This window comes from Seriola dumerili, unplaced genomic scaffold (assembly GCF_002260705.1).
Source record: "Seriola dumerili isolate Sdu_G_001 unplaced genomic scaffold, Sdu_1.0 BDQW01000088.1, whole genome shotgun sequence".
Classification (NCBI taxonomy): domain Eukaryota; kingdom Metazoa; phylum Chordata; class Actinopteri; order Carangiformes; family Carangidae; genus Seriola; species Seriola dumerili.
In genome coordinates, this window is record NW_019174343.1 from 9,569,376 (window position 1) to 9,641,464 (window position 72,089).

At 41.4% G+C, this 72,089-nt stretch overlaps 2 protein-coding genes across 2 annotated transcripts in view; both read left to right on the plus strand.

Moving 5' to 3' along the window:
- The first annotated feature begins 10,472 nt into the window (after nucleotides 1–10,472).
- adamts9 (ADAM metallopeptidase with thrombospondin type 1 motif 9) lies at nucleotides 10,473–50,821 on the plus strand. Its single transcript, XM_022745049.1, has 39 exons — nucleotides 10,473–10,569; nucleotides 10,896–11,299; nucleotides 13,019–13,181; nucleotides 14,929–15,266; nucleotides 15,955–16,038; nucleotides 16,148–16,272; nucleotides 16,522–16,562; nucleotides 16,680–16,785; nucleotides 17,536–17,682; nucleotides 18,374–18,515; nucleotides 19,250–19,354; nucleotides 20,399–20,544; nucleotides 20,917–21,098; nucleotides 21,246–21,382; nucleotides 22,325–22,442; nucleotides 22,654–22,749; nucleotides 23,888–24,054; nucleotides 24,284–24,413; nucleotides 25,474–25,600; nucleotides 25,721–25,931; nucleotides 26,053–26,217; nucleotides 26,992–27,153; nucleotides 28,122–28,241; nucleotides 30,061–30,168; nucleotides 30,250–30,417; nucleotides 32,385–32,630; nucleotides 34,157–34,318; nucleotides 34,595–34,771; nucleotides 39,858–40,028; nucleotides 42,170–42,346; nucleotides 45,226–45,396; nucleotides 45,622–45,816; nucleotides 46,389–46,518; nucleotides 46,934–47,028; nucleotides 47,625–47,719; nucleotides 47,876–48,009; nucleotides 48,454–48,545; nucleotides 49,368–49,472; nucleotides 50,732–50,821. The coding sequence occupies exons 1-39, from the start codon at nucleotides 10,473–10,475 to the stop codon at nucleotides 50,819–50,821; spliced, it is 5,829 nt and encodes a 1,942-aa protein (XP_022600770.1).
- Nucleotides 50,822–61,397: 10,576 nt separating this feature from the next.
- prickle2 (prickle planar cell polarity protein 2) overlaps nucleotides 61,398–72,089 on the plus strand; it is an 88,250-nt gene continuing 77,558 nt past the window's right edge. Inside the window, exon 1 of the mRNA XM_022744956.1 lies at nucleotides 61,398–61,462. The gene's annotated coding sequence lies outside the window, so the exon portion shown is untranslated. The remainder of the gene's footprint in view (nucleotides 61,463–72,089) is intronic.

Below are 72,089 nucleotides of genomic sequence, written 5' to 3' on the forward strand. Positions count from 1 at the left end.
AGTTTCCCTCATAGACTGGTGCCCTTGCTTTTGTATCTGACTGTGGAATGACTATTTCCTGGGGATTTAATCTAAAGGAATTCTAGCCATCTGACATGGGATATTTCCTGTACCTCTGAAGCCATCCATTCCTAAACAGAAATGTACACAGAAGAAGACTCACAGTATGGTTTGAATGGCCAAAGGCACATGAAAAGCAGGGAGAGCGTGACACATTTCTCTTATCGCAACAGTGTTTTCAGCACAAATCTTCATCAGTAAAAACAGCATGAACCAAGAAACCATGGTAGAGCCAAGAAATGAGTGATGGTCCAAGTTAATGCTACAGCCAAAAAATAGTAAGTGAATTCAGTGCTGACTTAGAGGGTTTCATTGTTGGACTGTCCAGCAAAAGCATGAATGCAGCGTAAAAGGCTTTCATTAAAAAATTTTAAATGTCTTGATCCATGTCACTAAGAATCAAATCAGTCCATCCTCTGGCCAGTGGTTATCTGTCCACATGTCGTCAGATCTGTTACTTTTTCTGTTTGCTACACAAACAGCTGGATGAAAACTTAATCTGCTTCCCATATAGTCTTCCCTATTCTCCTATGACATAGATGACAACTGCATTTAGGGTGAAAGTCAAGAATGTGGAATTTGTAAACTAAATGAAATGAAGATGTAATTTCAATACATTCATTCAGTGAGAAATCTGTCATGGTGTCTCCTTGTGTTGAGATCTGACACCTCTGTTATACCTTTTTCATATAAAATACAGTAGATTTGAAATTAAATCAAATAATCTGTTCATATTGAGATGTTACAGTGTCATTTTTATTGACATTGTTCTAAAATGGGAGGGCGAGTAGATTTTAAATCTTGAAGCAATGTATGTTCAAACACAGGATAAAAAAAACAAATCAAAGTTCTTGTTGTTATTTAAAAATGCAACCAGCTAATGAAGTTATGAAGCTGACACTTTCCCTCAGTTTCTGAATGTGGATATTATGGTAGTTTGAATTTTAGTTTAAATGGCTGGAGGAATTTCATTTGAATATGGCCAGGTTTATTTAGTTTCTGCTGTTACATGTCTAATCAAGCATAGACATACTGCACAAAGCTATAGCTATGCCGCCCTTCACACTCAGTTTGAGAAAAGCTTGGAATGATTATGGAAGTGCCTCATACGAGGATCTCCTTATGGAGTCAATAAGATGAGGCCAAACAAAGCTAACATCAAATTGTTCACTTCCTATTTCCCTTCATGTGTAAACAACAGGCTGCATTTGAAGAGGCCGCATTGCTTGATTGTTGTATATTTCTGCATTTTGATGGTTTTCATAATTATAGTATAGCATACACCATATTTTACTGTTTAGAGTTTTAGAAGAAGGGTCCTGTGGTTCTTCCATATTGTGAAAAAGAGCTCATCTGTTCTTAGTTCTCTTTGCTGGAAGCAGCACCAAACTTCTTTATATTTTAAAGAAAACCTATTCCATCAGAACATGCTATAATCACATTAAAATCTACACATAGTGGGGCGTCGTGTGGCGTAGTGGTCTAAGCAGGCGCCCCATGTGTAGAGGCTACAGTCCTCGCTGCAGTTCGCCCTGGTTTGACTCCCGCATCGGACGGCCTTTGCTGCATGTCATTCCCCCTCTCTCTGCCTCCCCATTTCCTGTCTCTCTCTACTGCACTATCAATAAAGGCATAAAAAGCCCCCAAAAAAAAAAAAATCTACACATAGTGATCATTACTTAAAGGAGTCTCAGTCATGCTTCAATTGAATGCATTTGTTTTGCGTCATACTTCTAAATGGTGTAATGCATCCCTGAGACTGATTCTTATGTGTATAAACATATTTACATGGGGTCTGCTGTCAGTCAAAGCCTTCACAGTCATTACTCAGTGCCATTCACCCTGCTGTGTTAAAACCATAATACGATTATTGATTCATAAAATCAGATTTGGTGAAATATAATGTCTTTGTTAAGTGATAATCCTAAGTAGCTTCTGAAAGATTAGATTGAGACAGACAGTTAAACCTAACCAATGAAACACAGCCCTCCGTTTGGCTGCTCTCACAGCAATGGAAATATTCCAGGTGACACTTTTGAAGTCATTGCTGCAGTCGTTGCAGCTGCACAGCATGGGTAACCTCAATATTAGTTTAACGTTCTGTCCCCTGGAATAAGCATGCATCTCAATTATATCACAGCCCACCTGATGGTAGAAGATTTCCGTCTGCTGCTGAAGACATAGTCAGATCTCATTGAAATCTATAGGGAAAAAAAACACTTTTTTTGCTGTTTTCGTTTTAACAACCTTTGTGTTACTGCAGGCCTTCCCTGTGGTAAAGATTTCCCCCTCACATCCAGCTGGGGTCCTGGTGCACACTGCTGTGCGCCTGTCAGCTCTCTGGCTCCTCTTGGTCCCAGACGACCCATTTACACAGTGTCCCTGCCAGCAGGACCTGGGCCAGCCTATTCTACAAGCCCTGACAGCCACAAAATAGAGTCTTTGACCCAGAACACTACACAATATGACAAAGGGGTAGATGGAGCAGGGGAGAAACAGGTCTTACAGTACAGTGGCGTGTGGGTTGAGGATGTAAAGATCCCAGCTCTGTAATTAAAACTGTGGTACAGTGGTGCAGTTTATACATATCTCAGCTCAAGAGTCACTCAATTTGCTATGATGGGGAAAATCACTTACATTGAATATTTATTTTCACATTGCCTCCTGCCTTTTATTTAACATGTAATTCGATGTGCAAAGACAATGTCGCTTTCATATGCATTGGGGAATTTCACACGTTCAAGCATGAGAACCAACACGTGGTGAAAAAGCACATGTTTTTGATTAACATATGGGTTCTCATATCTGACTTAGCCTCTACTACCATCACCCTTATTAAACACATCTGTTTGGTTCTGCATGAAACACCTGGACAGAAAGAACTCGAGGATCACGCCTGGCGTATTTAATGAGGAATTTTAAATAAATATGTTTTTTCAGAGGGAAACTGATCGTCTTACTCTTCCCCACACACCCCCTTCTACCCCTCCTTTTCTTCTACAGTCAGTTCGTCACTCCAGCTGTGCTGCGTCTACACAAAATGTCAGGTGGTTAAAGGGTGTCACGATATCTTTCTATTTTTTTCACCTTCTCTTGCAGCAGAGAGCGATTAGGTCATCGAGCTGTCCTTTTGTTGAGACCGAGATGCCAAGTGAGCTGATGGGGGGAACGTGCTGGGGCCAGGGTAAGACTGCAAACTGATGACATCAGGACTGTGAGAAACAAGATCACTTCTATACAACATCACCATTGCGGTGATTCAGTTTGGGAGAGGTGGATTGCACGCCTTAACACCGTAAGCTATCTTTGCCCCCAACAGTGCCCTCCACCCTCCAACCCCACCAATTGCAGCCCCTGCCCTTCACCAAGTGCACTCAACATAATCATGTTATGATATAATACATGCCTTTCCACAAAGGTTTAGTGAGGGGAGAATGACTCATTTAGTCTACTCTTCTGTAAACAAAGGAGTTCGTGGAAGCCCTGAGAGCTTTTTGGAATTTAGAGGGCCAAAGAGTTTGGGTCTCCTTAGTGTTTGGCATATATTATGTCACATTGGTATCCAGGCTACGCTACACTACACCTCTGCTGAGTTCTTCCTCCTCCTCTCTTCAATCTGGGGTCTGATTAATTTGGTCTCTGGCATGAAGTCTATTGTTGCCATTCCACAGAGAGCCAGAGAATCTGGGAAGCATTCTGATTCTGGAGGGACCCGCTGACAGCTGCTGTACTAGTTGGGCAGAGTCCAGACCCCTATCTTGTGGTCTGTGAAAGCTCCTCCAAAGCCCTAATTGCACTTCAGATGTTCAGTGTTGTTTTTGCTTAGCTCTCACCCAACATAAACTTGCCCAGGACCATCCTAAAAGCCCATTTACAGAAACTACCCCCCTCGTAACCCTCCCTCCCTGCTAAAGCTCTCAGCGCCTGCTGTCTGCTTCACCAATTAAAACAGTAAGGGCATGTGACATAGCTCGATGTTTGAACATGTGTGTGCCCATCTGTATGTGTTGGTGTGTGGTTGTACGTGTATGCCTGCAGGTCTAAGAGAGCCATGCGTCTGGATGTTTACCCAATTACTGCTGGAAGTCCAAGTGGTCCCATGCTGAAAGACGTAATAGGTGAGCAGCCACAGAAATCATACTTTGTCTCCCAGGGAAACATTTGCTGCAGGGCTCACTTGTTACAATGGCATGTATTATGCACAGACACACACGTCCAGTGTTTTGCAACAGATAAGGAAACCTCCTTGTAGCAGTGACTGAGTGTTATGTTAGAAAATAATCTTAATCAGTGTACAAAACTAAAATGCAGACAACCCAACTGTTCAACTTATGCTGTGCAGAAAACAAATGCTCTAAGGTAATTATTAGAGAAAGATTTTTCCATTTCAGAAATCAGATACAAAACAGAAACAAGATTTGCCAAGCGAAGGTGTCTCTTAAAAAAAATTATTTGAGTTGCTTTTTCACAGAAACAGTGAACATGACATTATTAATGGCTTAGCAAAACATGTGGCACAATATAATTACAGTGGACATGATGTGTCATTTTTTCTTTTTTAGCTATGCTAGCCACAATGCCCTCTGTTGTCCCTTGTTTGTGATTAAAATGCACATTCTTGTTTCAGTTGTGTATTGCTTTTGTCATCCACTTCAATGAATTTACTTTTCCTCTCATAGTGTCCATCATTTACTCTTCATCATGTGTTGTAAAACACCACAACACAACTGGCTTCAAGTGTCTAAATGGTCTGTACATTATAAAATACAGTGTTTGCTTCCTTTACAACTCACTGCACATGGATATTGCCTTGTAATGAAGAAAAATTCACTGGTTCAAGAAAGTCTTTTGGGGTGGGGGCCGAGGGAGAGACTGAGTAAAATGAGATTTTGAAAGCTCCACAATTAAAGTGCATCTCTTTGAAATCCCAGGCCAGGCTTGGCTGCTTCATTCAAGCTTTCCGCTCCCTATCGGACTATGATCTAATCTGGAGGGGAAGTGAAGTTTACTCTGCTGATAGCTGCTCTCAACGATGCTGCCTGCGCACAACTCAGGAAGGGTGACTCCGATGACCTCAATGACCATCCAATGAGAACACACACAGACACATGCCCACAGCTGTGGTGGCTGCTCCATTGAGAAACATCGAAAAAGGTCAGTTCACTCAAGATTGTGGCCATACGCTGGAGTCTGAGGTGGAGAAGTGGCTTTTTAAAGCATTCCCGTTGCCACATTTTGGCACTGACTTCATTGAGTCAAATGGCCATTCATTAAGAAACTTGAAATAGTTATTCTTAGTTTGAAATGAGGGGTGCCTGTAACAACTATACAGCAACTGTGACAACACATTAAAAAGTATATGGTTCACTTAAAGTTGTAGGCGCTGCACATCAAAACAGACCCAAGGGGCAATTTCTCCCTACTCTTTTTACTTACCTGTGACCCCTTCGCTGTAAAAATGTTTTATGGAGAGTTCTGGGAAAAGGGACTAATTGTGAATGAAAGGTTGTATTTAAAGAGGCTTGTGACCTACAGCTGCCCGCGTGGATGTTTTAGGTTCTACCCGGGGGAAGAGTTTCCAAATAACAGAGGAGCATAGGAAGAAAACCAGCTCCTGTGCAAAGGTTAGCAGGTTTGGTAGTTCCTCTTGGTGATTATGTAGGCTATTCTGAGTACCTCAAGTGTATGTAATGCATTACAGCCAGTGATCTAAAATGCTAACATTTCAGTGACCCCTAAGAACATACCGTATTAGTTCCATCATACTGGAAAAACGTGCTAATTACTGTTCAGGGTGGCCCATGGATGTTTAGTAAATTATGAGGTTTTGTGAATAGCATTGGTGTGAAATGTATTAAAATAATATTCTTGTGCAACAACAACAGGCCTGCACATGTAATGACCATAATGACACAGACGACAGAACTTTTAGGCCAGTTTTGGCTCAGTAAGGATCTTGCGAGCAGGCATCATCCTCTCCTTTATATTTTCAGACATAGCATGCATTTAATAAGGGGCTTTTGATTTAGGTATGCACCTGCATATCCAAGTTAGGCTCCTTAATGGCGGTGCATGTTGATTGTACACAACTGTCCAGTCATGTGCCAGTTGTTAGCATTTATCGCCACATAAGGTCTCGTGGGGCGGGAAACATCCACAGATGCCTGCAATGATGTGACTCTAAGCTGTTTGACGACATGCAGGCCAATCGAGTACAACTCAGGACAGAAAAGCTGGTCAAGTTTATGCATAACAGAAATCTCCTTTAATTCCTTTAGTTCCAGTCTTTGCAGTCTTGTGTGCACGATCTCTCTTTCAAGGATCACTGACACAGATTTTAAGACAATTCTTGAAATAAATAGCTTTCTGGAAAATCATTTTTATAATCTTATAACATATCCTGATAACAACTCTTAATATGTTTAAACGTAAATATTTTAATGTTTAATACCAGAATACGTATACCAATGTATTATCAGTGTTTTTTTATGTCATAACCTCACATTAATCTGAGTTTTGCGCCCTCTCAGTTATCAGTTGTAAAAATGTTTTGGCTACGTACTATCATTAAGAACAAGAACACATTTTGTGAGCAATGTTTTCTTCATTCGTCAGACTGTAAGTTTGAGAACAGGCCCAATCTTATCTTTAAGATAATACTCACAATGTGTGTTTGCCATGGCATGCTCTTAATGTATTAGCAATAGGCTATATCCATTCTTTCATACTTTCAGACCCATGTATTGCAGGCTATGATTGCATGCAATGTCTTGATGGTGAGGGAGCAGATTTGAATCCATTGCTGTGTGGTTATCATTAACCTCATAGCTACCCGCTGCCCTGCACTGTTACAGTGTTACACAGTAGATACAGTGTGTCTGTATATGCCCATCTCATTCATCCAGGTCGTACAACATCCATCCAAAGTTAATTATTCACTCACCACTCATCCAAGAAGTGTCTTCAGTTTTGTTTTAGCAGATCGCATATTTTAAATGTCTGTACACTGGTGGTAAGTAAATGTTTTAACCACTGTATGAACTACAGGACTGTACAGACCGGAACAGCAAAATTTATTGCAGTTGCTACTGATGCAGGGGCATACAGTGCTGCAGTATATAGCACCTGGCCACTAGCACTGACCGCAATAGTGCTGAACATCACTCAGTCAGTAAGTGAGGAATATCTTTGATCCAAATCTCTGGTATTTATGTCAATCTGTCTCCCTCATCTCTTTACTACTTTACGCCCGCTTTACATAGTTTTCTCTTCTTATAAATCACTTGGAAAACTGCCTACCCTCTGGTGAGTTAGCATTTTCTTCTTACTGTAACAAATATGTAACTGAAATGTGTTTACTCAGTGATACAGTACATATGAGTTTTCTGTATCATGTCTAAGTTGACTATAACTTCAGCAAGTGTTGCTAGGCTAACACTGTCTGAAAATCACTCACTACTCCCTACATAGTCTACTGTACAGTCAGTTCACCATTTTGTAGTGCTGTCTGAATGTATAGTGAGTTATTATAGTTATTACCCGTGGACTCAGTATCCCACAATGCATCATGAAGTAGTGTAGTAAGTAATGTGCAAATGATGGTCACTAACCAAGCACTATACTGTACATTAGTTTCCGAATGTGTTTTTTCATTTGAGCTTATTGTATAGTCCTCTACATAGGACTCCCTGCATAGTGAGTAGGGAGTAGTGAATGAGTGAATGATTTCGGACACAACCTTAACCTGTTTGTCTCAAGTGTCTGTCTATCATGTAAGTCAATCCTTCCAATATCTAGTAAGTCCAGTTAAACCCACGCAATGTTTATTTTGGCTTATACTGCATGTTTAGCTGCCATGGTGGGCATTTAAAAGCTCTCCCAACGTGTTTAGTGGTACAGCACAACTGGACTTGACAGAACCATCTGCTAAAGGAGCTAGTTGTAATTTTTGCTATTGCTAGATAGCCAATGTTAGCATTAATAGCTGTTTACTTTCCAGTCTTGCTAAGAGCTTCAGCCATCTTTGCATTTACAAGGCAAGAGGTTATAATATGCCCTCTGAGCAGTGCTACTTCTTCAGGGAAGCCTGGACGCTACAGTGACTGGGTATCGGAAAGTGACGAGATTGGCCGACCGGGCTGGAGCTGCCTGGTTAGCATGCTTACTTCAGTAGAAGAAAAGAAGTGATATAGATAGAAGCAAATCAAGAGACGACACTGGTGTTTCTTTCCACTGCTGGCAACACCTCTTGGTGTGCAAAGGAATGAAGTTTAATGCTGAACTCGCAATGTTTCTTATACACTAGTAAGTAGCTGTTAATGCTAAAGTTGGTTATGTAGCAATAGCAAAGAGAGTCTGAAAAATGCTGATAGATGAAATCTTTGCGTTGCGTATTAAAACCCAGAAGAATTGGATGACAGACACTAGTCGCACCCCAAAACATATTTGGTCTCTCAGTCTCTTAGAGATGAGATTTATGCTTTTTAAAACAGTATCTTTAACTTTTACAAGAGAAAAGGCTGTAAGAATGAAAACTAGTGAACCACATGTCATATAAACTTCTAGTACATGACATACTGCCATAGAAAGTGGGTCCAGCTGGCTTAAACATTAGCTTAAGGTTGTAGCTTAGTTAAATCAATGTTATAGAGCTGTTATTTTTCTGAATTTCTTTGCTGATTAATTAATGCTGATTCTCTCCTTACAGTGGTAAAATAGAAATATAATCTGTATTTTTACTGTACTTTTGTGACAATCAAATATAAACAGTTTATCATTGAGTAGAGCTCATATAGTTTGGGTAGCTTTAGGTTTGGGCTAATATGTCATAGCTGGAAAAGCACAGGTGTAATTGATAACATTAATTACCAGTTCCGGGGTCCAGGTATTGTGCATGGTCACTCACTCACCTGGCTCACTAGGGCACTTAATAGGAATAGAGACGTCATTAACAGTATTAGTTGCGCCTGTGCATTTTCTGCTATGCCAACTCTAAATGACTGCTGTGAATTGGTCTATAACTCAGTTTGGTAAGTCATGTTTCCATTGTACCCTGGTACTATGGTGGATATTAACACTGTATTTTTGAAGCTAATACCAATATTGATACTTGAGGGTTTGAAAAATTTGAAAGTTATTGTTATCTTTTACATAACGCATATCAGGATCTTGTCATTTTTTTAATTTGTTTAATAACTGTTACTACAGTGCGTACTAAGCGGGACATTTTTCAGTTGAAGCATAAACTTGTCAGTCCTCTCTGGTGGACAACCTATGGAATGACAACACTTTTTTCCAAACTAGCACCAACCTGGCGCGTGTATTACAATTTCTTGATATATACATACACTGACAGTGACATACACTGACACTGATATGTCTGACACTGACACTGACACTGATATGTCTGCAGTGAGCTAATATCATAAGATTTGTCGATGTAACTCCGCTGGACACCTTTTTTTGAATATATTAGAAAAATTGAACAGAACAAGCTGTGTATTCTGTCTGTAGCTGTATGTGTGTGTGTGTGTTTGGGGGGGGGTTGCATGAATGGGGCACGAGGCAGACTAGATATCCCACTCTTTGATCCTCCACATAACAAAGGCACCTACAAAGGCTTCCATACAGCCTGTAGCATTGTTCTGCTGAGGAGACTATAGCTCATAAAATCATTACCATTATCCCAACACAATACCTTTTACAGCACCTACTTAAGACCTCAAATCACTAATGTATATGGCTTCGCAGCATGCCAGTTTGCATTTTGTCACTCTGTGATCCTGTGAACTTCTAAGTATACAGCCATGCCCACATTATCTCGCTTGTGGCCCCAGGGCAGGCATTTCCTATATGGGTCCCACCTCACTGTCATGGTCACCAAACTGAAACTGCCCACCCCTCTAAAACTTGAGTAACCCAAACCTTTTGAAAGTAGGCAAGATGTCAAATTGCACAACAATGCCTGTAAATCACCCCATTTATCAGTGTACTTCATGAAGTCAGTTATTGGGGTTCATGAGTGTTAACTTAGTCACAGATCATATCATGTCCTCCCCAGTGGACGTATGTGACCACCCTTGTCACTACAGTATATAACGGGAGTGGCTTCACTGTAGCACAAGTGTACCTTGCCTGGCTGATCCCGCCCCTAGTTGGGGAGAGAGCTGGTGCACAGCGGAGCCCATCGCAGTTGACTGTTTGAGCAGCAGTATGCATGTTCGCCAGGGACTCCGCGAAGCGCTCATGTCCCAGCAGTGTACCTCACCGCCCAGAGACCATCTACTCAAGAGTCGAGGATAATAAAATTGGATGAGGCAGGCGGACCGGAGGCGGAAAGCCCGGAGTGACCGGAGGAATACAGTATTACTACAGGACTGCAGGCTGCCGCACTCCTCTGAACGTGGACAATCATGCATGTGCTCTTCTGGGGCTTGGGGTTCCTACTATTCCCTGATTTCTTGAATGTAGTCGCATCTACAGGGAGATTGCTTCTGAATTCAAGCACAGGTAAGGTATGCCGCTCTGACAACCCTCGCATTTTTCCCTCATGGAGTTATTTTGTAACACGGAGGGCACAGAATGAATGAGTTTTGAATTCAGCCAAGCACATGACTTGCAGCGCTTTCTAGATTCCTAAAGTTCACTGACTATCATTTCCTTGCAATGCTGTAAAAATGCTGTTTTTCAAGAAAGCAGACATTGTTATCTACATCATAATCTTTCGATTAACACATCTGGGCTCTTTGATTTGTACCAATGCCCTTGGACTGCTACTTAAACCTTAACTGCATTATCATTATTATTATGATTATTATTCTGCTTTTATTCCCCAGTAAAAGAGGAGGTCGGCGCTTATGAGATTGTAACACCGGTGCGAGTGAATGAAGCCGGTGACAAGTTTCCAACCAGTGTGCACTTCAAGAGGAAAAGACGAAGTTTGGACGAGAGCACCGGCAATACTACGGATCACTGGGCCTCGCCAAATATCCACTACAGGATATCTGCTTTCGGACAGAACTATCACCTCAACCTCACGCTGGATTCGGGATTTATCGCACCTTTCTACACTGTGACAATACTTGGAGTACCCCGAGGAGATAACATAACGGATTTTGCCACAGATGGGGCGGTGGAGGAGGAGGAGGAGGAGGACACGGAGTTAAGGCACTGCTTCTATAAAGGACATGTAAATGCACAAGCAGAACACGCCGCGGTCATCAGTTTGTGCTCCGGACTGGTGAGTTTTTACGCACGGTTAGACCAGCCATGCATGTGATGACTTTACGACCGGGTGTTTTACTTTTCCACCATGGGTATTTAGGGGCCATTATTGCTTACACAAGGTTTGAAAGGGTGCCTTCCCATTGCCTCAAAAAAATGCTTTTTTTTGGTTTGTTTGTTTGTTTTTTATAAGTTTTGCAAACTTGCGCGCCACCTGTTTTTCTATTGATCATGCAAATATCAAACTTAAACAGTTGCACATAATTGCACCTATAAGCATGTCTACAGAACTGCGCCCGTCCTAGAATAAAAAGTTATAGGCTACTAATATTTTAGACACGGTTAGGTGAATCTGATTTTCAAAACAATTTACGAAAACTATCTGAGACTGCATGCATTGTTAAAGTTTGTATTTGTGGTAGGATCCTGATGTGGGGCACTTTCAGATACTAAAGATCTAAATCTCCAAATAGTGAGCAACTGTGTTGATTTGTGAGGATCCCAAGTCCATTGCCTACAGTCAAGTTTAATGAGCACTACATCTTACTTCCATGCCTCTCTCTGGTCTCCCGGTAGTTGGTTACGTCTTTACGCACGCTAGTACAGCGGGAGTACGGGTGGTACTGACGTCATCACGAATTGGCCCCACTCCCTGGGTTGCTGAAGCATGAGTTTTAGAGTGGAGCAGAAGCGCACTCTGAGTTTATACATAGCAACCACAATGAAGTGTCAGTTATGAGTTAAGAGCCAATTTCTTACCAAATGACAAATCAAATTCAAATGCTTTAAAGCCAATGGTTTAGGAAGCTGAGCTGACATTTATGAACCATATTTTATTATTTATTCAAGAGCTCTGAGGGAACAGTTATGCTCAGACAGGCAGTGTTGTTGGTGGCCACATTTGCATTTTATTTCTGTACAACCTAAGAGAACGTGACGTTTTCTTTTGCCTTGTCAACTCCCTATAGGTCAACCAAAGTGCAGGTCTTAGCCAAGTAGGAATAGTGTCTTGCTCAAGGGAATGTAAGCTGGAAGCTTCATCTTGTGCCCACTTGCTGAAGAACATCCACCGTGCTGCACAGTGTTGCACATGTAGCAAAATATAATGTTTTTCTAATTGTCATTTTTGTCCCACTGTATTATCAGAGATTGTGAATATGATTTGTGACAGATATAATTTTGTCAAACTTGTATCAGCCCCCAGGGTTGCCACGACGGTTCTCCACAGCTGATGAGCAAAATGTGCTTGGCTTGTCATGTACCTTATCTGGAACATCACAGACCTCCAAATTAGCCATTCACACTAAACGTGCCATGCAAAATGCATATAATAAGGCTTTCAGCATGCTTGCCAAGAACATGCAGTCTCACTGTTTTTCCTGATAGGCATCACAGGTCTCACTGTTATCCTTTTCCTCCCGTTTTGGGACCATTCTTATATGCATGCAAATTCACTCATTTCACCTTTTTATGAAATCCCTTGGGTTTTAGCATTGCTCTTTTCTGTAATGGCACATTTCACTGTTGCTTGCTATAAATATTTTTTTTAAGTAAAACATACATTTCATTGGAGTGGAGATCTCTGAACTATATATTCCCCCTGGTCCTGTCTGTGTGGGTTTTTGTAAGTTCTCTCCACGTTTGTTTATGTTGATTCCTCAATTGAAATAAGCATTTACAGAAAATAGATGGATGGATGAAGACTAACTGCTATGCATTTTTCTCTGCTATCCAGCTTGGCACTTTCAGGTCTCCAGAAGGGGAGTATTTTGTGGAGCCCCTACATAGCTATCAAGGAGAACACTATGAAGAGGAACACACAAAACCTCATATTGTTTACAGGAAGAGTGCACCCAAGAAACAATCATCTGGGGAGAACTCAGCTTGTGACACTTCAGGTATGGTGTGTTACATGATATTGGTATGCCTGCATGCAATTTACACAGACAGGGTCCTTACAAATATACATGCACATATAGAACACAAACATACATAGATGTAACTTTGATGCGTCTACACACAAGCTTGCAAACACAAACATACACAGGTGCTGTATGTGTAACCTGTGTTGAGTCATCACTGAGGTGCTCTCCCCAGTCAGCTGACATCAGCCTCAGCCCTCACCCAGTGTCCTCTTTCTACCTAACCAGCACACTGCTGCTTCCCAACAGACGTCCAAGGGGCTATCTGTGTAAAACAATATGTATATGGTTGGTTCATGTGCGTGTAAGTGGTTGAGTGTTTTCATGGGATACATGAGAGTAGAGAGTTTGCTCCTCGTGCGTCTGTATGTGCATGCATTAGGTGACCTTTAAATTGGTTCCCACAGACGTGAGCAGGCGTAATCATTGCATCACCCAAAAGTCTCCACTATCAGTTACAACAGGAACAGATTATGTAATAGTAACTGGGCTTATTGAGCTATTACAGTAATTGTAGCATGGTACTGTAGAATCATTTGCAGCTTATCTGAGTGTGTATGGATATTGAGCTAAATTTTGTAAGACAGAGATTAAAAAGAAGAAAATGTCTCTGCAGAGCTGGATTCTTTACTGTAAAGTCATAGAAATTGAGACCAAAAACAATGAGGAGATCTTAAAAGAAAAAGTAATAGTTGAAAAATAATATATTACAGTTAACCATGCAGTTGTTCTGTACTGTTTATTGTAAAATGGCCCCATTTAATTTGGACATTTTCCCCATGAGTAAGCTACAAATAGAAATGGAATGACTGAATTAAAGTGAAAGACTGGTGTGAAACTATCTTGCCTCACACATCATGTCATAGCCTGCACAGGCCAGCACCGTAGTGAGGAAGCTTTCCAACTCTCTCACACACACACACACACACACACACACACACACACACACACACACACACACACACACAGGAAAAATCATTTGGAAGTTCACCCTTGTATCGTCCCATCTCAGTTTACTGGCGGAACTTCCTGTTGACTCTTGTACTTCCTCTCCCTCTTTGATAAGAAAGTTGGGTAGACCCACTGCCATGAACATGCTGTGTAAATAGTATAATAGCAAAGTGATGCCAACTTGAAACTGTCAAATAATCAAAACTAAGAAAACACTGGTGCATTGCTGGTGGTCCAGAAAGGGTGACCTGCGTGTGCTGAGAAAACAAAAAAAGGACTGGTATTCAGCAGTTTTGTTGCCATGTCATGATTAAAATCAGACTTAATTCCCCTCAGTGTTGAGAAGTTTTTCTGCCCAGTTCTTGTGCTGCCTTCTTTTGGTATGTGTGCTCCATTTTTTTATGGCTGGGTGCCAGGTTTACCTAGCCTGAACTCTTTGCCCTCTTCTCTCCCCTCTTCTGAGAGAGGAGGGAGAGAGAAACAAGGCACTCCAGGCCATGTACATTTGTCAACCCACTCTTTGAGCAACAATAAACAAAAGGGAGAAGGAGGCAACAACATATTAACAATACCCACTTTCAGAAAGCCAATTCACCTCATGCATCTCCATATTTAGAGACATAAACCACAACTTTAGCCAAACTGTAAACACGTTCCTCATGACAAACACTGATTTATACCTTGTCTGTTTTTCTGAGTGAATGTATTTCCCTTCAGCTCTGCATCTTTGTATATTTATACATGCTCCATTCCCTCTGGCTTCTCTTTCTAGGACACAAACAGAGACATAAGAGGCACAAGCTGAAGAGAAGGCCAGCAGCTGGGGTGACCACTGTGTCCAATGCAGCCCCTGTGGTCAGTGCTGGTATATTCAGTGACGTGGAGTCATTGAGCTCTGGCCTTGCCAGCAATGTTTTACTCAGATCAGAGAGCAGCAGTGCTAGCGCTAGACCATCAAATGATAGCAGTGGTGACTCAGGACCTCACAGGAGATCAAAACGCTTCCTCTCCTACCCGCGCTTTGTTGAAGTCATGCTGGTGGCCGACAGCAAAATGGTGGAGCATCATGGCAGCAATCTACAGCACTACATACTCACATTAATGTCCATAGTAAGTTCTACTCTGTCAAATGGCTTCATTGCTGCTAGTAGAGATTGTTTGGTTGGTGGAGGTATTTGGAAGTGTCTATGTCTTTATTCCTGCACACACATGAACAGCGAGTAGCTGCGTATGTGCACATTGGTGCGCTAAATGTATGTACCTGTCCCGCTTTGCAGTTCGTGCTGCAAGTTAGTTAGGGAGTCTTTGGAGGTGGGCCATGGGAGGGAAAAGGGCAGCCTAGGGCAGGGGTAAACACCACTTTCAAACGGCCAAGGGGAAGAGAGGGCAGCTTGAGGGAGAGCCTGTCTGACAGCTTTGATGAATGTTAAAAAATAAGCTCAGGTATGTCACATAGGCCGCATACTCTCGGCCACTTCAAATACCAGCTTCCGCAGGCGTCTGGGGCCGACAGTCCTCAGGGGGAGACTGAGATGACCTATATTCTGTTCTTGGCAAAGGCTGTCTTCTCGGCAGGGGCTTAGGCCATTATCAACTTGATCCTCCAATCAACCAAATTCCCCTGTACTTGCTTGAAACTGCAGGAAGGTAGTCCATGATAGAGTCAGTCACATTTCAGCTGGGTTAAGTTAAAGAATATATATGTATCTGTATCTCTTTACTATATAACATTTTAAAACTAGTCTTCAAAATGTTTTCATTCAGAGGTTTGAGGTTGTGTTTTGTTTCCTTTATTCAGGTGTCTTCCATATACAAGGACCCCAGCATTGGCAACCTGATTAACATTGTGATTGTGAAGTTAGTCATAATAAACAACGAGCTGGTAAGAATACTACATTTTCTTTAATCTCCATGCTTACCAACAAGTAAGTAATGTACATACTTATCAATTAAATGACCCCTATTATTACTTCTTTTTGTATGTTTCTTAGGATGGTCCAGTCATTTCATTTAATGCACAGACCACTTTAAAGAACTTCTGCATTTGGCAGCAGAGTCAGAACATCCTGGATGATAACCACCATTCCCATCACGACACTGCAATCCTCATCACCAGGTGCAAGAAAAATATCAAGACGTTTTCCTTATCTCAGGTCTTCTAAATATCCAGTGAACCAAATAACACTGTAATGAATATAGAATTTCTTTGAGAATCAGTGGCATCAAAGACTTAGATCAAATGGGGTCCAGATGCCTGATGAGTGGAACTACTATTTTAAAACTAACCTAAATAAGGAGAATAGCCCGAAGTCTTCTTTTGTTTAGTGCCATTGACCATGACCCATTATCTGTTTCTTCACCACAGGCAGGACATCTGCAGAGCAAGGGATAAGTGTGACACCTTAGGTAAGTGGGATTTCTTTAGAAATGTGTTGATAGACTGACGTGTTGATGATAATAAAGATTCTGATGGAAAATGATTATGTTAATCAGGAAAACTGAAATGGGCCTGTTGTTATTTAGGACTTGCAGAGTTGGGCACGGTGTGTGATCCATACAGGAGCTGCAGCATCAGTGAGGACAATGGACTCAGCACTGCGTTCACTATTGCCCATGAACTTGGCCATGTGTAAGTACAGCATATATCTCCACTGATTGTTTACCTCAAGCACTGTCATCACTCCCCCTCAGTGAAAGTGTTGGCTTCAGCAAGACATTGGTAGAGCTTCAAAAGTCTTTCTAAGAATCCAAAAATACCTCACCAGCACATGGAGATCAAGGTATCTGGCGTATTTGGACCACACACCACTTCAGTTGTACATTCCTTCTTTTTTTCTCAGTAATTTCTGAGGCTTTCGTTTGTATCTGATCACATCTCTCATTATTTTGCCTTCCTTTCATTTTGTGAGAAAAGAGTCTGTAATTCAATTCTCTTAATTTAAGCAAAACCACTGTTTGTTGACCCCTGACCTTCAGCAAACTCTGCATTGTCCAAAGTCCTGAGCCAACCAGACTTGTGGGGGGATGGGGGTGGGGGGTCAGCCCTCATCATCTCTAACAACTCTCATCTCTAACTCTCTAAACACTAAACAGTTGAATTCCATGTTTATCCACACCAAGTGATGACAACATGCTTGACGACTGCTAAGCCCCAGAGCTCAGTGTTATATGATACCTGTCAGGGGGGAGCTGGGCAGTTGTGGGCACTGTGGTGGTGTACCTGTCCACCACCAATCTGGATTGTATCCGCAATACTGGCTTTTGTTTCTCACCCGAACAGTGGTTTTACTAACCCATGAATTTTTGTCTCATAAATGACACTTAACAGAATTATTATGAGAAAAAGTAAAGAAAAGCATTTTTCTGTTTTCTCTGCTAGGTTCAACATGCCTCATGATGACAGTAACAAGTGTAAGGAGGATGGCGTTAAGATTCAGCAACACGTGATGGCTCCCACACTTAACTACAACACAAACCCTTGGATGTGGTCCAAGTGTAGCAGGAAGTACATCACAGAGTTCCTCGAGTATGTCATACTCTTTTCTTCAGCATTGTTCCAAAAATGCATGGACATTAGATCATGTAGATGATAATTTTCTACTGTTACGGAGACATCACTGAACAACTCTAACAGCCCAGAATGAAATATGATATGCCAACTAGTAAGATCAAGTAAACATGACCTTAAAAGCGCCGGCCAAATATCCTTTAACGCTGCTGTATTGTTGTAGAGCTATCACAAGTATGTTTCCATAAACACACAAACACATGCATATTGTATGCAGTTTGTCCACTTTTAATGGCAACAGCTGAAGTTTTAAGTCATAAATGCAAATAAACTGTCATCATTTCTCAGGGCTGTTGCAGCCTCTAGTCTCTTCTCTCCCAAAGGCTCCTGAACTCATTGAGAAAAACCAGGGAACAACTTCTGTAGGAAAGATAAAAATCTGGAAACTTTCCAAAACCCCTTTCCATACGCTCAACTTTTCAAAGTTTTCCCTTTATCGCCCAACTCTTGACATCAGCACCACTTACTACATATAGCTGACTGAATATAAACAGAAACCTGTCAAGACACAGTGTAAGCAGTCTGTACAGTAGGGGTTCTAGATATGTACAGAAAGTTGACCTCTCTGGCTGTACTGAGTGTGTTTTCTGTCTGTGTCTCTTGTTTTTCTCCTTTTTCTTTAAGTCATTTTATTTTTATTTCTTAATAGCACAGGATATGGTGAATGCTTGCTCGACGAGCCAGTTTCTAGGCCATACAGTCTCTCGCAGCAGCTGCCTGGACGGATATACAATGTCAATAAACAGTGTGAATTGATATTTGGGCCGGGAACACAGGTGTGCCCTTATATGGTAAGTGGAGTCGCTGTATGAAGCTAAGCTGTCATGTTGCATGTGTGGGTCTCTGAGGGAAGCCTTTTGTGTTATGATCATGTGCTGCAGAGGTCCTCAGCTGAGTCTGAAGCCTTTGAAGTCACTTGCTGTATTTTTAACATACTGATAGTAAATGTAATGAATGTGAAAGACATGATATCTCAGCAGCTTTAAATTCATTAATTCAGTAATGATTCTTTAAAGCGTGAATACGCTTAAAGATGTAATCAGGCTTGAATAATCACATTACACCATTGAGCTACTCTATATTTATCTTGAATTTTAAAGGAACAGTGCAGATGTGTTTCTAAAATATGTGTGACACGTGGCACTGGGAAATTGTTTTCTTGGCAAACGTCAGCCAGACTGAAAGGGCATGCGAGCGACGGCTGAGAAACACCTGGCACATGAGACGGCTGATACAGCAATTTTAGTGTATGGAGTCTAATGTTTGATAATGTGTGATAAATTGGAATCTCTGCCAACTTGTTCATATCTACAGTGAGGTTATTTAATGTGACATGTGCCCAGGCTTTTTTTTTTTAATCTGGAATCTAAGCGTTAACACTTGAGGTGGTGTTTATCCCTGCCCACTAATGTGTATATCTCTGAATTTGTATATCTGTGTGTGTGTGTGTGTGTGTGTGTGTGTGTGTGTGTGCGTGTGTGTGTGCGTGCGTGCGTGTGTGTGTTTGTGTTTGTGTGTTTATTAGACTCAGTGTCGGAGGCTGTGGTGCACCAGTCCAGAGGGTGCCCAGCAGGGTTGCAGGACCCAGCACATGCCATGGGCAGATGGCACTGACTGCTCCCCAGGAAAGGTAAGTGTCATGTGGAAGTGGAGACAGATGCTTAGACAGACATGTTGTTTTTAGGAGCACTGGGAAGTAAAAAGTCAAAGGAGAAAGACATTTTTTGACAACTGAATTGCATTTTATTAGAGCAAAATTCTGGGATGAATGTGAAAAGCTTGTGAAGTGTTTCAATACTTCTTGGGGATGCCACATTTTTATCCGTTACATTATGGTTTAATACTCATATGGTTCTGTGTTACGATCTGACAATCCTCACTGCAGTTCCTTATGTTGATCTTTCAACATTTCCAGTGACTCATGACCATAAAATTGTTCACAGGCGTCCCAACTTAAAGAGCAAGATGACAAAAGAAAACAAGTTTCTAAACATTTGCCAAATATCAGCTTGCTATTGACACATGTGTAAACATTTGTAATTGCATATGGCTGGTGTGTAAGTAGGTGGTGTGAAGTTGTGAATGATAGTTGCTTTCTAGGCGACTTTCTTAGTGCAGCTTTTAATTAGGACTTTCTCACTAACCCCTCGCTTCCTGCCACTAAGACTGAGCGGACATGAAAGCGACAAAGTCCAAAGATACACACACGTTGGAACCTTTTCGTGTTTACACCAACCTCTCATCTCATGCCATACCAGAATGCACCACACTGAAAACACTTAAGCTGAAATCTGTTTGTTGAACGGTGTAAGGTTATCCTCCTGTTATGAGCTGAGATATATTTATTGACTTTGTGTGTGACGTTTTCTTGTCTCCTGTCCAGCCAGACCCAGCCATGAAATGTCTGTTTCAGTTACTGTTTTTTCCATTTGCTTCACTGTATAATTTCTCCCAGATTAGCATCAAAGCACGGGAGAGCAGATAGATGTGTTGCCAGTTTTATGGATAAGATTTCATGTGCTCAGTCTGTCTGTTCCTGTGCCTTTTTTTGCCTTTTTCTCTGTCTTACTCTTTCATTTTTCTGTCTTTCACTCGCTCAATCTCTCCCTCTGCTCATATTCTTGCTCTCTTCATTCATCTATCTTCTCTCTTTTCCCTTACTCTCCCATTGCAGCACTGCAAACATGGCCTGTGTATAGCCAAAGAGCATGATGCCACACCTGTGGAGGGGGCATGGGGAGTCTGGAGCCCTTTTGGTACCTGTTCGCGGACATGCGGTGGGGGCATCAAGATCGCTGTGCGCGAATGCAACCGACCCGTGTGAGCAGTCCCTCTCTTTGTAGTTATGCATGCCTAGTCAACCTTGTCTCCATCTTAACTGCCAAAGTCAATGTTCCATAGATCAATCATCCTTAAGGGAATTCTTTCCATAGCTAGTGTTCATCAAGACGGGCTCTCAGATGGCTCTGATGGTTGTTTCCTGGTAAATACAGAGATCACTGAGTCTTCTTGAATGTTGCCTTTCTTCCTGGTTTAATGGACAGATAGAAAAGAATGGGGCGTGATGAAAATGAATCTCTATAAGTAGGCAGAAGCGGAAAAATGCTCGCTAAAGCATCCACTTAAAAAATTTACTAACTAAACTAAATTAGACCTATGATTGTCCGCTCACTTCTTTGATTCCACTCCCAGGCCCAGGAATGGAGGAATGTATTGTGTTGGTCGCCGGATGAAGTTTCGTTCCTGTAACTCTGAGCCCTGCTCCAAGCAGAAGAAGGACTTCAGGGAGGAGCAGTGTGCTGCTTTTGATGGCAGGCACTTCAACATCAACGGTCTACCTCCTAATGTTCGCTGGGTGCCCAAGTACAGCGGAAGTGAGAATCTCTTTTTTTTTAGTCTCTGGCACTGAGCTAGCTGCTTCTGTCAGCCCCTTATCACTCATGATTAATAGACATATCATACGCTTTGTGTTGATCTCTATTGGTATTAAGTATTTGTCTCACTCTTCCCTCCTCTGTCAGTCTTGATGAAAGACAGGTGTAAGCTGTTCTGCAGGGTGGCAGGCAGCACGGCCTACTATCAGCTCAGGGACAGGGTCATTGATGGCACGCCGTGTGGACCTGATACCAACGACATCTGTGTCCAGGGCCTGTGCAGGGTGAGCATTCTAATGCTTATTAACTTCAGAACATTTGGCTACATTGTTCAAAATCATATGTGCAGCTAAAACTTTAGAGCGGATATAATCTGTTCTGTATCCTTACAGCAAATATTTTCAGAAAGCAATTCAATGCTTTGCCAAACCAGACTGTGTTTATATCCCTCACCCCTGTGACAGATTTGGTTTGAAAGCTTGATTACTAACACACCATACACATCAATATGCTTCTTGAAAGGAGCAGTGGGTTGCTCTGTGTACAATTTGAACCACACACAGTGTTTTGGTTAGATTGTGGTTTAGTAAGTTTCCCTTCTAGCCTTGGCAAGTGGATTTTGATCTGTGCTGCTGCGCTAAAGTTAAGCTCTTCATCCTTGGTAGAAAATCAAAAATGTCTAGCGCTACAACCAATTACAAGCAGAATAACTCATGCCATTTCTGGTGTGGTTTTTTGAGTGAGATTTATTTCAGATGGGTGTTAGCGACATGGCTGTAACTTAATAAGTTATTATGTAACTATTTTAAGGGTCAGTGGGTTTGATTTTTTCCTTCTTGATCAATATATCATCAAGAAATAAAGAAGTCATGGCCATGTGGAAGACCATTCTGTCACATGTTAATGTTAATATTGCAGTGCTGAACTTTTGCCTAGAAACTGGAATTAAAAAGTGTTAGCTGAAGAAAATCTTTTATTTTATTTTGAAAGATCAGTCTGAGATGCCTGTTTTTGCAGCCTGCTACTGCATTGTTTTATAATTTCATTTGCATTTTATCCCTCTCCTCTTTTTCACCTTTATCATCCATCCCATCCTCTTTCTTGCTTTTCATCTTCTCTTCCACTTTTCTTCAATTTGTTCCTTTCCTACTACTACTACTACTACTTACATTACTGCTGTCATTTTCTTTTATCTACCTCTTCCTTCCTACCTCTTTACTGAGCAGCAAGCGGGCTGTGACCATGTATTAAACTCTAAAGCCAGGAGAGACAAATGTGGCGTGTGCGGAGGTGACAATTCTTCCTGCAAAACTGTGGCAGGCACCTTCAACATTGTCCGCTATGGTAAGCTACAGCCTCTTTTATTATATTATATAATAATTGACATTATGTATTTTGTCATTTCACTCTCAGCAAATGTTATATAGCTTCAACACATTTTTGCCTGTGCTTAGTTGTCAGAATAAATAGCAGTGACAGTGAAGCTCTCTTGTTAGTGTAGGTACAGAGCTCGGGTATGTTAATGATTTAAACACACTTCTCATGCCATTTGCAGGCTATAATGAAGTAGTGCGAATACCCAGTGGTGCTACAAATATAGATGTGCGTCAACACAGCTACTCAGGGAAACCGGAGGATGACAACTACCTCGGTAAGAAGTCCAACATTTTGTTTTGCTCTGTTGAAAATGCCTCTTCTTTGACCTGCATGTTTGAGCTCTCCCTGCCTGTCTATGTGAATGACAGTGTTCAAACGTTAGTATAAAGTCACATACTGCAGAGGTGTTGGCATTTAGTGTGCCAGAATTAGGCCTGTGGGTACCATTCCAGCAAGGTCAGGTAGTTTATAAGCTTTTGTATATTGTGGGTGTTTCCAGAAGGTGTGTTTTTTTTGGCTCTGTGAATGTGCGCCTCTCTGAACTATACAATATACCTGTCTGTCATCCTGGATATGGCTGCTTTGTCAGCTATTAGTGTACATGTCTTGTTACCGTGAGCATGCCAATACTTGAGCTCAGATAGCCCTCTGGGTACCATTCCATCAAGGTCAACAAGTGTGCGTCTGCATGTTGTTGTTTTTCTTCAGTTTTTTCTTTCTGCATGTTGTTGTTGTTTGCTTGATTATGTGTCACTATGCAAACTTCTCAACATGGTTTCTCAGTTCTCATCCTTTATTGTGTGTGTGTGTGTGTGTGTGTGTGTGTGTGTGTGTGTGTGTGTGTGTGTGTGTGTGTGTGTGTGTGTATTTGTATGTATTTGTGTACGGGCAGAGTCATTAGAGGCCCAAAGTGGGGACGGTTTTGCCGGAATGAGGGCCGCTCTCCACGCTCATATTAGTGCAATGTGTGAAATGGCGAGGAAAGTAAAGGCAGGAAATTAGCTCCATAATCGCATTAGGGTGAATGAGTGCAGCAGACTGGCTGTTGAACAGAACAGGATGCCCCTGGATGGGACTTCTCCAGGAACAGAGGATTATTTTACCCCAATAAGGCTTTACTGGTGCCTTCTGCACGTGCCTTACTGTAAATTAAAATTTTAGCCACAGTGTTGTCAAGCTGCCCTGTCACATGCGACAACAAACTATTGTTTTGTTTATGTTAGCTAGTTAGTGGCTTAGGTTTATAAGAACAGCCATTTTCACAAAACCTTTCACTTTTTTTTCTGCAGTTGGAAGTTTTGTACCAATTAAGCAAAGATAGTTTGATCTTACATCAAATAGCGCTCATTCTGGTCCTCTGTTCTGGTGGGATCAGGCACCGTAAGTGACTGTTGTTTTCTGTCTCCCTGCAGCCATATCAAATAGCCGTGGAGAGTTCCTGCTTAATGGAGAGTTTGTGGTCAGCATGTTCAAAAGGGAAATCAAAGTAGGAAATGCCGTCATCGAGTACAGTGGCTCTGACCATGTCATTGAGAGGATCAACTGTACTGACCGTATCGAAGAGGAGATCATTGTCCAGGTAAAGCATCACGGTGGCTTAGTATGCCATGCAGGAAATGCAAAGCTTGACTAGTTTAAGGCAGTGGCACAAGTGAAACTTACAGTATGAGACTTAAGAGTTAACTATAATAACTATTTTGAATGTAGGAACTTACATTCTTCTTTGGAGGATATGGACAATCTGTGATGTAAAAAACCCATCATCTTACTTTGTTATAACCCATTCACATTGCCTACATTTTCTCCAGGTGCTATCTGTGGGGAACCTTTACAACCCAGATGTCAGGTACTCCTTCAATATCCCTATAGAGGACAAACCTCAGCAGTTCTTCTGGGATGCCTATGGGCCCTGGCAGGAGTGCAGCCGTCTGTGCCAAGGTGAGGGGGAGGCACATGGGGTTGGCAGGGTGAGGTGATGGGAGTGGTCGATGATAAATGGATTGGTGAGGGTAGGGAAGAGAAGGAACAGAGAGAGGAGACATGGGAACCATGAGCCAGACGCATAAGGGAGAGCAGATTGTCTGGCTAAACTTGACAAACCCATGCTAGACATATAGGTTTGGAACAAGTGATTAAAGTTGAACTTCATAGTATGGTGTGGCAGATTACCTTCTTTGGCATGACTGTGGATATGTCGGAGTGTGTGGGTGTGCAGGGGCGGATTGCAGGTAAACTCGAAAACCTCTTATGTGTTTTGACTCAAACACTTTGTTTGAGAATCTCTTTCCCCACTTTTTGACACTGCCCTGCTTGAACAACCAACAGTAAATTCCAAAGAGAAACCAACGAGTTCATACAGCAGGATAAACAGCTAACATGTAATTCCCTCAGCACCTTTGATTCTCTGATTTATATGGCTTTTCTGCCAGCCTGGGACACACTAAGCTCTCACAGCAGTGAGCTGCAAAACTTAATAACTTGAGGTACTGATAGAGAATCTATTTCCTGGAGCCACATGAGGTTTAAATCTCTCTCCCCTACAGTACAGTAGGTGCACTGTGATTCAGTGCAGAGATGTCAACATAAGAGCCAAGGTGAAGCATACACACACTTAGCTGTTAGTATTCATAGCAATGCTATGGTGATCTATACTGTGCTTGAGCAAGCCATGCTGAGTCAGATAACTACCTACAGGATCTTACAGAAACTAGGGATAGGCAGTGGAAGCTAGTGGAGTTGAGGATGAAATTGTGAAACCCTAGATTTTGTAACTCTAGTCATGAATTTCTGCGTACTTCCTAGTAAATATCTTCTCAAAGAGAAACATGCAAAGGGAGGGAAGTCAGTTTTCTTTATTTAAAAGCAGAAATATACAACAATTTAAAAATTTTCCTTGAAAATGAAATGGTGAAGATTGCAGTTTTGTTTGATATATTGTTCTTAAGAAGTGCTTAAGTGAGACAAACCTATCCAAACCTACATCATTGTGTCTTCCCAGGAGAGCGAAAGCGTAAAATTCTCTGTAGCAGAGAGTCGGACAGGGTGGTGGTGTCAGACCAGAGGTGTCATGGCACAGCCAGACCTGCTGTGATCACTGAGCCCTGCAACACTGAATGTGAACTCAGGTTTGTATTACCAATTTAACCAACCTTTAGTCCCTGTATGAACCATTCAACAAGTCTTTCTTCTCTTGGTGATTTTAAAATAGTGACAAAAATTTACTAGAATTTATCACCTTCATGCAGGTGGCACGTGGCCCGTAAGAGTGAGTGCACAGCTCAGTGCGGTCTGGGGTATCGTACCCTGGAAATATACTGTGCCAAAATCAGTCGTGCAGATGGCAAGACCCAGAAGGTTGATGACCGCTACTGTAGTGGTCAGCGCAAACCTGATGACAAGGAAGGTTGCCATGGAGACTGTAACCCAGGTGGCTGGGAGTACTCTCCTTGGTCAGAGGTACGATTGTTGTAAGAAGCGTTGGCTCTGTGTGCGAGCATAACCCACATGTTTGTCAAAGTTGATCATGGGTTGTGTATATGTGTTGACAACTGCTGATGTTCAAACATTTGTACTGCAGTGCTCCAAGAGCTGTGGTGGGGGCACCCGCCGTCGAGGGGCAGTGTGTCGAAAGGCAGCTGAGACTGGCGGTGATGAGAGCAAATGCAGTCAAAGGGACAAGCTGACCGTCCAACCCTGCAATGAATTCCTCTGTCCACAATGGAAGACTGGTGACTGGTCTGAGGTCAGTTCGGTTCTTGTTTTATTCTCTGTGCCCTTAGAGGAAGACCTGTCTGATAGCTAGTGGTCACATGTAAGTGGATAGGTTGAGGGACTGAATGTTTACATTAAAATGTTTCCACTATAAAATCATATACAATGGACAAAAACATGATTATGTCATCTGCGTTAAGACATATGGTTACATAAAGCTTGTGCATATACATTTATCTGTGAGTGTAAACACATAAACACTGGTGTTTATGTAGCCTGGTTAACTCAGTATCAAGAGACACAGACTCTAGTGTAAATACTGTAGTTTTAAGCCAGCAATGATCTGGGTCAAATGTAAAATCCCAGAGTTGATTGTGCGTGTCTCAGCTGTGGGAGAGTTACTCCCCTCCTTCCACTGCAGTGAATGTTGGGAAATTGGTGATTGCAGGGTAAGATGGTATTTAACTGTCGTACAGGTTACACATTGTAGAGCAAGGAGCTTGAAAAGCTTTGGGCTGCATTCCAGGAATATTTTAAATCTCCCATGTGGTGCAGCTAAATACAGACGTCTACACTTTACTGTATACACACTGTGTACACTGTGCTCACACATAAATAAACACACTTGCCCTATTTTTCGGTCCCTTACAGTCACCGTTGGTTTTGAAATGTGCATATTCTGCTTTACACAACACCAAATGATCTTCATCTGTTGTAAACTTATATTCCAGCAGGCTCCATGGCTGATACTAGTGTTCATGTAATATACTGTATACATAATGTATAAAACCTTAAATATTTACAGTGCCTCGTGACTTGTGGGAAAGGCTACAAGCACCGTCAGACCTGGTGTCAGTTTGGTGAGGACCGTCTAGACGATCACTTTTGTGGCTCATCTAAACCTGAGTCTGTGCAGACGTGCCAGCAGCAGGAGTGTGCCTCTTGGCAGGTCGGACCCTGGGGACAGGTGAGTCACCTCCCTGTATACAGAGACACTATTGTACCCCTTGTACAGCGTTGTGATGCAGAAAATAATAATTAAATAATCTTAAATAATCAGTTTATATTCCAGAAGAAGTGAGACAGCATATCACTGTATCAAAAAAGAAAGTTCGTGTATATATACAGTTAGGCCCAAAAGTCTAAGACCACTGTCCCATGTACTGCATGTTGATGGGATGAGGTACTTCTCTGATGAATTCTCCCAAGATGTAAACAGAAGGGAGGACACAGATAAGCTAAGCTCCTCATTTTTTTTCTTTTGCCTGTTTAGACACTGAGCACATTCTGCAAAAAAAAAAAAAAAAAAACTTTGGATGAGCTGGGTAGGCGTGTTCTTCTACAAAATCTTTGTATAGGTTTATGCATACAGTACATGGTGTCTGTGTGTCTGTGTGTGTGTGTGCATGCTTAGCCTCATTTGTGTGTATGCACAGAGAACTGAACAGCCACCCAAAAATGCGAGACATTTTTGTGCCCCCCACCAGAGGATGTGCGCATGTTAAGGTATATTTGAAGTTGTTTAATGAAGCGTGGTCAAATGGTAGTTGAAGTTGCCGCCACACAAGTTTGACCCTGTTTCAGTGGAAGCAATGAGGCAGAAGAGAACGCAGGGTAGTACCCTCTGACTTGGCTACAGTGGAATAAAGGACAATAAAGGACAATGCAATGTATATGAGCAAGGGCTCCTCATGAATTTGATTTTTGAAACTCTTATCTGCTTGAAACTTGGATCTTCAGATGTTTGCCAGGGGAATGGAGGGGTAAAGCCTGGGTTACAGGTTTTTGATTTATTTTGTGTTTGGGGTTTGCTTTGTTGGCTCAGATGAGCTGTCTGTTTTTTGCTTCACTGCCATGCCTTTTTCTCAGTTGGTCTTTGGCTCACTGTTGCTAATGTTCCCCCACCACTCCTTTTTTCCCCCTCTTTGAACCTAGTGCACTACCTCGTGTGGGCCAGGCTACCAGATGCGAGCGGTGAAGTGTGTGGTTGGCTCTTATGGTGCTGTCATGGATGACACCGAATGTAACGCTGCCACCCGACCCACCGACACCCAGGTAAGGAGGCCTCTATCTTCCTTCCTTTACATCTTTTCTCCCTCTCTGTAACATCTTTGTTTTACTTTCTCTTTATCGCTTCAAGAGCAGCAGTTGTTGTGGTTGGTTTAGTCTCAAATTAATTCATATTGTGAGGAGAGAAGAAAGCATCCACATTCATGCACACACTGACACTCAAAACAGACACAGATAAACACACACATTTCATTTCCACCTGGTCTCAATAAAGCTATGCTGTCTGATCTAGTCTGGACTAGAGCGAAAGACAGAGGGGAAGGTTACACTGGCCTCATCATCCTCACATGGAGACATGCAACTCTCAGACAGGATCCCTCAAAGCCCAAACATTACTGGATGACCTCACAGAGTTATTCCTCAGAATGCTCTCTTCAAATCTTCATTAAGAGACACTTCAAGTCAGGCAGAAGTCATGTTTGTCTTATAAGTATTTACTCTTATAAGACGAGTTCTTACTGAACTACAGAAAAATAAATCATAATTCAGAGAAATGTCACAACTTGCATTTTATGGATGTTCTTCCAATTACTAATTACTAATGTTTAAAGCAGGTTAGTTGAAAAGTCATGCTACAGTTTCAAATATTTGGTCGTGTCTCCTCCACCCACTGGTAATGCAGAATGAGAAAGTGCGATGTTTCGCTCGCTCTGGTTTACGTGTGCAATTGTTTGTGTCGTCTAAATCTGTTTCTGCATCTGCTAAGTGTTCGACACAAACACAAAGAGGCACAGAAAAACCAAAGAAACCTATTTTGAGCTGAATGAGAGTTTTGTTTGGTCAGCATGGGGCGTAAACCCATTTCAGAGGGCTGAGCATGCAGACTCAGGATGAGGCCCCCCTCTAGTCGAAGCGGCTCTTAATTCCGGTGCCTGGGCCGGCAGAGCCAGTGACCCTGAAGCAGTCGCCCCACCTCGTTGTGATTCTAACCAGCCAGCCATGAAGTGGGCCACCAGGCCGCCTGTCCCACCACCACCAGCCACCAGGCAACGCTTAGAAAAAGAGGGACAGATAGATGGATGGAGGTCTGCCTGAGTACAAGGAGAAGGGAGGTGGAGGCAAAAGATGCTTTGACATCCTCTGACAGATTGGGGAAAGGCTGAACAGTTCTGGACACTGCTTGGGCCTATTGTATAATTAGAAAAGCTCTCAAGCAGCACGCTTACACACAAACTCTCAGGATCATCACATAATCTGTCTCATTTTGTCAGTTTAAACATTTAAAATATGACTGACATGATGTGTGCGCAGAGCTACTTTAAGCACTGCCATGAGGCCTATTTGTTTCTGGTAGGTAGAGGAGTGTGGAATGTGGAGCCTGCTCAGATCCTGTGCAACCTGATTAAGGCCTTCATTCCTAGGGACTGGGGGTCAGAGGGCACCAGAGGGCATGGGGGGGGGGGAAAGGGCGGAAGGTGAGGGACAAGGGGGTGGATTAGGGGTGGAGTTTACAACCACGCCAGCATGGGCATTGGAGCCCTGAATACCACTCCACTATGACCTGTTATGACAGGGATCAGGGCTTTATGCTGAGTGGCTTACTGCCACAATCCATAGTTTGAACTGACGGGGCGGACCCTGTTAATGTTGTTTTGGTAAGGTGGGGGGAAAGGGTTGATGGGAAACACAACTGCTCTCAAACGTAGAGCTGAAGGAATATAGTTTAAGTTGTTAATGACTGTCCCATGTCAGAGGAGCTATCTCTGATATTCATGGTATTTTGTGGTCAGGGACAGATGTTGTTACAGTATATTCATTTTGTTAATCACTGCATGAACGGGTGTTTGTGTCCTCCCTTCCACAGGACTGTGAACTGGCTCAGTGTCCCAGCAGCCACCCTGTTCCCCCAGGAACCAAAGTCCCCTCCCACCAGGGCCACAAAACCCAGTGGCGGTTTGGTTCCTGGACCCAGGTTGGTTGTCCTGTCATATCTTCAATCCATTTGTCTTTTTGTTGGTTTCCAGCTTCTTGACCTTTCTCGTCTGCACAACAGTGTACTGCCAGCTGCGGCAAAGGGACACGGATGCGCTATGTGAGTTGCCGTGACAACCAGGGTGGTGTAGCGGAGGAGTCGGCGTGCGCCCACCTACCAAAGCCCCCTGCCAGAGAAGTGTGCTCAGCAGTGGCCTGTGGACAATGGAAAGTGCTGGAATGGACAGTGGTAAGAAAACCATCATCATCATCATTATCATTTATTGAGCTGTATCTGACCGTTGTCGAAATGATCTCAAAATTACAAAAGTTAAATGTATCTAAGCTCAGGCAATGTTGTAGAGAACAGTTTCAAATAAATGGAAATTTGGAGAAGTTATCTGTTGAATCATGAATCATTAATCATTTCCCCTCAGACCTGCATCTCATTATACTGATATCACCGTTGATTAACCAAATTTGTGTCATCAGTATTACTATCCAGATGTTTTTCTTTTGGCAAGGTTTATTTATTTCATTATACTCTACATCATTTTTCGCCCACGCAGACAAATAGTGTCTGCACACACGATATAGATGTTTGTGTGAGCAGGGATGTGGAGACAGGGTGGCAGCTGGAAGGCAAGGTCTGGAGGTGGGCTGGAATAAGGCTAGAGAAGCAGTACATGTCTTTCTATGGTTGTGTAGACAAGTGTCTGTTTGAAATCATTGCTGTGAGGACATTTCAACATAGTGAAGACATTCAGGCCGGGCCGCACAACTTGAAGGTTAAGACTTGGCTCTAGGGTTAAGGTTAGAATTAGGTTTCGGTTAGGGTAAGGAATTAGAGAATGCATTATGTCAACGAGAGTCCTCACAACTACAGAAATACCAACCAACATGTGTGTGTGTGTTTGTGTGTGTGAGAGAGAGAGAGAGAGAGAAAAAGAGAGAGAGGGAGAAAGAGAGACAGAATTGGAGTGAGGCACAAGTTTCTGGAGCTGGGAGATGCAAGGGGGTGCAGTGAGGGGCTCCAGTCTTGTTTACAGATGTTTCTCATCAGAGTCCTGGTGATACAGTACAGCCAGACTGCAGGTCTGGTCACCATACACACATATACACACACACATGCATACACACCCACGCATATACCACCAAGCCAAAGACACTCATTGACCCCCAAAAAGGAAATAGTTCATCCCAAGGCCAAAAAAGATTTCAGAGGCCTATCCCAGCCACAAACACACACACATACACACATACTCGATTTAGTAACCCAAAGCAAAATAGCTTTTTTCTATCTTGCTGTGGAAGAACACTCTAATATGAAAGATTTTTGTTACTATTCTCAGGGTCTGTAGAGCCTACAATATGTTATCCAACAACTTCATTTGGTGCCACATCATATGCACTGGCTTTATATATGTAAAACCTTCTTAAAGTATCTATAATCATGTGAAATCCATAACATTGTGACAGAGCAGTGTAAACCTCTGGACAGTGTAATCCCGGGCGAGGTTTTAGAGAAGACAGCTGTTGCATAAGTATAATAGATCACCTTATGCAAGACAAAGCGTGGACTCTGCAAGGGAGAAGTTGAGGGAGACACTATTAGCGCTTAGTGGAAGGTCTGCCTTGTGTTATTTTCCTAAAAAGAAAGGTTTGTACTTGGGACATTTAAGGAGTACAATTTGCTGCAGACCATGTTTAAATGGAATGAGAGCTGTTTCAGCATCCTCAACACCAAGTCAAACTTGCTTTCAGTTGGTCTAGGAGCTTGGTTAGGATGTGGCTTGTCATTGTTTTTGTCTGTAAAATTTGTGGGCTGTTTTTAAAGATGAGCTGAGGAGTGGAGTGTTACGATTTAAGTGGCATCAGATCTACATCTGTTTGTTGTTAACATAGTTCTGATGGTTGCCTCTGGTTTTGGCCCTCAGAAATCTATGGGAGGATTTTTCAATTGAGTGTCAAACAACTGTAAATATGATCAACACCTTCAGGTCTGAGGCAGTAGAGAACAGGTCACAAAACTGGGAGTGAGTTTCTTTTGTGAGGTCCTTCAATATCTGGAGACAAATAAGAAAGAAAGGAATAAACAGATAAAGATGATATACGGAAGAAAAGGATAAAAGGAATCTTTGTTTGCATGCAGATATGTATTTGCATGCATTAAACTGACATCTAATGTCTTTATCCCCTCTGTGTGTGTGTTTTCAGTGCTCAGTTACCTGTGGCCAGGGGAAGACGACACGGCAGGTACTGTGCGTCATCAGTGACCAAGAAGTGAATGCTAGTGAGTGTGACCCAGACGATCGTCCTACCACAGAGCAGGACTGTGCTATGTCTCAATGCCCGTCCCGCTCCAGTGAGTCCCGACCTTTGCCGTCCTCACCAAACGCCAGCGCCAGGAACAACCTGCCCCGTAGCCAATCACACCAATGGCGGACTGGACCCTGGGGCGCGGTTAGTCATATTACTACACACAGCATCATCACATCATGGTGGTCAACAAACATTTCTCTGGGGCCTGACATTTGAAGTCTTGTGCAGCTAAAACCTCAGATCAAACATTTGAAGGCCAGAGAAAATCTTAGCAAAACGGAAAATTAGACAGCTGCTGAGCTGAAGCAGCACTGAGATGGTCGTTTTTGTAATGAACCTACCATTAAGAAACTACTTGTCCATATCCTGAACTATTCATATAGTCTGTTGTTATCACGGGCACAATAGTACTATGTCAGTTTTCTTTTTTTAGTGAGCTAACTGTAGTAACTTACTGTAATACTGTACGTACTGTAATGTTAAAAAGAGAGCACTATAGCGATGCTCTGCCCTAGTGAAGTCAGACTGCAGTGCACAACATTTCATACAGTCACTGTCTGTATTGAACCAACTGATTAAAGGAAGCAGGAGATAGATTGAGAAGATTGATACCACAGTCATGTCTGGATGGTAAATATGACGCCACAACCAGTACTTGGTTCATTTTGATATCAGATTAAACAAACATGGGATAGCATTAACAATAACGTTAATTAGTGAGCTTTAGAGGTCCCTGTGACCTTTCGACAGGCTTCCTGTTTGCCCTGTTTCCAGTCTTTGTGCGAAGCTAAGCTAACCAGCCTCTGACTGTAGCTTTGTATTTACTCTACAAACATGAGAGTGGTGCTTCATCTTCATCTAGCTCACAGCACGGAGTGAATATGCATAGTTCCCAAAATGTTGTAAACTATTTCTTCAAGGTGTCCTAACTGAAATTATCCTCAAGATACCAAGTATTCTCTACGTTCCCTCTGTTGCTGGAGCCTGGCATAGTTGAAGCATTAATGTTAATTGCAAAGTCCAGCAGACTTAGACGTGCATTAAGTGAGGCTCAGTTCTCCATGAACTGTAACCTCTTTAAGACAAGGCCTTTGTGATGTAATCCGCAGGAAAGTATGACCATAGAGCCACAGGCGTGGATCTCTTTCTGTGTATTGTTGTTGTTATTGTATTGCTATTTTTAAAAATTGGGTTAGTGATAGTGTTTGCCCAAAAATAACTTTGACCTTTAAATAATTCTGGGAAGTAATCAAAGCTATTTCTGACGACTCTTCCTTCCTCTGTCCTGAGGATACGTATTTTAATATACCAGCAGACATTATCACTCATTTGACATGAGTTGTTTCTTAACTATTGTTGTCTGAATTTTTTATTGTGTCCTGTTTGCACGTGGTATATACTGTGTACAGCACATTTATTTTTAAAAATGTGTACTGTGTGTATTTAGCCAACCACTGATTTTTCCATTTACAAAAAGACACTACAATTTATTACTTTGCCGCCGGGGGTTTTACATTGGTGTGTGTTTACAGGTCACCATGTCTAGATAGAAATGGAAATAATATACAGTCTGTCCCTCTGGGTATCATTTACACCTATACACTGAGAATCTGTTTGTGAGAACCATCTATTTGACAGTGCACACTCTTCTCTCTCTGTTACAACAGTGCTCCAGCACATGTGCAGGAGGTTTCCAGCGGCGTGTAGTAGTGTGCCAGGATGAGAACGGCTACCCTGCCAACAGCTGTGAGGATCGCAGCCGGCCCAATGAGCAACGATCCTGTGAGTCAGGGCCATGTCCACAGTGGATCTATGGCAACTGGGGCGAGGTAAGACAGACACCACATGAGATTACGGTTTACCATGGCTCTTGAGTGCCCTAGAAAGATACTTGTTTATCTTAGGGAGAAAACTTATTTGTGTTTGAATAATTACTTTGACAGATGCAGAATTTATTCAGTGTTGAGATTTGAAAATGCATTAGAAATCAGCTAAGGCTCACACATCTATTTTCATGTGAAAAAACGGCCCTCGTTTTTTCCTTCACACTCGAAAACCTTTTCTCATACCCATCTGTAAAACACAACCTCTCTTGCTGTATTCAGTGCACCAAGCCATGTGGAGGTGGGATAAAGACGAGGCTGGTGGTGTGTCAGCGTCCAAACGGCGAGCGTTTCAATGATCTGAGCTGCGAGATCCATGACAAGCCACCAGATCGTGAGCAGTGCAATACTCAGCCATGCCCGTCTAGTCCCCACTGGAGCACAGACCCATGGAGCTCGGTACGCTCATAAAAAATACTCTATATCTTGTTTTTCAACCTCACATTTTTTCAAATACCTGTAGTCTTACTCTTTCATAAACAGTCTTAAAGGGGCTGGATGACTATAGTGCTTTTGCACTGGAGAAATTACACCCTGCTTCTCTACTTTTACTTTTAACCCCCTCCACTTCCTGCGCCCTCTCTGGTGCCCGCGATTGGTCAACGTTTCCTCAAGACATTTGGAAAGTTAATTTCTGTTGCACTTAAATGGCAAAGATACGCTCACTTGCAATATGCCAAAAAAAAGTACAACATTACAAAATGCTTCAGTGACAGCTGTGACCATAAGAACATTTTTTGTCAGTCCTAGTTACCATAAAACTGTTGATGAGCCTTGTACTAGTATTTGAAAAATTCAGGATCACTTTGTATCACAATCAAAGTTAGTTTTGTAAAATATTGTTTTTAAAGATAATTTATTAAGATATTTTTTCCTTTTTATCTTTTGTATATAGCATTAACTTTAAAAAGTGATTTATTTTGTGTCTTAGCTCTTTGTATTCGCACATTTAGCCAATCGTTGTTCATATGCAAATGCTGATGAATGTTTTTGTATATCAGGAATATACAGTACGATGCCTTGTTCTTTTATTATCCAAAGAATGGCCCATAATCTCCAAATATGAGGTGCTACATATTATAGTTTGGTGTTCTGTTATGAACATTAAAAGCACCAACTTACATAGGACTGTATTTGGGCTGTGTACTATATATACATCTTTGTACTATATACATCTTTGAAATGGCTATTGTATTAAGAATTCAATTTGTCTCAAGGCACATGTGGTTTTATAGAGAAGTTACTAATTTTATTTAGACACTTTATTTTACAGTTTATGCATTTACCCTCTGTTATGATCAGATTGAACAGCGGTGTTGCCCCAAAATGACATTGATATTGAAGCATGAAAATGCTGACTCAAAAGTTCTCGAAACGTCCAGTATCAGTAGTAAACACCAACAAACAGCAGCTGTACTAGCACTGTAAAATAAAGTGTCTCACAGAGTTTGTGGTAATTAGAACTAATAGCCATTGTATTCCAGTTTGGCAGAGGGTTTTGACCCAGATTTCTTTAGTGTGGCCAAAACAATAGGTTTAAAGCTCTCTGCTCCAAAGGTGCTTGATATGAGTGTATTTATATTGTGTTAGTTAATGTTTGCTTTGTACAGTAAGTACTTGGAGTTGCTAAATATGCTATGCTCAACAATACCTCACTTGGAACAAAACACAACTCAACTAGCCATTAAACTATGATAACCTACACTACAGTGGTGCTTTGGCCAAACAAGGGAGATATAAGATATAAATATCAAAAATAAACCATCACATTTTTTGGTCGGTTAGGTGTTTATTGTGGCACATTGCTTTTTGATGCTGCCTTTTCTGTATGTTTTATTTCTTTCCATGAGCAGTTAGTGGATTGATCAGATTGATCAGCTAAATGCAAAGTGTTGAAACAATGTTGAATTGTCTTTGAATGTCCATCAAACAACTTGCTTGACCTTTAAGAGAATGGGCTGTTAAAATGTCGTATTTTGAACACGTGACACCTGTGACCACAGGGGAAGTTAATAGTGTTTTGTATCCAGAGCTCTTACTCTGAGCCAACCTAATGTGTCTACCTCAGTCTCTGTTATGATTGCCCCCCTGCCGTATCTTTCTCTCCCTTGCACTGGAGGGATTTTGGCTGGCTAAGATTAAGCATGAGTTGTTGAGGCTATCCAGTGCAGTTGATGGCCCTAAACACAGATCCAGGGTGTATGTCATCTCCCACCTTGTTGCTTACCATTCTTTTGAGGACAGTAAAAACTGATCCAGAATCTGTGGTTAGGGGCAACTTTTGGCTGCAGCCCACCCAGTTGACTCTTCCTGGTCATAAATGTCTGTACTGACATCACACCTTATTTTAAGGGCCTGTTAACACAGCAGTGAGTACATTTTTACCACACATCATTTACTAATGAGAGCTATCGCTTGTAATGACTCCCACATGTGTGACTGTAAGGCAGCATACAATCAAATCAGTGAAAGTAGGACACGGTATTAACACAGCACATCCCGTTATTAGTTTCATTTTTCAGTCTTAGCAGTTTAACTCCTTGTGGTCAACCTCTTGATGCAAATAGCAGTACAGCACAAACACCATATCAACAGGCTCTTGAAATAAGAATATTGTATGTCTCTTATTCACAAATGGCAGTATTAGTCTGTGTTTCAAGAAGATTTCTGTATATTTATGTAATTACTTGTATTTATTGTTACTTCATTATAATGTTATGTCAATATTTAATTTTTTTATGGATTTGTTGGATTTCTGTTCATTTCCAGAAAAGGTAACGATTAAAGTGAAGTAGAGGTACCATCAAAGGCTTTTTTCATTCTTATTTGAACAAAACATTTTTATCACATGCAGTGAGCAGGCCACTGTCACAGCAAACTAAGAAAAAGGAAGAAAAAAAACTGGCATCTGGTTGTCCAAAAAGGTCAGAAACTGAGATAACAAACACCGACCTTTTACAGCATTCATCCTATAGTGAAATGTTTAACTCGAGATTACCAGCTCCAGCTTTATGGTAATTACAGTGTGTTTGAGGAAGAGGAAATGTCCTGTATTATTTCGTGTTTTAACTTTGACTTTGGCTGAAAGATTTTTTAAAAAAAAGAGATGCCTGGCAAATAGCTTATAACGCATTCCTCCCCGCCAGTCTTTTCAATGGGCTGTTTTTCCTGAATGAAAATGCACAAATCACTGAGCAATATCCTTGTTATTTTATGTGGTCAGGGCCTCTGCTGACCTCTTTGAGCGACCCTGCTTTTACCGTCTGTGTCAGGAGTTCAAAGCTCTTTCCATCAAGGTAAATCTTTGTCCTGGGCGACAATGCCTCAGTATACCTCCCATCTCATTTACTGTGTTCATTCACTCTTAATGCCTACCCCGGCGGCTTTTTCTGGGACGCCTGGTGACGCGTGCTTGGCTATGAAGTTGCCAGCACCCTTTGCCCCTTTCTGTCAGGCCCCTCTACTCTGGTCTAATGCGAGTTGATGACAGTGTACCAATGTGGGGGCCAGTGACAGTGACACGAATAAGGGGGGCTTTCAGCAAGACAATGCAGTGGTGTATTGGCGGGTCAAGGGTCCCGTTTGATCTGGGGAGGGGCCCCTTCCTGGTTCATCCCATCAGCACAGACAGACTTCTGGGAAATTGCCTGTGATCCAGGGATGAAAAAACAAAACAAAAAAAGAGGATTTCAATAGGATTCCCAAACACTGCGCTGACAATGGAAAGTGGCATGTTTAGAGGAGGGGTTAATTTCACATAGTGCACACCAAAACTTTGCCTCTCTGGATTGTCGTAAATAAAGTTGTATTTGAATTATGCCTTTTTGTGTACAAAACTCCAAGGAGTGCAATCATCCTCCAAACTGGGTTTCGAATCAATTTCAATCTGATCAGATTGGTGATTGACATTGTCAACATGGCATGTAGCGTTATTCGATGCCAATAAAATTATACTGACTTTTCATGACATGATGAAGTCAGAAATTTTAAGGTTAAGTGTGTGCAAGCAGTAATGTTTGTATTAGTGCACAGCTCTGGATAATTACAGAATCCCAGAGAACGGCAGAGTTAATGAACCCTGCATAAGGGTGGGGGTTCATGTACTGATAAAACACATGGTGTTTTAATTTGGCCCACTTGTACTGATTCCCAAGGTATTCTGAGGGCATGTCAGCACAATTCCAACAGCAGGAAAGCCCTTGTAAAAACATATATAAACCTTTTGAGGAGTTACCTGACATTTGAACAGAAGACTGCCTCAGACTGTAAATGTTTTCCTTTAATTATCTGAAACCTTCACTGGGAAGTTCAGTTTCCCCTGTGATGAGACGGTCACTCTCCACAGTTGATCTAAAACAAATGTGTTACCGTATATTGTCTTCATGCCAGGCAATAACATCAAAACTGTTATCTCTGGGGTCAGTCAGTGGTGGCATTTGATATTTTGTCATTAGGAGTGACTTATTACAACCATTAAGTCAGTGTGCCACTCATGTGCTGTGATTTATCAGTGTGCAATCCCACTTTTCATAGTAAAGGCATATAAGAAACACAGTCATTGTCATTTTTATTCAAATGAAAGCACAACAATATCCACACAAGAATCACCCAAACTCATAATGTGTCATTGTCTTTATTTTTTTTTTAGCAAAAAACAAAACTCAATCATAATTTTTTGTCTTTATTTGTTGAATAAATGAACAGACCACTGAAAACACATTATTAATATTTAATTTCAATAAATCTAGTGGATAACAAAACAAACTAAAATGTGAAGGGTGCCTGGATTTGAAAAGGGGAATAAGCATTTTATTAGCTCCTCCTTTCATTAGCCCCCCCACCTTTCCTCCTCCCTGAATGAGGTGAGAGGTCACAGCATGTTCCTGTCCAGTACAGTCCCTTGCTGGTCAGGACAGCACCACACGCTGGGCCACGTACTCGTTCAACTCTGAGCCTGTCGCTTCCCATCCATCCCCACATGCAACGCCCCCTTTGATTATCCGAGCACAGTCCAGCCCCTCTCCACTCCCTCCTGTAATGCTGCTGTGTGTGTGTGTGTGTATGTCTGTGCCTGTCACATTGAGTTAGACTTTCGGTGACTCGGTGAACCCGGAGGTGATTCAAAATGCTGCCGGGGTGATGGGGCATGCTTTGCCATTGGTCTAGCTACCCACGTGGAACTAGTTCTATTTGCCCGCATTTCTTTTTGGGTTCTTTCTTTTTTTTTGCTTTTGAGTCTGAGCCACAAAATGATCAACATACCTAACTTGTTTTCAATTGCAGCTGTGCTGTTATCTTTTTTTTTTCATGTAGATTCAATTAAGCCTGACATTTAACGAAACGTGCATTATTAATCTCATTAATGCTGTTTGACTTGAACAATGCTGGAAAAAAAAACATCCACCCACTGAATTTCATTGGTTTACAGTTTTTCCACAAAACATACCTTTCCATTTAACCCCTTGTTTCCTCTGACATCTTGTAGTGCTCGGCCTCCTGTGGAAGAGGGTTCAAGTCCCGTAAGGTGAACTGTGTGACCGGGTCAGGCCGTCCGGTCCCGGAGGATAACTGCCAGCACCTGTCCCCCAAACCCAGCAAGCAGAGGCGCTGCCGAGGTGTACGATGCCCCAAGTGGAAGACTGGCAACTGGGGAGAGGTAGGACTCTCTGACCCTGCTATAAAACACTCCTCTACCACTCTTGTTCTCACGCTGCCAGACTTGTAGCCTGTTTTTTTCTCTCATTCCACTTTAATGCTTATCAGCTTGCAGGCAAGTACGTGCATATGTGTGAAAACATCTGCAGCTAAACCTGACTGTATTTATGCTCCACGCCAGGCCACTAACTAAGGCAGGGTGCTTTTACACATCACTTGGTGGTTTGCTGGGTTGCAGCACAGGCCTGGGGCGGCTGCAAACGGAGGTCTGAGTTTTAACGCTGGGACTCTGACACCACAGTACATTAAGTAAGACAACAGGAGGGACGTGCACCCCTCTTTGATCTGAGGTCCAGCCATTGTAAATCTACCCTTCTCATCTCTATATTTTCTCTTTTTCTGGCCATGACTTTTCTCTCCTCTCTGTCCCTTTTATCCTTCCTCTCCCTGTTGCTCTTTTCCTCTGCTTTTTCTTTCAAGCCCTCCTTTAGTCCTTCACTTTTTTCCCTTTATCTTCTGCCTCCCCAATGGAAACCACATGTTGGTCTTGTCTTTGAAAGCCCTACTAAAGAGCCAATTCACTAACGTCATCTTTGCCACTCACAAAGTGCACCTGGGCAGCTGGAGAGCCTGCCTTGTGTTTATTCCATTTTTCTTAACCTCATTTTACCCGCTATGTCCCTGTTTTTTTCTCTTTCTTTTCTCATGTTCTCTTTCTCTGAATTCACATCACTGGCCAACAGTCCAAGCACGGAGCCACGTATGTGCTCCATACGTCAGAGAGGATGTGTGTTTGATCTAAACAGCTGTGCATTGGGACACACGCCAGAAGAAATTTCGACTCCAGACGAGGCTCTTAGCCAAGTACAGCATGATTACCCATGGTGCAACAGGCTGCCTATAGCGGTTCAACTGCTAAGATGTCAGCACAGATAATATACAGTAAAATATGTTGCATTGAATCACATGTTAAAGGACATGTTTTAAATTCATCTAACAGATTGATATAGATTCAGGTTGAAATCTCAAGGTATGGTTCCATTCCAGTCATGTGATCTCACCACTGCTCGATCATCTGCATATGTTTATCATTTCCTGCTCTTTAAACCCTGAAAAAACATGAGCTGTTTCTGTATGACGGTGGTCTTCCTCATGCTCACTTACACACACAAACACAGGCTTCAAATCTATATACATTTACCATTATTATGTATGTATCATGTAATTTGCTTGTTATGGAGATCACCAGCAATCATCAACAGCATCTGTCTGAAAAGACCAAAAGACACAAATAAGTTACTTCAAAATATCATTCTCAAAAGCAGTAAAACATTTGTTCTAAACTAAGAGGTAAGTATGCATGCATAGTTTATATCGTGATTATTTCCGTCATGGGTTAGACTACTAGCTGAACTGAACTGTGAGAAGACAAAACAGATTCTTCCTCCCTCTCTCGTTGTCTGTGTTCTCTGTAGAAATGTGTTCTGTATTACAACAGACACACTTTTATTAAAAACGCCACTGCAACACAGACTGATAAATCCACCTACTTTCTAGGCTCCAGCTTCATATTTCTTTACTTTTCAGTGAATAACAATATAAATATTTAACTTAATATCAAAGTTGAATAAGAACACAGAGCCTTGGTTGCAGTTCCTTAATAATGTGCATTTAAGTTATTCATTATTTAATCAAAAAGTTGTGAAAAGCCACTTTAAGAAGTCTGATACTACAATGAAAGAACAATGAAACATAAACATTGTAATTACAATTACACTTACATAAAGCATCTTATTCAGCATTAGCTGGATAAAAGTGAGCATAAAGTAAATCAATAAATCAATAGTCAGAATAAATTACAGTAGAATAAAACAAAAGTTAGTTAAGTATATTCTATTAAATACATGTTAATGTGAATCTTCACACCACATAAATATAATAAAATAGCTGTTTAAATAGATAGCTCACAAAGTAGAAATAACGTTATCATCCCTCACGAGGCATGTTCGCCAGGGTTACAATATTACAGGAATATAACGGTGACTATCCGGTTTAATATACAGTAATACAGGGGAATTAAACGTGTAATAAAGTTTGAATAAACTATTATTCAGAATTAACTTGTACCTGTCCTGCTTTCAGTGTTCAGCTTCATGTGGCGACGGCGTCCAGCAACGGGAGGTGTTCTGCCAGGTTGGAGACCGACGGAGCTCGCTGGAGACCGGCTGCTCCCAGCGCTCGAGACCGGCGTCCAGCCAAAGCTGCCGTGTCGCTGACTGTCCCTCCCGGTACCGGTGGAAAGAAGGAGACTGGCAGACGGTAAGCTGAGGAAGCTCAGAGCAGTTAACAGTGTGCCGAGACAAGTCTGTCTGAACCGGGCGAGGGATGAGTTTGCTCTCTCTGTCATTTCTGGTCAAGTGAGTTGATGCCTCAGTCGGAGGCATTGCTGTCAGGAGGCCAGAGGGGAGGAGAGGAGGCGAGGTGGTGCATGCCCCTGATGAAAATCAGATGATCAGGCATTTTCTTTTCTTTTTTTTTTTTTCCTAACTAAGCCGAAGCCTTGTTGGAAAAAATGGATAATTCTGGTCCTAATGCTGATTCAATAACTGGCTCTTTGGAAGCAGTAAATGTAAAGTAATGCGCACCTGTGAGGAATGACTGCTAATTATCTAAACATTAACGAGCCTACTCAACATGTTGCTACTTAAAAGCCAGATTAAAGGCCCTGAAAAACCATTTTCTCAGTCAGCTTCTTTTTATGAGGGATGTGGTCCAACATGAGCACACACTATTTTATACAAAAGTTGGACCTGTTTTGGTTATTTTTCATAATGACTTAGAGATGGTTCTGTATTATTTAATAATTTATGTATGTTCCTACACCAATCAGGATATGTTTCCAGTCAAATGTCAGTCAAATACGATCAAAGGATACACAAGAAGTCCTGATGGAGTAGATTAGCTTTTAGTCTTTTATTTTAAGCTCTTACTGACAATACCTTAGGTTTGATTGTTTGCCTTCTTAGTCAAGGATATTTAATGTTACTGAGAAATTAACAAGGAACCACATTTTTGAGGACTTAAAATTGTTGTTTACGTATACGAGTAGTAAAAAGGATCATCATTTGAGAGTGCTTAAAGTGAAAGAGTCTCGTTGCTTAATACAAGGTTGCAGTCATACCTAGGCTATATTTAGTGGATGCATTCCTGCAGAATAATATTCAGCAATTTTCTGTAGGCCAGAGGCTACAGATCCTCGTTGAGAGTCGGGATTATTAGAACAGGCAGCTGCAGCAGGAGTTTGTTCTTGACTGTGTTCGAGTGATGTTGAATCTGGGTCACTGATCAGCATGAAATGTCTTTTCTGAAAGGAGACTCTAATTAGTCTGGAGAAGTGTTTGGAGCTCTCTGCCTGGGTGTCCGAATTAACAGCTGGAGGTAATTACAGCAGTTCACCTGGCAGGAATTAACATGCCTATGGGTTTGATGCACTTACAACCTACCAGTTAGAAGTATTTTTACCTATAGCTTCGTCTACTATCAGCACAAAAACATACTGAAACTTGAGTTGTCGTTACGCAGTGTAAGTTCATTCCTCTACTGTACAGCAGCACAGCACAGATAATAACAGCAGTTCCAGGTATTTCAGTTGTTTGACAGTGTTCAGTGCATAAAGGGTGATGAAGACCAGCTGGAATCAGCTGTAGTCGTAACAAACCGAGTGTTTCTGACACAAGTGAAAGCCTCACTAAGCCCCTCCTGAAATGCTTAGAGCATGTATTATACTAGAGACCTGAATGTTGTAATAGTTGAGTTACTTCATGGACCTGGATATATGTAGTAGACATTGTTGTCATTGCTTTGTCTTAGGGCACCATTTTCATAGCAATAAGATTTAAAAATAATAAATAAAACAGGTGGACTCAGTGACCCAGGAGCCTGGCAAAGTCCTGAATCCTTACTCTAAACCTTTTAAAGGCATAGTTCAACTTTTTGGAAAATATGTTCATTCACACTTGTATCCACAGTTAGCTCAGAAGATCAATATCACTCTCATACTTGTTAGTATAAAGCTTCGTCCTGGAGGCAGTTAGTTTATCTTAGCACAAAGGCTGGAAGCAGGGAGGAAACAGCTAGCATACCAGCACCTCTAAAGTTCAATAATTATGTGTGTGTTGTTGCTTGTTTATTTACAAATACAAATATGAAAACAAACAGCTGTGGTTTTGCAGGTCACATGCTGTAACAATTTTTTGCTGTGGTGCAGTCACAGCCTAGCTGTTGCCCCCTTCTTCCCATCGTTATGCTAAGCTAAGCTAAAATAACTGTTTGTAATCTTCCTACCTAAAAGGCAGACATATTATGTTACTATCCATTTAAATAAAAACCTGGTTTGCTTTAAAGAACACTGGAGCTCACTGATAAAGCAATAGAACAACATTTTCATGGTGTTTCTTTGCCTCTTTTTCAATTTCTCATGTAGAAATGTGCAGTGGCAAGGTGACACCAGAGAAAATCTCTAAATGAGTTAACTACTTTCCAACCTGTCCATTCTCGGTTTAAAACAGATCTGACATGGGTGATTCTCATTTTTTTAAATGATAATTATTATGTCCTTATGGATAAATTCTGCTCTTTTCAGTGAGAGAGATATTAGTCTAGGGCCCAGGTTGTTGGACCCCTTCCCCAAGGAGCTCTGTGTAACAAATGTATTTTTGGTCTAGCCTTTTATCAATAAAACAACAAGATGGTGGTTGTCTGGCACTAGGAAAATAGCTCATTAATAAATTAAAAGTAACCCTTTAGTGATATTTTTGTCTTCTGGGGGACTTGATGCTGAGATTTAAGGCAGTTGCTCTCTGATGGTGAATTTCCACTCTGACCTTTCAGCAGACACACTGCCATTGTTTAACCTCTTGTCAGGGCTTGGCCATGTCCTCAGCTCAGGACGAAGGTCCTACTTTAACAAGATGACACAAATCTCAGACTCTTGCTGTTCCAATGCACTGATACTTTTTATGAATGATTATGAAGAATCCCTGGTTTGCTTGAACTGAAACATCTTTGTTGCACATGCAGCTACATATGTACATAAATAATTGGGTCCACTTTAATCAAAAGAACCATGTTTCTCTTAATACCACTCTATGATTTGGCATCTTTGTAAAACACCAGTCTCTGTCTTGTCTCCACTACAGTGTAGTAAGTCATGTGGATCGGGCCACAGACGACGAGTCTTACAGTGTGTGGACCACAATCAGCAGGAGGTCCATGAGATGTACTGTGTGAATCAGATCAGACCTCCAGCCATAGAGAGCTGCAACACCCACACCTGTGAATTCATCTGGATCACAGGGGAATGGACTGAGGTGAGAGCCAAAGCAGCCGTGTGCCATCTACCTGGCGCAGCTCCTCTAAAGGCTTTGAGATCTTTATTGTAAAAAGTCAGTTTGCATTGAAAAGACAACACTTTATTCTTCAAAAGAACGATTGATGCAAATCACCATCTTTGAATCCAGTGAGGCGGAAATGACAGAAATCACCCATGTTTCCTGTGAATACCTTTCATGCCAGTGATTTATTCTGTCCTCCAGTGCTCAGCCAGCTGTGGCCAGGGCTACCGCCAGCGTCTGATCTCTTGCAGCGAGGTGCATGTGGAGAATGACAACTATGAGTACGGCCATCAGTCTTTGTCTAACTGCCCCGGCACCCCTCCTGAGAGCTACATGCCTTGTAATCTGGACCCGTGCCCGGTGCCACAGGAGTGGAGGGTTGGAATCTGGGGACCGGTGAGTGAGTCTGTGTTTCTAAATGTTGTCCAATCATTTATCAGAATTTCATCAAGATGGGACATGTATGTTTGTAGTCTCAGTTTCCTAAAATAAACTGTGTAAACTTCCTAAAAAAAAGAAAACTCTTTGAGTTGTGATTTATCAAAAACTGATTGTAGTCTTAATAAATGCAAACTTCACTAATGTTCTCCAGTTTTTGAGACTAACTAAAAGATTAAACAATTTTTTCATCATTAACCAAATTTACATTGGTAAAATATAGTAAACTAGTGAACAGTATAATTGCTTAAATGAGAACATCAATCTCTAATGAGGCACAACTTTAATTTTTTTAACACACAGCTTTTATACACATGAGGTTTCATGGTTTTGTGTAAATGAAGCCCGACATTAAAATCACTGTATGTTTGGTTTAAACCTGCTTCAAAACCAAATGATTCTTAAAATGACAAAAAAGTACATGGATGTAGAATTTCTTGAAATGGCCACTTTGAAGAGGAAAAGTGCTGACAGACTGTCATCCACAAGTTTTATTTTCACACTGTCACGGTTCTCCTCCTCCCCTCCAGTGTTCAGCGAGCTGTGATGACGGAGTAATGGAGAGGTCGGTGCAGTGTGTGTCAGCAGATGGCCAAGAAACCAGTAGGTGTTCTCTCGACGCCAAGCCAGAAGCCAGACAAGTCTGCAGAAATCCAAGCTGTGAGTACGAATGAGAAAACCGCTGCTCTGTAACACAAGTCAAGGCTACCAGGGTTACACGCAGGCCAACTGAATGCATCTCAAATTCCAGCATTAGATATTGCTCGACTTGATCCAGTCATCTCTGAGATTCGGCCTTTAGTGAAATATTTATGATCTTAGGCAAACATCAAAGATTTACTGCCCAGTGTATTTACTTCCCTACGGTAGGATGGGACATCAAAGAGTGAGTGGCTTTTCGTTTTCTTTGATTCGACGCAGCGATTTGCCACACTTGACTTAACTGCTGAAATTTGTGTGTGCGTGTGTGTGCGTGTGTGTGTGTGTTTGTGTGTACAGTCTGAGTGCCTCTTCTGTGTTAAATCTTTTCTTAACACACTAGTGTACTTATTTCTACTTTTTTTGTATCTTCAAGGCCATTTGCCTTCCAGCTGTCAGGAGGTCCAGAGCACGAACGGCCCCCTCCCAGACAGCGAACACATCCTCAATATTCAGGGAAAAGCACTCAAGGTAAGATTATATGATCTTCTTACCTCACAAAGCACAGTTTATGAAGCCATAAGAGATTTTATCGATCAGTGGAGAGGGACAATTGAAAAGATCTTCACGTCTTCTCTCTTGACACTTGAAATGACTTAGATACACAGAGTGTTTTGCTGCGGTGTTTGTGTGACTGTGTGTGTCTGCGACACAGTACAAAGTGCTTAAAATTCATCTCTACTCGACCATGTCGAGGCAGACTATTTGCACTGTGGCTTGGTGTACAAGGTTGCAAACAGATGTAGCACATCTCATAAAGAACAGTCAGTGGAAATTCTTTGACTGCTGTTAAAACGACTTTGACGAACTGGCCAGCTCGGGTCATTTTTAGGGATTTATGCACCAGCATCTGTGTTTTCTGGGGCTTGTAATTGCCATCATAACATCTTTCCTCACCTCCTCATCACCATTATTGCTCCTCCTCTCCTATTGTACACTTCCTCTCTACTTTTGCCATTTTTTCTAACCTCTATCCATTTCCGTCACCTTCGCTTCCCCACTCCTCCTTCGTCTGTTCTCCCACCTCTACTTCCCCTGTTACTCCTCCTCTGCCCTTTACTCCTCAGGTCTACTGTGCAGGAATGCAAACAGAGAGTCCAAAGGAGTACATCACCTTGATGATGGGAGAAGGGGAGAATTTTTCTGAGATCTTTGGCTTCAGGTAAACAGCTTACAGGATAACAATGAGAACAGCCTGTTTGATCGCAAAAATCCAAGTGACTCTTGGCAGCGACTGTTGTCTGTAAATGAAGAAATTCCATGGAAGTGCAAAGTTGAGCTAAGGTATCCTGTATGTGTGTATGTGTGTGTTTCCCAGACTAAATGACCCCACCCAGTGCCCAGCCAATGGCTCCAGAAAAGAAGACTGTGACTGTCGGAGAGACTACACTACTGCTGGCATCACCACCTTCTCCAAAGTCCGTCTGGACATCAGCAAGATGAACATCATCAGTAAGTGGCCATGCATACACATGCAGACAGCAGATGACACACACAAACACACACATGCAATAGTATCCTGTGCCAATGTTAACTTTACATTACTCTCCAATAAGAACTTCCTTTGCCATTTAATTATGTCCGTGCTCATGAGGGTTAATGGGATCAAGATGTCTTCAAGGTTTATTTAAGCAGCACACAATTACAAGGCTTGAGGGGATTAGGTGAAACTGCTCTAAGTAGATGGAATTATACTGATATTACCATTAGCATGACCCTAAAACTAAGGCCAGATTTAGTGGAGGTTAACTGACATAGGACTTGGTCATTTCGGCAGATATAAGCTATCCCTTATGCAAGTTCCTCCTTGGTTTTATAGCAACAAATATCAAGATGCAAATTTTCAAGACTGGTTGCCGCGTCATACTTGATGAGTTTGTTGCTTTATCTTATTAGCTACAGACTGGGAGTTTGCTTTCACTCGTGAAGGCAAAAGCGTTCCATTTGCCACAGCTGGAGACTGCTACAGCGCCGCCAATTGTCCACAGGTGAGAACGACAACAGCTATTCATTTTATGACAATAACCTTTTTCATAGCAGACTGCTGACTTGTCATAGCAGGAAAGGGACAAGTGTAACTGATAACATTAATGGTGCCTCAGTTCAGTGTCCTAGTAAGACATGTCACTGAGCGGAGATGCACAATGCCAGGCCCTTGGAACAGATGTACTTCCTTTTGTACCAGCCATCCCTTTAGAGCCAGTTAATGTCTCTAGTTTGAATATGTGCCATGTCAGTTTCCCAAAATACCACACTTTGCTTCCTCTTAATTTACTTTCATTGATAAAAAAGAATAATTATTGAAACGTCTAGCACCTAGGCCAGTCCCGTGTATTCTTTGACATGTATGGTCTATGTGCTACTCACACAGCTAATTCCACCAAGCTAATAGTTAAACGAAACTGACAGTACAATCACAAATGTGATACATGATTCAACAGTATTCTCAGTATTTCAAATATATTTATTTACTGTGTTTGTATTCTTGATAAACACTCTTAAAGAGCATCATCATTAATAAATGCTGTTATTTGCAATTAATATTTTTGTGTTAATCTCCCACTGCCTCTAATTCATTTTGCTCTTACTGTGCTTTGAAAACCCATTGAAGGAAATATTTTAAATGACTTTATTCTCACCTTCAGATCCTTAATGCTTTATGTCCTTCTCTCTGCCAGTGAATCAGACACTTACACTCTTTATCAAAGCACTGACTTCATTGACTGTCATTTCTGATGCATCTTTAAATACATTTCTCTGTGATTTCTTATTTATATTCCTCCTCTCTGTCTCTCTCCCTCTTCTCTCAGGGCCGGTTCAGGATCAACCTCTCAGGAACAGGTCTCAAGGTGGCTGAGGACACCTCGTGGATCTCTCAGGGCAACTATGCAGTGGCTGATGTACGAAAATCACAGGTACTAGCAACTCATGACATACACATCCGGGGGAAAACACTCAAAAAAGTTACAGCAAACTTTGGCTCTGTGGTCTTACAAATATTGATTTTGAAAACATGAAAGAATTATTACTTCGTCACTAATCTATGAAGTTGTTTGGCAAGGTACTGGGCACCTAGATAGTTAACTAATTCAAAGTGATATTGAGATTAATGGTAATGCAACTCTTTTCTATTGTGCTCTTCTGTTATACCTGTTTGTCTCTTTTTGCTGCTGCTTCATCTTCTCAATTCTGTCCTGTTACTCTTATATTCATCCCTCCTTCCACTCTTTCTCCTCTCTGCATGTCCTCTTGGCTCCAGAGCTCCGAGTGGGCACAGTCCCAAGTGGGTTCTGTATTCCCAGCTCCACTTCTCCTCATAAACTTGCTGAGAAAGGACCTTTATTGGGCAGCTGCTCTCTCAAGTGCCCCCTCCCTTTACCCACTCTCTGCTTTTGAAATGGAGATCAAGCTTGAGAGTGCTTTTTGGCAAGGCGAAAACAGGAGGCAGAGAAGATGCCAAAAAGTGTTCACAGTCTGATATCCATAGCCAGGCGGCCCATTCTGGGCACTCCAGGCAGTTTAAATGAAGCCAGGTTGTGACAGTGGGATGGGGAGAGCACTCCAGAGGAAATCAGACAAACCACTCACTGCACACTGTGGCTTTCATGTCGTGGGATAGTGCTTTTGGTGCGCTCGTCTGATGCAATTTCCTTTTTGTTTCTAGATGTTTGAATGAAGCTGTCCATTATGCTGCATGCAAATTGTGCCAGTTAAGTGTTAGTGATTAATTAGCTTGTATTTCTCTGCTTGTTGCTGAGAGCGACGATAACCTGCCTGGTGGGCCTCGGTCTTTGTGTGCCTTTTTAAAAAGAAAAAGCGAAGTCCAGTGGTGCCAAAACCTCCCTGACGCAGATACCTTTCAAAGTACACGAGTACTTGAAGTGGTATAACCCAGTGCTGTGATGTTTGTCGGTGCTTTTTTTCTTTACGGATCCTTTAAACTGACGTGTTTCACACTGGCAGTTCAGATTAGTCACAGGAGAAAAAAATGCTTCAAAAAAGGTTTCTTCATCAGAAGACAACAACAAAACAAAACAAAAAAATCAAGTACAGCTGTGATCCTGACAAAATATGCTCTCACGTGTAAAATCTTTATAACTGTTACAACCAATGTTCATAGTGGCCAAAACTGCACAATTGTATGTAACTCTTGTAATTCCTCTTGTGTCCACAGGATGGTAGCAGAGTGTCAGGAATATGCGGGGGCTACTGTGGTAAATGTACTCCGTCCTCTGGCTCCAGTCTGTCTGTAACACTGGAATAGACCTAATACCATCCAACAGGTTGGTGATCCATTCTAAATATACGATAAACAATACTTCACTTTAAGTAAAAAAAAAAGGCACAATCTGTTCAAATAACGACACGGGTTTAGCCCCAACACCGCAATTCAAAACATGTGACTGGAACCTGCTGTAACTAATGAAGCCTCTTTCAGACGTAAACAAAACCCAACAACTAAACGTTAGTATTTGCTATTAATGCTTTTAAATGCTCATAAAGGATAGTTTACACCAGTACTGTTTGTAAAGATGGGAAGAAATCAGGCTTTTATTTTCATTCTACAAAGAATGCAGATCTTACATCAGTCGAACACTTTCTTATACATAGACATGTAAATAGATTTTTGGTTAATTATGAAACTGTTGTGGGACAAATTAAGTTTAAGTGATGGATGGGAAACACAGTGATGAATTTACCAGGTAGTAATAATAAATACCTCTCTGCAGAGCCTCATTTATGTCTGTATTGTAAAGTTCCTCTTGACTTATCCAAACATCAGAAGCACATTTTCAGCACTCTGGTTGCGAGTAACAGGCAGAGTGTACGCACTTTGTGCACCCGCCAATGTAGGCGCATAATGGGTTAGCATCTTGATAATGTGCCCTTCAATAACAGTGAAATACTGCGCCATTGAGTTCAGACCAGGTTTTTGTTGGTCAATCATGCAATCACTCTTCCACTGCCTCAAGATAGCGAAACACCAACAATGCGCCTGACCACACCTCATTTTAAGAGCAACATGCCCATGGGCGCTCAGATGAGCACCATGAGCGCTGGAGGGGAAAATGTCAACTGTGTCAGTCTGAAACTGGCAAAACTGGGTGTAACCTAGCTGGATGTAAGATATGGTTAAAAATCTTTCCCAAAGACAGCAGTCAACTGAATATCAGGTACTATATCCCATCATATTATTACTGACCAGGTTTATGAGCTTTTAAATAATAACTGACCTAGCGTTGTCTTTTTTCAGATTTCCAATCATCTCGGCGGCCTTCTTCAGGTGCTCATCGTGCTTACTCATCCCTCCTCTTTGGTGCTCCAGCCAAGCAGCTCAAATCCATCCTTCACATGACCTCTTTTACTCCCGTGTGTGTATAATGTAAATTAAGCTGGTGTAAGTACTGTACATATCAGGTTAAAAATGTCTTATTTATTGTACTCTCCATTTATTTTTGTATTATAATGTAATTTAACTGTTTTGTTGTCAGTAGCGAACACCGCACAGTTGCCATTTATCAGATTTTTTTTTTTTTTTGCCAGAAAGTGCCTTCCATTTTGGATATTTGCCATTTATTCTGTTGTTACACCACAGTTCGTGTGTTACAGCCGTATGTTCCTTCTTGAAACCAGTTCAGTAAATTGTGTTTAATCCAGCAGTGTTATAGCTTTGATGGCCGGCAGTCTTATTGTTCATATGCAGTGAGGTGTCTCCAATCAGTGGGTCTTTTTTTGTTTTTTTTTTAATCATCACTTCAGGCAAGATTTCTGTACTACTTCCTGTACTACACTGTGTTCTATTAAGCAGCTCTTTTAAAATACTTTTTTCATTCAGTGAAGTGCTATTTTTTATTACTTTGAATGTATAATTAGTCATACGATACCAATCCAGAGATCCTTCCAGTCACAAGTGGGCTTTCATAAGCTCTGGGCAACTGTTGCTGTTAATTCATCCAGCCTTTCAGTCCAGCTGTGGAATTCAGCTCCTACAGAGACCAGTGCCACGTGAACAATTCTAATGTCAGTTTACTTCTGAGGTGATGTATTTGTAGCCGATCACAGTGAAAAACCTAATGTGTTTTGTGCAGGCTGCTCCATCTGCATCTCTCCAGCTGCTAACTGCAGCTGCAGATCCTCGTCCAGCTGGATGGGAGAGAGGAGAGAGTGCAGGCTCGTGAACCGTCGTACATGCTCATTAACTGCGGCGTACCAGGGTCAGCTGCCACAAAAACACACACTGCAGGAAAAAGCCAGGTGTTGCCTCCATGGCAACCACACCTGCATTGGTATATACCCATATTGATACTGTAATTTGAAGTACTTTCATTTAAGTTAGTAGAAATTATAAGGTGAAATAGTTTTGGCACTCTGAACAGTATTTTCAGTAAAATTTGATCCACATGTCAGCATCGTATCAGTCTAAATATGTTTAGATTTAGATATCAACTTCAGGCAGTAGGAAGACAGCAGATATAGGAGCATGTGCATGCCAAGACTGGGTTGTGGGTTTGGAATTTACAGCCCAGATTTAAGGAGGAAGTTTACCCATACACAAACATACTGAGACATAACAAACAAATACACACACACACACACACACACACACACACACATCACTGGCTCACAGGGAGAAGGTTGTAGGTTACAGGAACCGGAGAGATTATGCTGCCAGACATCTGAGAGACCCAAATTCCTCTGTATATCTCTCAGGTAGTGTGCAGTGACCAGGGAGAGCCATTAGCCTTTTAGCTTTTACCGAGCAGACAGGTTATCTTATCTGGACCAACTTGAAAGAATTCGGAAAACAGAGACTTCACCTCAGGCCAGTAAAATTCCAGCAGATACTCTGGAGATATAATGCACTGGTCCGGCCCTGGAGACACCTCTCAAGCTGCTGAGCTCAGAGCCCCCGCAGCGTGGTTTCTGTCCAGATGCTGCCCACAACCCCTGCCTCTTGTACCTCACGTTCTTCTCTTCATCTTTGTTTTTAAGAGTCTGTCCAAACTGTACATAATAATATTCTTGTTCTTTGTGACAATATCAGGGTACTTTTTATTTTGTGTAGATGTATGATTTTGCATCTCTTTAACCACTGTTATGCAGTTTTGTGAGTTTTTTTTTTCTTGTTTTTTTTTTAAAGAAACATGAAGAATTGAGAAATACTAGATGCAAGACAAAATTATTCTTTACATTTGTTAAGCCTTTAGGAGCACAGTCGGTATTTAGGGTACATGCTATATGTACAACTGATTAAGAACCCATGTTTGCTTTTATAAGCTGTTTTGTATGGTGCTATTTCAGTGCCTTATGTGATGATGTGCATACTTCAGCCAAAGGGAAAATCACACAGTTTTAATCTGCAACTAAACAAGTATGAAAAGATTTCTAAAAGCATGGGGAAGTAAACATTTTGTGTCTTACTGATGGACACAAATGAAAAATGCACTTCACTCATTGTGAATGTCAGAATATAGTTCAGTCCACAGTGTTCTCAGGTGTCACACAGCAAATGAAGGGATTATTATGATATTTAAGTGTATTGATCTTATTTTACATATTTGCCACATGTTTATCAGGTAACTGACCATGTATTATTGAAGTTTATCTTTGTGAAGTGTCTTTACATATGCTTTATTTTATATGCAATATTTATTTAACATAGGCTTTGACCATAAAAGACTATGAATTTCCATGCAGTATTGCCATAAAATGAACCGTCTGGCGACACATTTCCTGTTTTGTGAATACATTTATTTATATCTATGTCAAATCTGCAGAAATTGTATAAGCAGATTTTGGTGCTTCCATATGAAAAGCATGATTTATGTATGAGATCTGATAAGAATCTGATAATAAAATACCTGACACATGCCATGCTCACCTGTCTGCTTATCACACTAACATATAATTTTAACCCCATTTACGGTATCATTCAACTGTAATACCAGCTGTAAAAACATGATAGTCTGGTTAATGTTCAAACCATAAAATCATCGCTTTATATTGCCTCCGTTTAAAGGACCAGTGTGTAGGATTTAGTGGCATCAGGTGGAGAGGTTTTAGATTGTGACCAACTGAAAACGCCTTCCTTTCCGAGTGAGTAAGGGGAACCTATGGTGGCCTTCAGGTACATAAAAATGCAAAAGGCCCTCTCTAGAGCCAGTGTTTGGTTTGTCCACTCTCACTACTACTGTAGAAAACATGGCGATGCGACATGTTGGGCTCTGTGGAAGATATGAAGGGCTCATTCTAAGCTAAAACCAACAATTGTGAGTTTCAGATTATACACTAATAAAAACATAATTAGGACTATTGTATTCTGTATTCTTGTATTTCTGCCAATACATCCCCCTAAATCCTACACACTGGCCCTTTAATTATAACAACACATCTTCCACTATCATAACAGTCTGCCTTGTGACCTGACAGATGTGTTTTATAGAACTAATCTAGTCTCTGTCTGTGCTCATAATGGTGAATTATCAGGCCATCTACCAGGTGTCAGCACTGGTCCTCCTAAACAAATATAATTCACTGCTGAGCTGATTTCAGCAGAAAAGAAAAAGCAGAGAATGATCGTTATCAGTGGCAGATCTATGAACTTGTTCCAAACATTGGAAATGACTGCATCTAAATGACTACGCATTTCAGTAGCGCTGACTAACATACACGAGCTTACATGATCTGTATTTCACGTTGTTTTTTGTAATCTCAGGTGAACCGTAGAGCAATAGGATCCGACAAGTCATTTAAGGACCGACTCCTCAAATGTCTGTCAACAGTTTGAGTAAGCTGCCGTTTAAAGAGCGGCTGTTATCCGGGGGATAAGCACAAGTGTGAAAGGGGAAAGAGAGGGAAGGAGGGCTGGCGAGGCAGGAGCTTTCAACAGCTCCAGAGGGCTTGTCTAAACTTAAGAACGTGATTCAGAAGTAGATTTGCAAACATCCCAGGGGTCAGTTTGTAGAAGAACTCTCTTTTACTTTTTCATTCTCGCACTCACAAGAAAGCTGTGAGGTATCTCCTCTACAGAGTAGACAGATGACAGCAGCGTGTCAGCAGGTTTGTATTACATCAGATAGTCCTGGAAAAGAATTGACAGACTTGTAGAGGGAAATCTTCTTTCCTGAGCAAATGTAGCCAAAATGTAACCTAAAGACATCTGCCATGCTGCTCATAAATAGTTGGATCCCTCTTGAAAGTTATGATGAATTCCTCCAAGCATGCTGAATGTGGGTTTAACATAACAAAGACAAGTCACTTCTCGCTGTGAGACTTTATCTACCCCTCACACTCCAGGTTTTCCAGCAGCATATCTGATCAAAGCAGAATTCAGGCTGATTCTGCATGTGAACTATTGCAGTCATGACTTGTTATCCATTACAGGAAATATATGTCACAGTCACTTGTGGAAAAGTAATCATATGTGAGTAATCAATGTATCAGATGGACCTTTGCACCTTTAATGTGTATTTTCACATGTATAATGGGTGTGTCCACCCCCACAGAGCCTTCAGCAACAGGAGCTGTTATGGCGTGCATGTGTGTGTGTGTGTGTGTGTGTGTGACACCAGTCATTAGTGCATGCACACAGGCTGGACAGGTGATAGAAACATATCACAACTATACATGACACCTCAGAGGTAAGTGTCTGAGCTCAAGACTTTAAAATTATATTTTAATTTGAATCAATCAGTTTGTCCGTCAGTGTATGAACGATTCACCTTTATTTGTTCATCTGTGCAAGTATAATTCTGTGCACATACTTTTGAGTTTTTATTGTACATAATGTACAGGTATGGAAGCACATGATGACCATAAACGTTTGAATCTTACAAACCACTTCAGTGCGACATTTCTACTTTACTATACTTAAGACCCATCAAACTTGATTAATTATCCTTGTTATCCCAGATGTTCAGATCTTAATTTTACACCTTGATTTCTCGTGTCTGAATTTGACCAAGCAAGGTGAGGATTTTTTTTTTCTTTTACTTGATTTATTGTTTTACATTGGAATTGAACTTCTGCAATTTGAAAATAGCTTTTGAACTGTGGGTATTTTTTAATCCGTAAAAACACACAAATATTACAAAATTTAAATTTCAAAACTTAAAAATTTCAAAGAGTGCATTCACAAAAAAATAGACAGGTGGTTTTCAAAAAGTTAAATACTAAAATACTAATTTCAACATTACAGAGGCACAATGACTTCACCAAATAAAAAAACACCTTACCTTGCAATTAGGAAATCAATACTTAAATCACAATTACAAAATCTTGTAAGACAGTTTTCCTGTTATGAAATCCAAATTTCATATGATTTTATTATTATTATTATGAAATGGTAATTATTAGATCTATTATTTGATAGTACTTTGATATTCAGCTGGTTGTGATATTCAAATCTTTATGGTCTTTATTTACTTCTATACACAGGCACTTATTTAGAGTTTGAAATATTTGGACACATGTATAAATGTATAAATATGTCTAATATATGACAGAAGGATCTCTAACCAACATCCACTCAGTCTGTAGCGCTGGCTAAATGAGTAGATTTATGGTTTTTATGGGAGCAGTGCAGGGAAAGTGTTTTGCCTCAAGCTGCTGCAGTGCAATCAAAGCAGCATCCTCGTTGGTATTCTTCCTGGGCCTGCAGTTTTTACTCTGGTTGTCTGGGTCCTTAACAGTGATCTGCAGCCCCAACCACTGCCAACATTTTACCTGCACTCTCAGTGAGGTCTACAAGCACACTGCTAAGTGTCCCTGGTAGAGAGCACATAGGTGGTGTTATTAGTGAGCGATGGTTGAGGGTGGGGGGGGTTATGTAGCAACTGCTTTTAATAGTGCAAGAGGTTCACAGAGAGAGGTGGCTGCGGACAGGGAACAGGGAGTATTTGACACCACTTCTACAAACAATAGCTCTGGAAACTGATACAGGGGATATCAGATTTTTCCATTGTGAGGAAAATGATGAATATGATTTTTTTGTGACAAATACCATAAACAAACACAAGCACATACTTAAACAAATCAACTGGGGTCTACTTCTCTGTGTACCTCATATCAGTATTATAGTGAGTACAGTATGCAGGTTATTCTGAGACTTTCCCAGAGGGATTAGACCAGTGACCTAAGCAGCTGTAGGCTTCAGGCCGTACTAGACGTTCCCAACACTTCTGAACGTCATGTCCTCCACTTTGCAAGCAACTGCTCATTGAACCCAAATCAGCCCTGACAGACTTCTGCAGGTCTAAAGTTCACTGGCAAGATATTTGAGATAATGTGACGTAAAATGCACAGCATTAAAAATCCTGGATCAAGCTTTAATGAAGACAGTTTTTTCCACAATGGCTGCAGTAAAAAAAAAGCCTAACATCAGCTCATTACACCAACACTCACTGAACCACGTTGCCCGCACTCTACAACCAAAAAAGGAGCTTTTCATGGCTTCCAACTATTTTTTGCATTGCTCCTTGAAATAGCATGCAAGCTATGTTTGATTCTGCCAACAGTGTTTAGACACTTAACTTAAGACTTAATGAGGGGAGTTTTAAAGTCATGCGTCCCTAGGGTCAGCTCCCCCTACCATCATTATCATCATCATTCCTCAAGGTAATCTTGGTTGACTTTGAACTGAGGCTTAGTAGTAAGTAAGCCTCAGGCCCGCATGCAAACACAAACAGTTTGGATGCCCAGATACAGTTTGTGTTTATCTGAGTGTGGAAAGGGATTGGGACTGTTTTTCTGTACAGAGCGCTGATGTGTGACAAGAATGCTTTTTTTTCCCCCTCTTTGCAACTTGAGTGTCTCAAGGTTACCAGTATGTCCTTGAGGCAAAGCAGAGACAGACTCTGTTTTTTTTCTCTATTCCGTAAAGTGCAGGATGATTTTGTTCTGACACAGCAACACCTGCTCTGCTGCCTGTCTTTTTTTCTTACACACAAGAAGATAGAAGGTGAAAGAGCAAAGAAAAATCTCATGTCTGTGACAACTCTTCAGAAAAGAGAGTAGAAAAGACTTCGGAAAACCGCATTGGGATTTATTTTAATCCATGCTTACCTGGATTGACTGGTGTAAATTTTTGAAACTATACTATTATTACAAGTGCCAGTACTACAGCAACCACCACTTCTACTACTAATATTCATACTACTGATAATAATGATAATTTTCAGTATTTGCCAATTATTTTTGTGGCCAACACTTTGAAAAATATTTCAAATAGCTGGTTTGCATTGTTCTGTACATTTCTTACTGTGAACAAATTCTATGAAATACAACCATTTTTAATGTTTTCTGACTTCCCTACACTGTCCGTGGCTCCCATCAGTTCCTACTGAAGATACAAATCTTAAAACAGGTCACAAATATGTAGTTTCATTATTTTTTCAAAATGGCTGAGTCGCCGCTTTTGGCTAATATCACTCAAACAGGCAGAATTTTGTTGGGGACTATTTTCAGCCATGGACTGATACACATTGCCATTAATACTCTAGTGAGTATTAATTGTAGAAAGTTGTGGAACTCGAAATGAACTGTAGTGGCCATATTGATGGTGTTAGAGGAATGTGTCAGTGTGGCTCACTGATGTGATTGTAATAGTTTCTGGACAACACCAGAGCTCTGTGGGACAGAGGGGTGGTCTTTTTAGGATCGATTCATTGTAGATTTAGATCTTTTCTTGGGTTTTTGGCAGTAAATAAGATCTATACGAGCACCAGCCTCATCCTTTGAATTATGAAATAAGGGATTCTTGTTGACTGCTTCATCAATCAAACATTAACTGTGATGTGAAACAGACCCATTCATATAACAGTGACTGACTGATGTATGATTTCAAATATGATGTAATGGATCCATCCACCCATCCATCCATCCCTCTACTATATCACCACCAGACTTCTGGATTAGAAACTATTCATTTAATCATATTGCAATGAAAACTACTGAGGTGCATTAACTTACACTAGTAACACCTGACGATCTGTGTTTGTTATGTTAGAGTTAATATCAACAAGAATTTCTGATTTTAACCCTCAACCAACACTGTTCTTTTCTTTTTTTGATTATTTTTGTTTTGTTTTGTTTATCTGAAACATACAGAAATCATAGCAGTGTCTTTGCAGAATAGATGGAAGGTACTGTTTAACTACACTTATTCTTTGGAGCCACCCAGCACAACTCAAACTCCTCCTTACTCAGAAACCTTCACATTCCATGTTTCAGAGGTGTGGGTCACCATCCATACAAACATAGAGCCCCTTCCATTTGAAACAGGAGAGAAAAAGAAAACAGTCTGTGTCCAACTGAGAGAAATCTCAAATACCATCCACATTAGTGCACAATAACCATCCGACAGCGTTGTGAATGCCTGAACTTTAGAGAGGCTGATAGAGCATAATAGGTATAGAAGAAAGCCTTGAGCGAAATGTCTTTCTACCAGTAATAATATGGTATAAGAACGTTTTAGTGAAATGTGCCTGTGAGTCAGAGCACTGTCACACTGAGGCTGTGCCAGTGATGCTCAAAAGCCTTCTCTCCTCTGATGAACAGTATGCACTTTCAGGAGAAAATCAACAGTCAGACCACAGGGAAGAAAAACAGTTTCACACGGGGCACATGGCAGATGTTTCTTCTGAGATGGACAGGTGAAGAATAAATCTCCTCTGAATTGATGTCTCTGAGTTAAAAGTGGTAACAGACAGAAAGAGCTTTCTCTTGTCCCTGCAGAGTCAAGGTTGTATCATGTTGTGTTGTGACTCAAGTGTTTTATTTTCTAGTGCATTGACATTTTCAAAAAGCTATGAACCTTTTTCACATTCACAGTGGAAAATTACGAAAGTGGTGCAAGTTAAACGAAGGCGGGGTGTCTGAGGGAGAATAGCAGCATAAAACATTTATTTCCACAATGATTACAGGGTCTGTTCTTTGCCTTCAGGTGTTCTCAGACTGGACGTCAGGACTCATCCACACCGTCATTTACCACCGCATCACTGGTTTCGTCCAAGCATAATTATAGTTTTTCCTTTTCTAAAAGTATTTTTCCTGCTCTTCCATTGGCTGTGAGGAAACAGGGTGGAGCTGCGATCCGGAAAGCGCAGCTCCATTCATTAATGAAGGAGGTTAATAGGGTAGGACTGTACCCACGGCTCCATGTGTTTGGAAAAGTCGTGAGGGATTTTTTTTTTTTTCAACAAACACTCACTCATCTCCAGTTTCGTCTGTGCGCCATTTGTGTCGGTAATAGACTACTGTGCCTTTTTCTGTCCCGGGATCAGCCTGTCATGTTCAGTCGCAGCTCCAAGAGGAGAAATTCCACCAGATCGGTAGGTAGGCAAGACAAAGTTGTAGGTGTGGTGGTTTCCAAAGCGCGTGTCTCCACTTGTTTTTGCGGTTTAATGAAACAATACGCACGCGACATATTCTCATGTGTTGTCAAGATTTTTTCCCCTGTTGCTAAGAGCATCATGTTACATCTACTCTGTTATGATAACGCACCGTCACATGCCTCATTAACAACACAGCCAGGGAGATGACAGATATGTTTTCTCTGTTTTCAGGCTTTACAACTTACATGAAGACCTCCATTTAAAATATGTGTGAAATTGGCACATTGTTGTGTTGCTTTGAAAACCATGCAGTAACAACAAGTTTTGCAGTAGGTGAAGTAACACACAGAGGAAGCCCCCAGTTAGCCACTGATACTCTGACATTTAGAGCTCCAGGCAGTGTCTGTCTGAATGGGGGGAAAAAAACTACTGTATCTGCAGCTGCAGGCTGTGACCCATCATCTTCTGTTTGTGTTTTTTCCCAAGCTGAACCCTGCGGATGAGCCACAGAGAGGACAGCCCTGCATCACCTGTGGAGAACAGTGTCCTGGCTTTGCCCTTCACAAATGGAGGTAACAGCATCGCTTCACTCCATTGAGCGAACTCTCATTGATTCCCTACACAGCTGCTTTCCCCTCACATGTGCAGATGTCTCCATCCCATAGATAGCATAACAGTCACTGTTCGTGGTCTGATGCTTATTTTCAGAGGTGAAACCATTTATTATTTGCTGCCCTGTTACAGTGGCATGTAACCAGCTGATTAAACCACTAGAAATTTGGCAAAGTAACCACTCAGCATTGTGATATACAATATGAAGTCTAAGGTTCCTTCTTCAAGTAGAGGAGCATTGAGAAGGAAAGCTTTCAGAGCCTTGGTAAGTTGAATAGAATCAGCCATGCACATTACTGTGAAGGAACCATTGTTCTGCCCCTGTGTGCTCTAAGATAATAGTTTTTACTGTAAAGACCCTTCATACAGCAGGGAGGATTCACGCCTGCAGCTTCCACAGTCGCTCTGTCACAAGTGGGAGGATGTAAAATTGCTTATTCTTTGAAACAAGCCATGTATTGTAAAAAAAGAAATGTTCCTGCTATGAAGTACAGGTGGTTTGGGTTAGTGTGGGAAAGAGTGTGACTAATGCGTGCAACTCTGTTTGAGGAATGCAATACACAAGACATCGCATATAAGGAAAGCACTGAACACTGTTAGTTTATTAGTGTCAGCTGATTCTTATGGCCACCTATCACTCTATTAGCAGTACTGACTTAATGGAGATGTTCTGAGCTACACCACTGTCTCTTTACTGTTTAGTGGCTGCTGAAGCTCAGTTTGTGGAAACAACAAAAACTCTCAAGCCACGTTATGCACTGATTACAAATCCGACACTGTAATTGTGCAACACATTAAGCTGCTTGAATCGGTCCATAGAGGATTGGTTGGGGAGGAAAGGTCCAAAATTAAAGCCTCCATTAAACTTAACAGTGTGAGGAAAATGTAACAGTTTAATTCAGTTAATTCATTTTATTAACACCTGCACCATCTGTAAGGGCATGACTTCACTCTGCAGTACTCAACAATTATTTCTAAAAGTGTTTTTTTTTTCTTCTCATAAACAGAAAACACATAAAACTCCAGTATTTTGGCAAAAGAAGAGTCCACCAGGCTGGAGCCAGCTTATTCAAAGTTAACATGGCAGCCAATGCACTTTTCTCTTCTGATAGGGATCCACAATAGAAGGGGAGGGTCTGTACCGTAAAGACCATCCAGCCTCCTTTGCTGTAAAGTAAACTAGTGCAGGGGCAACCGCCTGCTCAGGAATGCAGCCTTTAATTACCCGTCTTTGCAGTCTCACAATAAAAAGTCAACTTTTTCCTGTCCAACAAACTGGAATAAAACATCGTCAGTGGACACCGAGTAAAGGAGCCCGACTTTGTGTGTGGAGGCCAAAGCCTGTTTTATTGCTCCAGCCAGTCTTTGTTGCTAAAGAGAAAACTTGCCAATTTCACAGAGAATTTCCTGCATCTTTCTCAGGCAAAAATAAAAGAGTTTTCATGCTAATTTTAAAAGGTATGCCAGTAATGAGTGTTGTGGAATGTGCTGGACTTGAAGTGACCTTGAGGTTAGCGATAGGGAGATGAAGGGGCAGGTGCTCCCTACATACTGTCTCCACATACCAGATGCTGTTTGTTTGCTGTTGCCAAAGCAAAACAACAGTTTCAAATAGGTTTGATTTCATGGTTTAAACACATATACACTGTTATATGGTGCATGTGGATTGCTGTGTTCTTAAACTCATCTGCACTCTACCAGGCACAAATGATCTTTTATCCTTGGAGATTTGAGATTTGGATGAGTTGCCATGGAATACTCCCAAGTGATGCTAATTAGCAACTGTTAGCATCCCAACATACTAAACAAAGATGGTGATCATGGTAAACATTATACCTGCTGGCTTGTCATTGCGTGCACATGTTACACTGTTAGAGTTAGCATGTAGCTCAGCCTCACAGAGCTGCTAGCATGACTGTACACTCTTAGTCTCTGCCTTTTTCTCGTGTGACCCCTTAAAAGCAATCAGAGTCTACGTTTGTCCCCTTACCACGGATTAAATGTGGACATGAGCTCAACCGAAGCTTCATTTTCCTTTCTCAGGTTGTATTATTTGAAGGGACAGACCTTATCAAGCATTTCCAAGAAAAAGCAGAAAGTAAAGAAAATTCTATGGAAAAAAAACAACATAATTTTGTGTAACAGAAATAGCCTATAATAGGTTTTCTCTTACCACTTTAATAATCTTGGGGCCCCGTGATTAATTTTCTTGTAAAGAAATTCCTCTGTTGGCATATTTGTTTTTACTTTGGATTGCATTGTGTGATTTTTTTTTTTTTTTTTTTTAAACGAATTCATTTCAGAACACCATATATATTTTTTCTCTCATGTAGTTCATGCAAGTACGTAGACGTGTTGTTTGTCAGAGTCACAGCTAGGAGAGTAGAGCTCTCGTGAGAATGCATATGTTACAGTGAATGGGCCTAGGCTACACTACACACAGTACCATTCTCCACACTTTTAACATGTGCTTGTCTCAGAATTCACTGAAATATTGATGATTCTCTAAATATTCAGCAGCTGAATAGCACTGTCAGTGTTTTTTTTCTCCTCTCTTCTTCCATATTACGTCTCTATAAGATGTTTCCACTAAGCTAAGCTCCTGGGGGTGTCTCAGACTGATCTTTTATAGTAAGTTGACTGAGTGTGTTGAAGCATTTCCCATTCAGAGTGAACAGAGGAGCCAGTCTAGTGCTGGGTATTTAAAATCACCCAGGCCTACCAAAACATTACCCTCAAGAATTTTGTCTGACTCAAATGCGAACGATAAACCCAGTGTCTGCAAATATTAAAATACAAGACTAGGTCCAAACCTAGTATATGGTGGGCCACATTCTGTTTGCATTCTGCCTAGTGTTTTCAACAAGTATGAAATATTGACTGGAACATGGCCCCTTAAGACTACATGTTAACCAGCAGTCACTTCCAAGCCATTTTCAAACTGCTGCTCTGCATTCCTAAAATCTTGATTTTATAATTGAGATGTTGTCTCACAAAATCACCATGCACATGAGTTAAAGGCAATTGCTGTACTGTGATTTCAGCTAAATTTACTTACAAAGTGAGTTCTGAGAGAGAAAAGTAGAAGCTTATTCACGTCAGCTGCAGTCCATTCAGCATAGAGAGGTGTGCCTACGTGGAGGAAAGCACAACCTTGTGGTCGCGGGGCAGTGCTTGTGACTGTCTTCTACGGAAAGTAGCCAAGGTTTGTCCAAAAAGTCACTAAATGCTTTTCTGACAATAAAGGTCACTACAGGTGTCTGAAAAGTTGGGAAATCTAGCGATAAAGGCTCTACTCTGGCAGCACTGCCTTTAAACGCCCTCCTGATGACGTAATAGAAACTGTTTGTGCCAAATCATTTAGAAGGCACAACGACCGATGGGGAAACTCCAATACTCGGCCGGACAACCAATGGTGTAAATTCTGACTTGGTATAACTTATGAGTTGTCCTGCTTTGTGAAAGAAGAAGGCAAAAAAAAAATTACATGGCTGTAAATCTTTGAGTGCCGCCGTAAAACACAGTTCTTTTTCGGATGTCTTTTGGCAGTTAGCAAACAGCTTTTTGGCGCATTACTGCCACCTTCTGGTGCACGAGCGCTGATAACTCTCTTCACATTCTCATTCAATGTTTAACAAACATTTAGCGCATTCATGCGCAACACTGCTTCTGACCATATAACGTGATTACAGATTACAGGAGCTGAAATAATTAGTCAATACATGGTGTTTCGTCACATCCTGTGTGACAGAAATTTCCTATAGAGTGGCTGCTTCTTTAAATTGAGAGAAACCAGTTCATGGTTCATGCATCTGGATGGTTGTCCAATGACCACTTCCCTTTAGAAATGTGGCTAGCATGACTGGCTTGGCTGAAAGGCTGGTAGGACACCATTCTTCTCTCAGCTCATCTGAGGTGGAAATTGCTTGCTCTCCTCACCCTGTTGCCTGTGTGACCTTGATGTGGGTAGAAAAGCGATGGATGAAAGAAGAGTCTCTCTTACCTGGCTGCTTGTGTGTAACCCAGTAAGCTGAGCTGACTGCTGTGGGCAGGTTAGGTATAGGAGTAGAGACTCTCCTTGCACAACATGCTCCTTCTGAATTATTAATACTTGCCTTTGGCTTGATTGATTTTCTTTGTGCTAATGAGACTCATTACCACGCTTATTAACATGTGCCCTGAGTGTGAATGTGCTATCTGATCCTGATCATGTGACCCTCCTCTTCATGATGCATGTGTGTTTTAGGGCTGCGCTTTAAAGGTTACACTTGACCTGTTGTGTGGGGTTAGATCAGTTCAGGCATGAATCAGACTAGAAAAGAGGATTTATGCCAAGAGGTGTTGGCATTTACTATTTCTTCATTTCCTCTGGCCAACAGCGCAACATAAAACTTCATTTAAGGCAGCAGGTTTAGTTCAGGTTTTGCCAGAGCTGGACAAAGCCGGTACTTGTATGCAACAGGGCCTTAGTTGAAACTTTAGCTGGCGAAAAGCAGCAGTGGTGAGGGGGTAGAAAAGGAGGAAAAAAGGAGGATGGTTGCTTGCAGTAGAACAAGAGCGATTTAGTTTGAGTTTTAACCCGGCCTTGAATGGCTTCCTGACGTCTGTCCCCTCGGTAACCCAGTCTGATCTGCATAACAGAAGCAGGCCCCGCTATTCACTGTGTTAACAAGACGGCCTGGCAAATAAAACTGTCAGGGCGACCAGGCATATGAATGGGAGCTGGCTATTTCGGCAGAAAAGAAGGAGACTTGAGGTGAGGGGGGAGAAAGAAAGAAGAAGCCATTGGTGGTCAGTGTAACACAATAGAGACTTTAGCAGATTTATCACTAAAGCCGTGTCTGGGTATTGGCATGGAGATGGTAAAGCCTCTTTGCTTGACAGTTTCCAAGGATGAAAACACTCCCTGTCCTGCTGTCTCATTTTGGTGCAGAAAGCAGCTGTGGTAGCACTCATATAGGTCAGCAGGCAAATGACTTCTTAAGTTGGGCTTTTTATTGTGTAAATGGTGTGGTTTGTCTTCGTCATTTAGAGGAGATTTGTTTTGAAAGGATTATATTTTGACAGGGCCTCGGGGCCATGTGATATATGAGTGATGTTCACAGATAATGCTTACCGAGGGAGCTGTGAAGCCCCTGAAATAAATCATAGTTTGACCTTTGGGTTCTCAGACAGTGTTGGGCTGAACTTGTCCCTTCCCATGTCTCTCATTTCATGCTGTTGTTTTCCCTTCACCTTTTCTCCAGCTCTTTGTCTCTTCCTCTTCTTCTCATCTGCTATTTCTCCTTGTTTTTCCCTCATCTCATTCTACCCGAATCACCCCATACTACCCAGGGATAAATACACAAAACACGGTATTTGATTTGACTGTAATGATTCGGACTCTGTGAGGATTACGCATGGCGGTCACGGCAACAAAGATGGTGTGCGCACTGAGGCCGGCTGAGATCCTGAGGGACCTGTCGGTCAGCTGCTGAATTCCAATGAAATCCCGGCATCAAAATTCCAGAGAGAGAGACTGATGTGACACAAAAACACACACAGAGGTCACAGATAGAGAAAAGATCACAGCTGAATTCCTGTAGTATTCTTCATTTCCTCTCTCCATGTGGGGTTTTTAATAATGAGCACAGGTTAAAAAAAAAAAAAAAAAAAAACACTTTTGGAAAGCAAGCACACAATCCACACATATTGCCTGATTTCTAATTTTGACAGATTTTTTCCAGCGCCTTTAGCAAGAGAATACACTGTGATTCCTAGATATCATTTTATTAGACATTCTGAATGCATGCTCAAACATTGATAACAACCCAATTTATTGCTTTTTCAGGCATTATATTTTTTGCCTCTTCTGTTTGATTTGGTGCGATAGAGCTGCATTGTTCCGAATGTTTTATTGGCTGGCTGTGTGTTTGTACACTCTATCAGGAGAGAGGAAATGATCCGTCTCATCTGGTGTAGATGCAGCTTGTAATTATGCTTGTATGATGCAGATGCTGGAGCCAGAGACAAAGAGAGCGTCCATGTGTGTGACTGTGTTTCTGTTTGTGTATCCTGATATATTTGCTTAAATGTGTTTGTGTGTGTGTGTGTGTGTGTGTGTAGTGCATTTGCCAACAGAGTAATGGTGTCAACTTCATGTTTTAAAGAAAAATGGATGTGTAAGAAGTGAGCTATAAGGTGCGGCAGCAGGTGGTGTCATCTCATCCACCAGGTGGGTTCTGGATGTGTAACAGGAGATCTGCTGAGGGGTTGGGTTGCTTTAGTGCTCAATGCTTGTAATTGCTTTTGTAACTTGCTGTAGCTCCTGTATCATTAGTATTGTATGACATGTTTGACAGCCTATGGACTCCACACAGCAGCATAATGTAGGATTATTGACTAGGTTTATCATTCATTTAACCCTCAGGTGAAACCAAATAGAAGACAGTATTGTAATGCGGTTGCTGTTAGCTGTTGTTGACTTCACCCTTACCACTCTGACTTTTTTTTAGTGCTATTCAAGCTGAGCTATTTAAAGGTCACTGTGTTGGCACAGCAGTATAATTATTGGTGTCTTTTGGACTCTGACAGTTGAGTTTTTTAGCTGTTGTGTCTTTGTATTTGCCTCCAGTATCAACTCCAGTTTGTACTTATGACTTATGACTCCCATCTATAGATACCAGATTTTTAGTCAGTGTTGAAGAGAGGAGACTTGGCATTTCCAGTGAAGCGTCAGGAATGTTATCATCACATTAACTTTATTTTATAAGCAGGTTTTTTTTTTATCATGTTAAGCCTACTCTGATTCTCCAGTCCAACTGCTTTTCCCTCCCAGATCCCATAGATTTTGAATAATCTCCTCTCCCAGCATCTTGTTTACAAAAAATAACTCTAATTTAATAAATCAAATTAAATTCTGATTTATCAAATTAAGAAAGTAAATGACCCACACAAGCTGTTTCAAGGGAGCTGAAGACAGCAGGAGGCAAACATTTCCAACTTTGACACAAATAGCAACAAGGTTCCCCAGTTATACTAAGGTCCCAGATCAGCTGCCCCTCAGGAGACCAGAAATTTAATATGATGTCATTTGATTTTTGATGGTAACATCTCAACCATCACTATAGGGTACAGTATGTGAAAGAGGAAAGGAGAAATGTTGAATAAGTAAGTAAATAAAAAGCTACACTGCCATAGTAAATGAGCATACATAACGGCCCAGCCCCCATTTGTCAGCATAGACATTTTTCAGATTTTCCAGTGTAGGAACGGATAAACCATACTGAGCATCCTGCTCTTAAGCTATGAAGCCAAGTGATAAAAATAACCATCCACATTATGATCCCTAATAAAAAAAAAAAAAAAAATCTTTTCTCATTTATCTGCACAAAATGCATCACTGTACTTAGGCTGTAACAAAACCCCACATACACTTAGAGATTTATTGTATAGAGCAGCTGTGTAAGTCAGTGTAATGTTTTCTGGCAGCTTCTGTAATAAAGCCAGTAGCTTTACTCTGATCCCCATCTTCAGTATTTTTTCTGCTTCTTCTATCAAGGTCATCTCTAACAGGTGCTCATGCATTTGGATTAAGAGCGATAGGCATCAGAAAAGTCCTTTTAGTCCCTCACAGACGATGGTATGCGTGCGTTTTAACATATTGTCATTCATGGGGATACTGTCTGTATATGAAATCAGTCCATTATGTCTCACTTATTTAAAACCATTCAAACCTCATAAAAGTATGTATGCAGGTCAATCATTGGTCAAACCATCATTTAATGTGGTGTTTTCTTTCATGCTTGACTAACTGTTTCTGTGCATGTCAGCCACTTTCAGCATGGATGAGAGGTATTAGTAATGGTGGAAGAGGCAGAGAGGGAAAAAGAGCGTTGCTGACATACATGTAACTGCATCAAAGCACCATACAACATAACTGAAATTAAGTGTAAAAATGATCTAAATCATGCCAACTGTTTTGCACAACTGTGGCGTGCTTGGCTCTTGCTATGAACTATCACAGCATGCTTGTAGCTTTGTACCACTTGTAGCTAGATTTCACCGGTCCTCACATTAGCAAACCTCTGTAATTCTCCGTGACTTGTGCGCTAGCGATGCTAATTCACCCCGATTTTTTGCCCTGCTGCTGATCCATGCCTTAATGAAGGCTTAGCGTGCTAAGCTGCCTTTGAACTGTCACTGAAAATAAAGAGAGGCAGGCTCACCGCTGTCATACGCCCAGCAAGTTAACATTTACAGTGCTCTGGCCTACAATTCCAACCCGCCCACCCCGGTTAGAGAGTTAATTCATGTCATCATGGCCGTTTCTCCGGTTAGGTTACTCCATGCCCTGTAAAGTTACAAAATGAATTTTGCTCTTTGTGCTTTGAACAAAAGCACGTCTTTGATCAATTCTATAGTTCAGGCGTTTATTTACTTTATATTCCCTAAAGCATATGTTGCAATCAGTGGTAACACACACAACCCCCCTTTACCTCCTCTTTTTCTATCTCTGTCAACCCACATACACACAGTGACTAAGGAAGGTGTGAAACACATTATCACTTGGCCGAAGCATCTTTTCGTTAGAGCACACACACCTGCTCACCTTCATTCTCATTCAGAGAGCTGTCGTGTGAGCTCCGCGGTCGCCCACTAGGTGCACAAGCTCTCAGCAGCCAAACAGCTCAAGACCAAATCCTGGGTTGCTTGAAAACACTTGGTAGATTAGATTTGTCTTGGAATAATTAAAGCCTCTCTCACATCAAACTCTGATTTCCTCAGGGGCTTTATGAACAAGGGGGTTTGGTCTAGCTCAGGAGATGTTGCATGCTTGTCTGTTGGTGGAGGTGTCAAATTGAAGGAGATGGATGTGGGGCTGCTACTAACAGTTATTTTCATTATTGATTAAGAGTGGTTAGTGTGTAAAATGTCAGAAAACCTGAGGTCCTCAATTCCTACAGATTCAGTTTTTTATATCAATTACAGTGATAAACAAGACTAAGATGATTGATCAGTTATCAGAATTGGTAGTGATGAATTCTCTGGCTGTCAGTTAACTGACAAATCAATTCAGCTATAGAAAAATTAAAGGGTGATTAATGGATAAAGTTCAGGAAATATTTCTTGTTTGCTTTTTTAAAACAGTTGCACTTTTTCACTCTTAATGCCGCTTGAGTTTCCTTTATGCTTCGCTCCCTCATAAACCTGAACTCATTCATTCTCATTCTAATATTCGCTCTGTATCCCCGCGTCCATCTCTGCTCACTAAACCTTCATCCCTACCCCCCCTTCCTCGCTGCCTCCATCCATCCATGCATCTCCTCATCTAACCAGTTTAAAGAGCCCAGCGCAGTGAGGTTTAAGCAGTGCACCACTTCAAAGATCTCTTTGATTCTCTCCTCCTCTTATTTTATCCCCCCTTGTTCTCTCTGTCCAGCCACCTGTTCTCATCCTCTCTGTGTGTGTGTGTGTGTGTGTGTGTGTGTGTGTGTGTGTGGAGGAGAAAATCCTTGATCAGAGCTGTACCAACATCAAGGTTTTCATGTGTTTGGAAGAATTTCTCAGTGGTGGTGATTTTGGGGAAAAGGCTGCTGTATTCTATGTCAGCAGCTGCCAGTAGAGGTCACCATCGTACAACAGCAAAGTGAGGGTCATCTTGCTTGTCATCCTTGTATCATGGGCTCACACACAACTGATGAACAGTTTTTAGATCTGAAAATCCTCAGACCTCCAGTACTGTATGACACTGGAAAGAAATCATCACTTTGGTTATTAGGTTAATCTCATACATGTAAGTTAGGGAGATGTTGACAATCACTATTTCACTTTCCCATTACTTTAATGATGTGCCCTATTTTCATTACAGACTCAAAATCCCAGTGGAACCCAAAGCCTCATTTGTCCAAACTGCAAAAGAGGAGGTTGATGACTCTGCAGTGTTAAATTATTTGATTGGTTTATTGATTCAGCCAGCCTGCTGATTATTGGTTGGCTTAAGTAGCACATTGACCTGGGAGAATTGACTGCTGCTGTCTAATATTGAAGGAAGGGTCCAGACAGCCACTCCATCAAACAGCAGTGAGGAGAAAACACAAGGCTTATTTGCTGTATAGATGTTACGTTGTGATACCTCATTTTGAAAAGTGTGTTTGGTGGAAAACAAAATGCTAAATGTGTGTATTGAATTTTAAAATATCAAGACTATGGCAACATATCATGACAGCTTTGACCCTTGTATATTCCTCCTGTCTCTCTCCATCTCTTTCTGTCTGTGTGATTCGTCGTCATCTGAGGTGTGGGTGAGGTGTCGTCTTGGTTCTGCTCACAGTTCTGCATGAGTCAAGCCTGAATCTACAAGTGTGTGTGTGTGTGTGTAAGTAAGTATCAACAGCGGAGAGGCTCTTAAGTGAAGGCTGTATTTCACGGATGAGAGAGTATGGCTGACTCTCAGTGCCAGGCTGTACAGGTATCTCTCAACTGATCTGGGTGCAGCAGGGAGAGTGGAGGGGGACAGGAAGCAGGAGATGAAAAAAAGCTCTGAAGCATGGCCAGCTTCCTGTGACAGAGGCCTGAAGTAACACATTGCTTCACTGAGTCCTTAGG

What these genes read in the sequence shown, in the direction of transcription:
- adamts9 (XM_022745049.1), top strand. Translation starts at nt 10,473, where the DNA reads ATGCATGTGCTCTTCTGGGGCTTGGGGTTCCTACTATTCCCTGATTTC. An exon ending in GCCCATGAACTTGGCCATGT is followed by an intron (nt 16,786 to 17,535) that starts GTAAGTACAGCA and finishes TTTCTCTGCTAG; the next exon opens with GTTCAACATGCCTCATGATG. An exon ending in CGCGAATGCAACCGACCCGT is followed by an intron (nt 20,545 to 20,916) that starts GTGAGCAGTCCC and finishes TTCCACTCCCAG; the next exon opens with GCCCAGGAATGGAGGAATGT.